Below are 72089 nucleotides of genomic sequence, written 5' to 3'. Positions count from 1 at the left end.
TGTTTTCCAGTATTTGGCATGGAAAACAGGAGGAGGAACTCTCCTTGCCACAGCTTTTAGAATAAATAATTATGAAACGAAAACATTAAATCTACATATACCGTGTACATTTTGTTTTGTAAGCAGAGACAGCCTTAGGGCAGGTGCCAGAGATGTATTGAATCAGCCCTACCTGTTAAATGCAATCATAGTTGACGTCAGCAGCTCCGCCATGCCGACTGCTCTACCATGCGTCATCAGAGAGAGGGACACCCGACATCGTTAGGAGGGTCCTCTTGGATCTCGGGAAGGATCATTGAAAATTAGTTTTAAAAATATTAAAAATATAATAAGTTTAAAAAAAACTTGATTTTACCATTTTAACCAACCACTCAGCACACAGGAGCTAACATGAAAAGACCATGAGCACTCGGCCTAAGATGGCGTCAGCCTCTCATTAGGACTCGGTTCCCCAAAAACTTCTACTGTACTGTGAGCTGGCGAGAAGCAGGAAAGAGACCCCCTGGAGCTGCATAGGTGGAAGGGAGGCATGACCTTGCTTTTTGGGATGGGTTTTCATGTTTGGGGGCCAGGATGGCCCTCTCTTTTTCAGCAGACATTGCCGCACTCCCTGATGTGACAGTTTAGCAGGTCTTGTTCATTGGTGGGCCCCTGTCTTGAGGGGGGAAGGTCTTTTAGCAAGTCACCATCTCGTCCACGTGTGCAGACATTATCCAGGAAATCCCCGTTGTAAATCAAGGGATTTTTTAGGGCACGCAATATTTAGCCATTTAACTCCGAGGACAAACCTATGTAAATAATAGATTGTTTCACAATCAGATGGCTTTGTATGTAGCCAGCACCCTCTTAATCAAACCTAGTTATTATTACCAGCTTAGCTCCTCATTGACCCAACACGATCTTTGTTATAACTTATTTGATGATTCATTTGTTTACGGCTGCATTTTTTTAAAATATATTCACAATTACCAGAATTCAGTATAATAAACAGTCAGGTGTTTAGTAGACCTAGACCGGGCTGAGTTAAACAGAGATAAAACGCAAAAAACATAGCATATATATATATGTAGCTGTCGGAAAAATATTTTATTATTACAGAACGAGATTTATTTCAAAACCAAAAACCTCATTTTTTTTGTAAATAATTGCTTTTTTTTATTGTAATACTAGAAATGTAAAAAATTGTAGGACCATGAGGAGCAATTTTTGATTGAGCTCGTATGTTCACCTATGGACAGAATTCACCGTTGTGAAAAATATACTGTTTATTTAGTAACATAGTAACATAGTTCATAAAGTTGAAAAAAGACCAAAGTCCATCAAGTTCAACCTATATACATATTGTGTCCCTACTGTGTTGATCCAGAGGAAGGCAAAAAACCCTTATGAAGCAGATGCCAATTGCCCCATACCAGGGGGAAAATTCCTTCCCGACTCCAAATATGGCAATCAGAATAAATCCCTGGATCAACGTTCTGTCCCTATTAATCTACTATCCATAACTTGTGATATTATTGCTTTCAAGAAACACGTCCAGGCTCCTTTTAAACTCTTTTATTGAGTTTACCATTACCACTTCCTCTGGCAGAGAGTTCCATAGTCTCACTGCTCTTACTGTAAAGAACCCCCGTCTGTGCTGGTGTAGAAACCTTCTTTCCTCCAGCCGTAGAGGATGTCCCCTTGTTATAGATACAGTCCTGGGTATAAATAGGTCCTGGGAGTGATCTCTGTACTGCCCCCTTATATATTTATACATAGTTATTAAGTCCCCCCTAAGCCGTCTTTTTTCCAAACTAAATAACCCTAATTCTGATAATCTTTCTGGGTACTGCAGTCCTTCCATTCCCCTTATTACTCTGGTTGCCCGTCTTTGAACCCTCTTTGAATTTGTGGTGTATAACACCGAAAAAACCCAGCTAATAAGGAAAGTGAAGGTAACACAGAGGAATCCGTACCGGAACATTTCGAAAAGGGCTACCAAGTCCATGACCATGACAACCAACAGTTCTGCCTTCCTGTGTGAACTTTGCTTTCTTTGAATGCATCTCCTTCAATAAATATGGATAAGGAGGTGAGAAAAGAAAGCGGATGCATAGAGATGATACCAATAAGCTCTATGTGTTTTAATTACGGAAAATTACCCTCGCGTTTCAGTTCTACAATTAGTGAATACACCCCATAGTTAATATACCCAGTAAACATTGCCCACAGTTATTTTTTTTTTGGTTCATAATTGTCCCTTCTGCAGGGTGACCATTGGCTGTTGCCGTTGACTCTTCGAAATCTAGGATGACCAATCACATTGAGGTCCCGATTTCGGATGGGCATCACATGAGCCTGGAGGAGCTGCCTAAACCATGTTGGATCCAGCACTGTAACTGGCTGAGAAGAAACCTTCTCTTAATCCTCACCATAGCAGGTAAAATCACGCAAGACACCATGATAAGATAAAGAAACTCATCAATTTGATCGTGGGTTTTCAACGCTATGGAAAAAAAATTAGCGGATGTCCATCATTTTAACTTTAACACTTTCACTTTATCAATATAGATTTGATATACGCGGCAAAAAATACCACATAACCCCCCCAAAAACCCACTATAGCCATTACTTATATGCCATATGTTAAGATTATTCATTTTTGCATTCTTCCATATTGCTTTTATCTATCTTTAGGTAGCCCCTGTCTCGTTATCTTCATCATTGTCTCCCTTTTAATCCCATCACAGTTATGCCATCTTCCGCCTGACCCTTTGGCTCGCCAGCTTTATTAAAATTGTTTTTGCATTCAATTTTCTCCCCACATTCCCCTCTTGACATATTCTTACTTGTTACCATGTCCAGTTTTGCTTCTCTTCATTACATTACATACGGATTAGCCCAAGCCAGATGAATTTCCGGCATCCGCTGGCTCATGACGACATGATGGCAGGGGCTAGTGAAAACTCATTAACGTCTTATTGTTCCTCGCACGTCACTGACCGACGGAAAGAAAATTAAAAGCTGTATAATCCTCCAAACTGCTGTTCATTCCTTCTGTAAGGAACAGATTTCACCAGAACCCTGATTTCCATGTTGAGGGCCCTCATCCTTACCACTTCGCCAGCCTGTTTTTCATGGTTTAACATAAGCTCTGGTAACCATGACTCTACAAGCCTGGATATGATGGCCTACTCTCCTCAATTGTGTTTGGTGTCTGCATATAAAATATATATCCATCTAAACATAACAGCTCAGGAGCTCAACCACCCGGGTATCTTCTGGGGGAAGACTCTGCTGACCCATCTTTTGGACTCCAAACATCAGTATCATAACGCCTTCCTTCCTGCATATTTATTACCTCAATATCCCCAACTACATATAACGCACGTTCTATATGGAAATATGTAAAGAATGTGATGAAAATCAGGGTTTCAAGAAGTCTGTTGTTGAACTTTAGACAAAAAAGAGGAGATATGCTAGACTTTCACCTTCTCTTTGAAGACAATAAATCTTGAATTGAGGTCTAACAGATGATAAAACCAGAACAGTAATTTGCTAGTTGAGAATGATTTTTCTTTCTTGGACGAAAGTAGCTCGGAGACCCAGGGAAGCAAGGCCCCACCTGGAGAGGTCAAACGCAAAGAGTCTCCAGGAATGCATATGCCCTAACATTTTTCAGGAATATATATATCATCTATATATATATGTGTGTGTATATAGTATTACTTATATAATCAATACAGATGTATTCAATATTAAGCATACTATTGTTAAAAGTATCGCCTAGAGCACCATATACCTTGCAATTTGTTTTATGTTGAATCCTCATTAAAAAAACATTATGATTTGTTTTATTTTACTTATATTTAAAATATGTTAGAAATTGTTTATTTTTTTAATGAGAAGCATAGACCATACGATATGAGTGGCGATTACGGATTATTATTTTTCTGTATCTTATAGGTGTGATTTTGGGTTCTGTGTTTGGGTGTCTCCTCCGTCTGCTTCCACCGCTGGACGGGAATATTTTGATCTTGATTTCGTTTCCGGGGGATATTCTCATGCGAATGCTGAAAATGCTGATCTTGCCTCTGATCATCTCCAGCTTAATATCAGGTAAGAGGAGGTATGGGCTTCCTATCTCCCGCTAGGCTACTTAGAATCCACCTCCACAGCCAACAATGTAAGACGATGCTCTCCACATCATAATCATCAACAAGATAATCAGCCACTGTCCCTCCAGCAATGGTGGACTCAAATTCTCATCATCCTTTGTCAGACCCAGCCTACTCACTAGTTGGGATAGAAAGTTCTTTAGTATTTACTCAAACTTTGGAAAGGACTAGAGTTCTAGAACTGTATAATGATTTGCCATGTTTGTTGGAATCCTTAATTGTTTTGCAAATTCCAACATCTACCATGTTTTATGGACTCTAAAGGCCATGTGGCTAGAACCAACCGCATCATGTGACGCAGGACATAAGAAAGCACCAAGGATGGAATATACATTAATCCTACTATAAAAAATATGTACCACCAGTTAGGATTAATTCTTTATATTATTAACAGGTTTGGCTGGTCTTGATGCTAAGTCTAGTGGACGGATGGGCACTCGCGCCATGGTCTATTACATGTCAACAACAATCCTAGCTGCTTTGCTGGGAGTCATTCTAGTTCTCTCCATCCACCCTGGGAACCCCAAACTTAAAAAGCAAGTCTCTGTCTCAACCAAAAATGATGAAGTTTCCAGTATTGATGCCTTTCTGGACCTTATCCGAAATCTGTTTCCTGAAAATTTGGTACAAGCGTGTTTTCAACAGGTATGTTAAATAATGGAGACTCCAGCAATCACCACTGCCTACCAGATCTTCGGGGTAGACTTTCATGGATGGAGTGGTGTCCAATTCTGATCATCTCCAAAATTCCCTGCGTAGTATCCGATAGTCTCCTGACAAGGGGGATAGAACTTATTTTCCCTTATTGTTCCAACTTTATATTACATGAAGTGGTAGAATACTATGATGTGTCAATGAGAAAATTAGGGGATTAAGTTTACCAGGGTAAATTACATGAAAATGAAATGCTAAGAAAGAGGTCTATGATAACTTGAAGATACCTGAAATGGGGTACTTTACTGTTAGGGTTTCACCCCATAATAGAAAAATTATTTGTGTGTGAAGGGCACCTCAGTTGACTAACCTTACAAATCCAGTACTTGACTTAAAAAACTGTCCAAATAAGAAACAGTAACGATTATTAACATTTTTGAGTGTTGGGATTAACGGTTCCTGTTTGACTTTTTCTAAACTTACTTGGGCTGTTTCTCCCTTTACTTTCTGCCTGCATTGACCATCTACATGTTTGACCATTACTGAATCTTCTTATTACTATGGTATAAGTCTCTTTTAAACCAACTCTTACAAATGCTACGCATTTTAAAGCACATCCCAAGAAATAACTTTCATCTGCACTGTTTATTCGCTATTATTTATACTAATTGTTTATCCATATGGGTCAATGTAATCAAAAGAACTGATACAACATGCATGACTTCCGTATATATCTGTTTACTTTGAATAACATGTTCCATTCTTCTAAAATAACATGACCCGAAACAGATCTTTCAAATCAAGATTCCTTAATCATAAAAAAAGTTTGAAGCAAACAAATATATTGAAGCATAATTTTACAAGATGGTACCCGTAGATAAATTAAGTATAAATATTTGTATGTCCTTAAGTTGATGAGTTCATTTTAGCAATGCGTTCACTGCTATGTATTAGAACTTATAAAACATATTATCTAATGTCGCTTCAGATACATACAGTTTCCAAGAAAGTTCCTGCTCCTCTGTCACCTCTTGATCTAATTAGACCTCTGAATATCACTAGTTCTTCAAGCAATGCATCTCAGACTAATAGCAGCCTTAGTGAAGCAAGCACTGGACCCACCATGGTGACGCAGAAGACGCTGGAGTTCAAGGGAGGCATGAATGTACTTGGTAAGAGATGGAGCAGAGAAACGTTGGCGAGCGTGTGTATATGTATTATATGTTGGAGAATTCAAACTGGAAGCTAGAATCATCGGTACTACAGATAGGTATTGAGATCAGCAGGTAAGGCTTGCTAGGCATCAAGGCCCGCCAGCTGCTAGAGATGAATGCCACAGAGGATATACATATAATGAGTAACAAAATTGGATTATTAGTGATTGTCATTATCTTTAAACCTTGAACCCTGGATAGAAAAAATACCTCAATTCTATACTTAACAAAGGTCCTTGTGAATAGTATTTGCTGGATGTGTGCTGAATGTACATATTGGTAATTTCAGCAGAGCCCCAAAATTTGAATTTTTATTTATATATTTACGAAATCTACCTTTGACCATGTTCTGTGCATGTTCTGTGCAGCTTTATTCGTCCCTGATTCTTCTTGTCTTTGTTCCAATGACAATGTATCGAATGCCTTCCTTCTTTCTTCTTCAGAGTCTCATAGAATGTGGTCATCAACACCAAATGAAGAAGACACCAACCATAGCCAAGTAGCTTGTCTAGAGCTGCATAAGTTATAAGTGGGCATGTCTGTAAATGTATGTGCAGGGGGTGAGAAAGACGATGGAAAATGTAAAAGGCAGACAAGCGAGATAAAAGAAAAAAGGGAAAGAAGATAGAAAGTGGGAAGAAAATATGTTGGCAATGGACGTGGAAAAAAAGAGATAGGGCAAAAGATTGCAAGGGGCAAAAAGCAGAGGGAAAAAAAGCAATTAATCCGGCCTTGTCTATGGAGGCCAGTTGGAAAGACCAGAGATCTGTCTTTATAACCGGCCCATTGAGTAGTGGCCCACCTGGGTGTATCGGCAGGGGGATTGACGCTCCCCGACCTGCCACCTTAGGCCATCTGGTTTAGCCTTTCCTCTGCGCTTACGTTATGTGGAGCATTAACAAAAACAGCTAGTGTAAAAAAGCTAACTTTGTATCCTTACTGAAATAATTTGGAGTTTTATGTTTGTTTGATCACAGGACCGTTTTATCCAATATACGTCCTCCAAACGGACTGTTTACGTATAATGAATCATGTACGCCAGTGCTAATGTGTCTCGGTTTTAATCTTTTACCAAGGCCTCATAGGTTTCTTTATCGCATTCGGAATCTCAATGGGAAAGATGGGAGACCAAGCCAAGTTAATGGCCGATTTCTTTAACATCCTTAATGAAATTATTATGAAATTGGTCAGCTTCATAATGTGGTGAGTATTAAGAAAAAAAAACGTTACCTACACATTTTATTGTAAAAATCATAGGTTTTAGGGACGTAGCAGACCATCATGTTTTTTTGTCTGAGACAAAGTCCAGAAGGATGTTACCAAGCTCTACTTCTTGTGAAGATATCTAATTGTTAATTAGCTGGATGCATACGAGGTCACGTTGACAGTTTCCGCAGTGTCACCAGGAATGACACAAAGAATGTTGAACTCTGGGAACTGGGAACAAGGGAGTCACACAACTGATTATCTAGAATAAGTCAAAGTTGTTTTAAAATAGAAGAAGACCTTTTGGAGAACCGTGTATTTATTTATTAAGATGCACCATATTCTTTGTCCCAGCTCGCTTTAAGTTCCAATTGTGTGTTGATGGCTCAGCCGATAGAATCTAATGTAAGGAAATGTAACTTTATGCAGAGGGTGGTAGATAAGTGGAACAGCCTTCCATCAGAAGTCATAGAGGGTAATGCAGTGAGGGAATATAACCATGCCTGGGATAGACATACGGCTCCTGAATCTAAGATGAGACTAACGACTGATTAAGGTCCGAACCTCTACATCAGGAACAATGGGCAAAGTAGACGGGCGAAATGGTCCTTCTGCCATCAAATTCTATGTTTCTGTGGGCTGCTCGGCAGGCAAATGTCTCTAAAACTGCTGTCACCAGCTGGATTACGGTTCGTGGCCCGTGACCCCTGGGCAGAGAAAGCAGACTGTAACTTCAAAACTACCAGCTGCTTTCCAAGACTTTTAGCCAGGAGGAAAACATATTAGTGGCGCGTTATTTATTCTGCATAACACATATTGTTCTAGAGATAACTTTGGCCAGATCATGATTTAAAGAACATTGTTTTAACGTTGTCGTCTTACCTATATTGTATTTATTTATTTTAGGTATTCGCCGCTGGGCATTGCATCTCTCATCTGTGGAAAGATTGCAGCTATCAAGGACCTCGAGACAGTGGCCAGACAATTGGGAATGTACATGATCACCGTCATAGTGGGCCTAGTTATTCACGGAGGGATGATATTACCGCTCATATTTTTCTCAATTACAAAGAAAAATCCCTTCTCATTCTATGCCGGCATATTTCAGGCTTGGATCACCGCTCTAGGGACGGCTTCAAGGTAATCTGTGTCATTTCTGTGATTTATACTGTATAATACGAAATCATATCCCAATGCCTAGAAGTAAGGACAGTCCAGTGGAGGGGGTGGCCAGGATTAGGCCTAGGTGAGTGCCGAAGGTAAATAGACCACTAATCAGAAGAAAGATTAATCTTCAAAACACTCAAAAAGGAGATGTTAGTTCATTATTCATTATTGAGGATTCCAGTTTTTTAGATTTGTAATCTAGAATTTAAAGCATCAAAAGCCTTAAATCACTAATCCCTTCCAGAACAACATGAAATAACATATAATAACATATTAACATGTAATATGAAAGAGATGTGGAGTATGAACAATATGTAATCCAACTATAACATTGGCAAGGTGACCACAAACCGCAGCTGTGACTAAACAGACCACTAATCCATATTAATCACCAGAGAAATTGAGGAACAAACCACTGCCAGCTGACGACCAAGTTCAAACGTCAAGCAGATACGCCCATCATTTTCAACAAGAGCTTCAAACCAGTTGTGTTGGTCACCACTGGCTGGGTCTCTCCCAATTTCCACTGTTGAGGATACTAGGATTAGTCTTCTCAGCAATCCATTCCCTAAGTTCCAGATCTCTGACCATGTCAGTTGGGTCTTCATCAGATGCAAGAAAGACTCAATTATTTTCGATCTATTTCGTAAATTTTATTTAAGGGAAACAAAAAAAGCATATCTACAAAGCAATGACCAATGTTTATAGTAATACTACGTTTGATATTTCAGTGCTGGGACCCTCCCTGTGACTTTCCGCTGTCTGGAAGAAAACCTCAAAATAGACAAGCGTGTTACCCGTTTTGTTCTGCCTATCGGAGCCACCATAAACATGGATGGCACGGCCCTCTATGAGGCAGTGGCCGCCATCTTTATTGCACAGATGAATGACGTGTCTCTGGACGCTGGTCAGATAGCCACAGTGAGGTAAGTTATCTCCTTAAATCATAGGCTAGAACAGCAGTTTTTTTAAAAAAAAAGGTTCTCTATAGTTTGTTCATCATACCTTGTCTTCTTTGGTAGCCTGACGGCCACGTTGGCCAGTGTTGGGGCAGCAAGTATACCCAGCGCTGGCCTTGTCACAATGTTACTCATCTTAACAGCTGTGGGACTCCCAACTCAGGATATAAGTCTGTTGATAGCAGTGGATTGGTTGCTGTAAGTATTTCACCCTATCATTTCATACACGTAAATACTCAGGGACCTACTTATTTGTTTTTATAGTCATAATAACCCGAAATTTATGACTGCGAACAATTCATAATAAATGGATGAGAACATATATGCAAGACATACTCCATCATATAGATTTACTTGAACCCGTTTTTGGGAGTGTGATGACAGTGTTGGATTTGTTTTTATTTTCCTAGAGACCGCATGAGAACATCTATCAATGTAGTGGGTGATTCATTCGGAGCTGGAATCATCCACCACTTATCCAAAGCAGAACTTGCAGCCATAGACGCCAAGCATGATGTTAAGGATGGGTCAGATATGGTGAAAATGCATATGATGAACCACGAGGTCCCCAAAAAACCTATCAGAGAGGGCATTAGCACCCCACCCTTTTCAGGCTATGCCTCCCTACCTAGCGATGAGTATCAAGTGGAAATAGAGCCCTCGCTGTCCCTTTAGTTTGATTAGAAGCGGCGTGTCTCCACCTGCTGGTCCTTCTGTGCACTTTACAGTTTGTCCATGTTCCAGACCCAAGCAGCATCTACCGGTGCCAGATTCAAATAACTCAGCCCCTTCTCATTAACGTTAGGACAGATCAGTGGACTAGAGATGCTCGGCTGGGCGTGATGCCTTTAGAATTGTGTTCCAAAAGTGTCATTCATCTAGTCATACAAAGAAGCTTTAATTTTTGTTGGGTGTTCCCCTAAGGTTGAAGTGACGTGTCCCATTTTCTTGATGCAGGACTGTCATTAAACCTTCCTTCCATGATTCTACGTGTCCACACTAATGCCTATAGTCCTCTCTCCTCCATTGGATCTACATAATGTTTGAGGAGGCACTTCAGCTCAGTGACCACCTTTAGGTTTTTTCATTGAAGTGAGACAGTAGCAGGTTCAGCTTCTTTGCCAGAAGAACTTGTTTCCCCCCAATATAATACATCAGATGTATTGAAAGTCACACCACTGATGCCAAACACCACACAGAGCTGATGCTTTATGGTAATGCTAATGAAGTCCTCCTCTGATGAAGGTCATTCTTCTACAAACTCTCCTTAGTCAGTGCCATTGTCTATTGGATTGAAATTGAGCAATTCTAACCAGATTCTTACCATAAAGCAGTATGATAAGGAATCGGGGTCTTTGTCTACTAGATTGGGTTCAGATGACAGAGCGAAAATTCATAGAAATGGCCAATATTCAGCCATATTCTGCAAAAACTAAATTTTTTTTCAAAACATTTTGAAAACTCATTTCTAATCTGATACTAGAAATAAAAAAAATGGTGGACGATCCTCTTTAGACCAGCAGGTGGACAAGCTTAAAGTGTCTATTTTACCTCAAAAAAACCTCAAAAAAACCTTAGCGTTTAAACATTTTGGGAAAATAAATAAAATTTCGGGACGCACAATCTTCTCAAGAGAAGACAAAGGAAATGTAAATGTATTTTATCTTTAAAACTTACTCCTGATCTCTTGACAATGTTAACATGTTTTTTTCTACTGACGGGTCCGCTTCAAGAATTTATTTAGATCAAGTCGATTATATTAAAACAGGTCTTGTGCATTAATGAAGGATATTTTAGAATTCATCCATTCAAAATCCCTATTTTTTTCTTAAAAAAGCATTGATGGCACTTCATTACCAATATAAGGAGTATTTGAATGTTTGTGTTTTGCCGCCATTCCCTTTTATTTCTAAGAATGATTTATAACAGATTATTAGGAATAATAGGGTTTTCTCCATCCCACCTCCTCCTTTCACCGCCGTTATTACTCTGATCTAACAATATTTTATAACTCTATACAAATATATATATTTATAAATATTATTTTTATTTAAAGCATGACATGCTTTTCAAGCTTTTCTGTAGGTCAGTGTATGTGTATGTTTGGGTGTCGTCGTATTTCCAGGTGTACATATTTAAGGGAGCTCTTGAGGAACTACAATTCCCATCATCCTCTGCATCCCGGGACAACACAGGCAGAAAAAAGTGGCATGCAGCCATACATATCCAGCTGTTTTTGGCTCTGGCGTCATTAGGCGGGCGCCAGACTTAAAAGTACCGGGGGCCACCGAGCATCGCCAGGCCAGCAATGATCCTCAGCCAGCAGAATCAAAGGAAACTAGTCTATGGCTGGCTGAGCATCATGGGAGATATAGTTTCACGATAGGTGGCCAGGAAACTAGTCTATGGTTGGCTGAGCATCATGGGAGATATAGTTCCACGATAGATGGCCAGGAAACTAGTCTATGGTTGGCTGAGCATCATGGGAGATATAGTTCCACGATAGATGGCCAGGAAACTAGTCTATGGTTGGCTGAGCATCATGGGAGATATAGTTCAGGGACAGATGGCGAGTTTCTGTTGGTCAGTCCTGGTTTATAGATCTATTGGTTGTTTTATGGTTTATGCCATATGTTGAAATCTGGGTAATATGTAGGGGGTAACTTCAGCTAGAGAATTGGCTAGGAAATATATGGGCGGGCAGCCATTTTGAAAACAAGCGTTCCATTTGTGAATTCTTACTCTAGACGCTGTACGTGCAAATAAACTACACATTAAAACGCTTCTGGTAACAACTCCAAATTACAAATGCCCCCATTACCGGATCTCTCCTCATCCGGCGCTCGAAGAGATTTTCCTTACTTTGTTTTTTGCACTATTACACAGAGATGTAACATCCGCGGGGCAAACGAGGGCAACACTTGAGCTGCCTGGTGGCAATGTCCATGTGCCTCGTTGTGCTAGTCTCTGCATCTGGAAGCAGATGTGACATCATCACTGCATGTGATCTCTGACCTAATTAGGTCTCTGCTATCATGTATCCTAAATCCCCAATCTTATTCTATTATTACTGTATTATTATTATTTTATTTTTAAAATATTATTATTATTACCGTGTGCACATTTTACTTTATGTTTGTATTCAGTGTTCTAGAAATATTCTATTCTATCTATTTGTGTCTGACGTATAGCGAATGTTAAAATGACTTGTATCGCATAGAGGATATTAAAGTGTTTTGTATTTTCACATTGTGGTTGTTTTAATTGTTTACAATGGAATACAGAATACAAGAAGCTCCATTATTATAGTGAAGGGTTAACCAGTCTCCTTGGCACTGATGGAAATCCATACTTCCCAAGTGTCCTGTTTTGCATCTATTTTCATGGGCCGGTTGGGGAGATCAGAACTTCCTTTTGCATCACAGACCTCAATCTTGGATGACTTTGCTACCTATTGAAGCTGAGCGTCATGATATCATGTCATATCCCGGCTTTTACCCCCAATACATTACAAGGTGGCTGTACGGAGAAGATAGTTGGACCAAAGGTGTCACCTGAAATGTTTAGGGGGATTAACTCCATCAACAGAGGTCTGTCTATTCCTCCATATGGAGGGAACCCAAAGGGCCATGTAGTGGTATTATCAGCATCTTCATCAATGCCACAGCTCGGCACGGAGCAGGGAATTATGAAGAAGAGAACTCAAACTGATCCCTCAATGATCGGGGTCAATGGACAATGGACAACAGCTCCTTCTTGGGCAAACAGAAAGGGGGAAGGGGCAAATTGCAGTGGAAGTCCAAAACATTTAGGTCTTTAAACCACAGTTTATCCAACGACAGCTTTTTTCATCAATATATAAATGGGGGAGCCAGTGCCACCAAGGGTTTGTCTACTGACCAAGTATTTTTCCTGATCATTAATGAGACATGAAAAAAGGTATTAATTAAGATACAATAAAAGCCTTTAAGTTTAGCAGTCTGCCTACTGCCTTTCTTTATGAGGTCCTTCAATCTTTATGATGCTCACATTTGCTCTAGACCTAGATTCTATCAGTGCAACATCTTAATGCAGCCAGCTGCTGACGGATGAACAAGAATGGATTTATCAACTAAGAAAGAGACCCGATTTAAGAGGAAATGCCAGAATAATCAAAATTTGCCTAAGGAAAGAGAAAAAAAAGAGCTTAGGCTCATAAATCCGTTGTCATATCATTAATCATGGGAAAGGGCGGCCTGCAGAAGGCATGGAGCAGACTGATCTGTCTGAGTGGATTAAAGCATCAAATACAGTTCAACCTGTAATCTGCTCTTTAAATCCCAATGTTCTAAAGGTTCTTTAAGAGCCAGAAAATCAAAAGGTAGATGGGGATTATTTCGACATTTTATTACTCTTCTGTGTTTCTCACTATGAAAGCTTTACACTCATCATTATGTTAGAATGTGCGAAAAGATACCCTTAAAATTTAAATATATATATTGTTATTCATCCGAACAGTTTTTTTTTTTAGATCATATTACATGTTTTTTGTAGAGCACAATGCAAACGGATGGCAAATAGGATTTGATTAAAAATAAACCCGAGCTACGCAAATGTAGACTAAGAGGACCTTGGAAGGAGGAAGAATTTATCCACCACCCTCCGGCTGAAGACCTCCTTTCATCGAAGTCCTTCCAGTTCTCCAGCTGCTTAGTATTATTATTTTATCTTGAATTCCTTTACATATTTAATTATTTGTATCATATCCACTCCCCCCTCCCCCCCAAGCTAATGCACACCATGACTATTTACATACCTGGGAACTTCTGGGCTCTGACTACCTGGACCCTACCTTTGCGGGACGTGGCAAGGACTGCCCACTGACGTCAGTGGGTGTTCCCGCTGAAATTACGGGAAACACCCCCATTTAAATGGGCGGGGAATGGGGGCGTGTCAAAGCCCGGCTCAAACCCGGAGAGTTCCCAGGTATGCGTCATAAACTTTAATTAGCGCGCATTAGCATTATAAGATATTATTTTTTATTTTTTTCACCCAATCAGCAGATCAGATGTCGGATATGACTGGCCACGCGCTACGCGAGCTTGAAAGCCTCTCAGCGTTCTGCCAAACTTACGTCATTTCCCATCCGCCGCCCTTAAATTCTTTTTAAAAATCATTACGAGGACCTTATTCCACTTAATTGTTGGCATCTGCAATTAGTTTTTTTCTTTTACAAAACCTATATTATTTAAAATATTTAAATTACATATATTCAAATCAATTAAAATTATTAATAAAAATCAGTTATTAGAATAATTTAGGGTAATTTGAGGTATTTATATGTAAATAGTCTGTTTTACAATTACCGTACTTTGGTCCATAATTCTATTTCATAAATACTGTTGTTATTAAAAAAATAATAATTGTGAACATCTAATAATAAGGAGACAAAGGACATAAAATTATAAAGCAGTGACCTTTATTCATTACTAATTATTACACAGCATTCCAAACAAATGTAACAGCCAATTATATAACCAGATACTTATACAATATTTACTTTTTGGTGCCCTATGTTTAATCTATCCAAAAAAAAGTATTGGGTCATATTTATCGCCAATCATGAGGCATTTAGCTCTAAAACTATATATATATATATGATTTTTTATTCGTTATTTACAGTATTAAAATCCTTCATTATACCGGAGTTTCAAGAACATGGAACACCAAACAGTATATTCACATAGGCCGTATCAGTTACCATGGTTACTAAATGGGGAAGGCTGTTCTAAACATGTTTATGGGGGGTTTCTAAAATAAAACTATATACCAGTCACAAAGTCTTACATGGAACGACCCAATTTTGTTTATATAGAAGATGAACTACTAGATATTTAACAGAATTTGCGTCGCTGTTTAATCTTGTTTATGTCCTTCTATGGCGGACCACAGCTGGTACCCGCTGGCAATCTCCTCGCTTCCACTTCCGCTTCCGCTGCTAATTTCATCGGTTTCTGAGCATCGGTGGCACCCGCATTGTTTGGCTTCCCATACAGTCAGACGAGCAACTGAACCATCTGGGCAGGGGAGTTCAAAGTTCTTGAGGCGAGTGTTTGTTGCAGAACAGCATCGACAATGGGGGACTGGAGTCCACAAACTGTTGTATTCTGTCTTAGAATGGCAGTAGCCACTACATGTTGACAGTATCACCTGAAGGCAAGGCAAAGAGTAATTAGACATTTTGAATTACGTATCACCATTTACTATGGTGCTGGTAGTTAAAATTTAGTGAAAAATACATAGATCCAAGACATAGTGGAGAAAAAAGGATGCGGCCCAGAGAGAGTATGGATTTAAATAAATTGTGATGTTTGTGGACTAACCAGTTGCTGGTTGAATTGGGTAGGAATCAGGGGAGGTGGGAGAGGACTAGGCAGAACATGGGCAGGGAGAAAGAAGAAACTGATTCGGAGACCCAGGGAAACATGGCTTCATCCATAGATTCTGGGTCCAAGGCACAAGAGGTGCGTTAAGGTGTAATTGCTACCAGTGGACCACATATGAAATATGAGCTGTGCCCTGGGCAACTCGCTCCACAAAGCAACGCTTTGGATTTGTTATATGCCCCCTGCCGAGGTAGAATGTTATTAGCCATCACCATAAATGAAATTATTATTTCTGGTTGATGAAATCTGCCGACACTTACCGACGCACTACATTGTCCAGAAGTTAGTGTGACCTCTGTAGCAACTGGGTTACATTCATCTCGTTTCCTCTCTTTCAACAAAAGAAAACAAGAATATAAGTGAAAACGTAAAAAACCATCATGAGGTCTTTTTGTACAGAAGCATCTATTATTTACTATTTCATGACATAACAACACAGTTAAACTGGGATGGGGTGTGCAGGGTACATCCTAGGCCGAGACCCGCCAGCTGGTAATTTGGAGGACTGGAAGAAGATGGGTGAGGACCAAGAGCCAGAAGAAGTGGAAGATAACTTGCTGTTGCAGAAGATCTAGCTCATGTGGACAATTAGGTCATCTGTGCAGAGTTCTTTGAAATAAGAACTCTACCGTGTAGAGTAGTTACAATAGCTACTATACCGTGTCAATGAATATGTTGGTCCACCTATACTACTACAGACCACTAAAGACAAACATTTAGAACTCTAGTAAAGTAATTGTGATACATACCACATTTCAATTTGGGGCAGCACTGGTTGTACTGAGGAACTGCTACCAATCTCTCGTCTCTGCTGCACGCCGGAATTGTCTTACATTCACATTCTAGAAAAGAAAGGATTCCGTTAGATAACACTAGAGATCACATCGAAAAATAAATGATGTAAGACCTCCTTTTTCCCATTTGTAGCTAGGAAATAATCAAAATTCAAGAACCCAGGTTCCTAGCCAACCCCACCATCTAGTCTGTTGTCTCCAAACTTACGGCATGTGTATATTGGGCAGCAGGGGTCCAGTGGATTGTTGGTTACAACCAGTTTTTCGGTGTCCTTACAGATCTTTGTCTGGCAGATCCTGTTTTCACAGACAATCTGAAATGAGGGTAGACAAAAAAAAAGGTTCAAGACACAGTGACAATTTTTAAAACATTAAAACAACTCAGGCACAATGAATGACATCCCATACCTTGGTTGAGCTGATAATGGTGGTGGTGGTCTGTTAAGAAAAAATAAACAAAAAATATATTTAAATGTGTTTAAATTAAGGGTCACAACATCTTCTGCTAAATTTTATACATTTTATAAATAAAAGAAAATGCCCTTACCCCTCCCCTGGAGGAATTCTCTAATCACGTAAAAAAATTCCTTATTTCTATATTGGCTGGGAACTCTTAATTGTCATGTGACACAAACAACAGGTACTGATTGGCTGTTATCATCGAAACTGAAAATGCTTCTTAAAAATTCTTTGTTGTTTACAAATAACTAAACTTTCAGAGGAGAGGATAAAATGGCAAATCAGCTTTCCATGATAGAGAATAAAAATATTATAATATATCCACTTACTGTAACAGGTGGAGCCAGGGTTGTTCCAGGTACTAAAATATGAGAGCAAAATGTTATTAATTACCCGGTTTTGTTCTATTTTTGTCTATTTCCCACCAATGTTCTCCTTATAAAGTTTTTGATAGTTTGAATTCTGGGACAGGTTTCCACTAGCTTTTGTGCCTCGGATGTAATCCTGACATGGCTCTTGGAGCCTACTCATTAAGTATCTCAAGTGTGCATATGCCAGATGCTGTGTTATATCCCTGTCTTAGTTCAACTTAACAATATCGTGAAAAGTATAACTGTGATAGCTTAACCTTCAACATTATCGGCATCCAAATCGGGACACCTGTATTGCAAGAGGAGGTAAGGCTGGCCTCGGAAGTGGACGGTGACCAAGTTATGGCCACCGTCCGCTTTATCTGAATGACCACCTTGAGAAGCTAGTGTCCTGAGGAGCAAAAATGGCAGCTGCAATGGATGTCTTTGCTGGAGCCTCCATTGATTTGTCACCTCCCTGGCTCAATCTGGAGAGATCAGAGGATCACCCCAACCGGCCCATGAGCCTCACTCTCTGCAAAAATGGGACCGAAACTACACTGCCCATGAAAACCAGGGCTGTTGGGAGGAAAGTTTGTATTGTCATAACTTTTTCCACTTACCACAGATGTACAAGGGACAGCATGGATCATTAGGGTTGGATTCATGGATCTCAATCTCGTTGGGCCTGCACTCTACATCTTTGTGGCACGTCACAAGCGAACAGTCGACCTACAAGTTGATGTTGGGATAAAATGATGATAATGCAATAAAACACCTTCAAACTACACAATGCGTATGACTCGTGTTCTGTTTAAAACATACCTGAGTGGTTGTAACAACTGGATAAGGAGTCTGCAAAGAAGGAGAATGGACTTTGTTATAGATAGATCAAATTATAATGTACTTTTTAAGCCCATCGGAAAACACATATTTCACAATATATAAATACATAATTTTATGGTTGGTGGTCACCACAACATGAGGAACTGTATTAAAGGTTGAGAACCACTGATTTAGAGGATCCCATCTACTTTGTACTGATTTCAGCCTCCATCATGGTGAAAACCAGTTCAGTGAGTCAGCGGGGGACATTATATACCCTCCATGAGATACCCATTAACCCTGTATTGCCCTTATTCCCCATAAAGCACTCAAACATCCGCATTGAATGTTACCTTTAAGAGGTACCACCTATGCCTCGCCTACATTTATTTATTTATTTAAAATGTATTAATTTAAAACAGTTATACCAAAGCCGAATAACTTACCGTTGTCTCCCTTGTCTGTTCAGGAGCTGAAATAGTAAGACGTATTGGTTATTGTTGAAATATTTTTAAACGGATATTTATTTGATGTTGAGAAGGAAGTTTTAAGACTCTGAACGATCACAAGGGAAGACTTACGACATTCGTATTTCGGGCAGCACTGGGTTTCAGGGTCGATACTAATGAATGCTTTGTTTCCGTTACAGTATGGAGCCGGGGAGCATGGGCTGCATTCTGTGAAAAAAAATAGCATTTTTAAAAAGTATTATTGGCAAAGCAAATTCTCACCTTAATTTCTGAATGATTACTCGCACTTCTATCGATTGGTTAATATTAGGTGTGTGCTACGCCGTACAACAGGAGGAAGGTCCAGTATTTATACAACATGCGCCATTCTAATACATCTGATCTGTGCGATCAAGCATGGAAACTGTTCTCATGACAAAAAATTCAATATGCCGACATATGAGGATCTATGATTACTATGCCAGGAATTAAAGGTTCATAGCCAGGACAGACTATGGATGAAAATGTTGGCCGGCATTTACTTGCCCCCATTTGTCTTATATACACTATTTAGAAGAGTCCCTTCAATGGCAAATGAAACCCACTTCGAATGCCACTACCAATTAATCATGAAACTTGGGCCTCTGAGGCGCTGAGGTGTCTTGCCAAGGAGAGACGGTCCTAGACCATGTCTTTTAGAAGGCCGAAGCAGGCAAAGATCTCTTGGACATGTCCGCTACACTTTGTGGAGACTTTCTTTGGAGCCCTGCCAGGTGCAAGGCCAACTTCCACATATAGGGGGGCAGTTTCTGGGGTGACTGGGGTCCCCCTGATTCGAGTACCCTCAGCAGCTGTCTGACTTGCCTGGAACTAATAAAGGATCTTACCACAAGTGTATTCTGGACAGCAAAGATCATCGCCAGGAACAGCTTTTAGGAAAGATCCTTCCATGAAGCACTCTTCCACGGGGCACACAATGTCCTTACATCCATCCTGTTAAAAAAAGTATATGTTTTTTTATTCCAGATGTCTTGTATTTGAAGGACGGCCATGCTTACATACTACAATATACATTCACGATATCAATTGTGCTTACCTTTGGTGTCGTTGAGGGCAATACTGTGGTTGTTACTGGAGGAACTATGATAGTAATAAGCACAAGAGCACATGTTAAGTATTTTGTTTGTTAAAAATTGCAAAATTCTAAAAATAAAATATATAATATTTGTATGATCGGGATTCATAAAATGTCATTTCAAAAATCTAGGTAAATAACGAAGCACTCAAAAATTGTTTGTGTCAGTTCAGTCCCACCAAAATAATTAATAGGAAAATAAAATGAAGGAACATGAAATGATGGACAGGGGTGATGGGGAAAAGCAAGGTGTATAAACTCTATTCCCCGAATAACGATGTATTTCCTAGTTAAATATACCTTGGCTGGGAAAATTGATAATTAATTACACAATTACGAATTATTATAATTAAAATGGTAAAAAATATGATCTATTTTCAAAACTTAACGGCTTCCTGAATATATATATATATATATATGATATACATTTTCTTGATTCAGATTTAAGAAGTCTGAATATTTTTATGAAGCCATCATTTTAGAATACTGAAAATTCTGAATTTTTTTTTTGTTTTGTTATTTTTAGTCTTGTTACATGATTCAGAAAAAAAAAATATTCTTTATTTTTGAACTATTACAAAACTAAATTGTAACCACCGAATAACATATTTATTATACAATCATTCACTCATATTTGTCTATACCCACCACACTCATATAGGGGACAGCATATATCTTCTGGGTCAGATCTAACCATGAGTGTCTCTCCAGAGAAGCATACAGGTGTTGGAGAACACTCAGCGTTTTGACATGGCTGACAATGGAAAAAAAACAAGCATTAAAATTGTGAAGTTACACAGAATTTTTAAAATATACTGTATGTTTTTGATTTTTATTTGAAGAATTAAGATCCAATTGATAAAATGCAGGAGTATCCAAAATTTAGTTGACGCAACGAGTCAACTTTGGAAAGTCGAGATGAAAACCTATTAATCATCAAGGTTATTGTTAGACGAAGTATTTTTATTTATAGTATCAAAAAGTACATACCACAGTAGTAGTGGGGACAGGGGTTGTAGTCTGCAAAAGAAATAAAAAATATATTTTTCTAAATATATATAAAATTCACAATGGAACTCATTATTATTATTAGTGGTAGTAGTAGTCTTTACTTGTTTAATAATAATTATTTAGTGTATTTTAATAAAAATGAAAAAATAATTAATAATTAGACAAAGTATTTTTATTTTTAATATCAAAAAGTACATACCAAAGTAGTAGTGGTTGTGGTCTGCAAAAGAAATAATTTTTTTTTTTTAAAAATATATATAAAACTCATAATGAAACTCATTATTATTATTAGTAGTAGTAGTATTAGTAGTCTTTACTTATTTAATAATTATTTAGTATATTTTAATAAAAATGAAAAATAAATAAATAATAATAAATGAAAATAACAGGATGATGAGAAGAAATAATAAAACATAATTATGGGTTTTATTTGAGCAGTCATTTGCTAGAAAAGTAATTAATTAAGGCATTGGAACTTACTGTAGGCTGAATAATGGGGACTGTAAAACAAAAAAGAAATAATAAAATTAATAAAATGCAAGGCAAATTAATAATTAAAAAGCTCCCTATGCTGAAATAATCATTAGTGTAATTTCTTATTAAATTATTGTGATGTGTATTTTATTATTATTATTATTATTATTATTGTTGTTGTTGTTTAGTGTAATCCTCTTGTAATTATCCAGACTAAAAGACCAAAGCGAATTGTTGAGAAAAATGTGACGTGATCTTAGTACATTTTTTTATAGACACGCTGCACTCTAATATGTTTAAAGAAATTGGGGCGGTATATTATATTTTTACTCACCACATGTATACTCAAGGCAACAAGGGTTGTTTCCCACAATTGCCACAAGAATATCTGGCTCTTCGCATGTTTTCGTGGCACACACTATGCCTTTGCAGATGTCCTAAAACACATACACAGTCAGCACATAAGTATAAGATGAAACACGTTCTCCCCTGTACCATGGCCTTCCACACAAGTACCCAAAATAACATCTTTTATCAAACACCCCTATTGGAGCCAGCTTCCTACTATATACTGTACTTATTTACCTAAACAGCCACTACACAGTTAAAACCAATCATTCTTGGATATCCCTATAACCTAATAACCTCCCAATATTTACCAGTTTGTTCCGGTTGTTGTCTTTTATATTTAGTATAGATATTTTGTTTTAGTTTTTTCCCATGTATTATGAAGTCTATACACTGTTTGAAAGTTGACTATATACATTCTATAGTTACATAGTAGGATCATACCAGTGGAGTCAGGGTGGACACAGTAGTCGTGGTCACGTCAGGTGCTGTCAATAAAACAAAATAGTGTTAATCACTCATTCAATGCCTTGTTTTATACTTTTATTGACTTCACTGGTGATTATAGCTCAGTGGAACTAGGGTTATCTACACTAAGAAGATTGAGTAGGTGCTTAGGACCTTCAGTGGTCTTGGGTCTCCCTAAAAGAAAGTACGAGAAGTAAGTTCGCATGTGATTTTTCCTTTTATTACCTTCACTCAAGCTAGAGTTTCCCTAAATGTTCTGTCTTAGGTCAGCTAAAGCTCTGGATCAGCCCTGATGCTATACAAATAATGTCAGCTTGATATAGAAGGTGATGGATGAAAGGTGGATCTCTATCTGTTCTGGAACGGCTTCTCTGATGCTCTTCAGTGAAGCAGTGTGAGGTGTTACTCATATTTACAGCCTGTACAGAAGATACTTACGGCATTCATATTCGGGGCAGCAATTTGTTGCAGCATTAAATATGCCGACTGGGTCTTTGCCATTGGCACAAGTTGGTGGTTGCTCGCAGTCCTTCTCACATCCTGAAGGAAAACGCACATCAATCAGTAGACTATTCTGCAGACCATGATAAGGTGCTAAATAACCATTCTTTTATTCCATTAATTGATATTTGGAAAGCATAAGATGAAACAGTCCACAGCGTATTCCCTTTCCACTCACTGAATGAAATCCATCACACAGACAAAATGGCGGCAGGTTATTTTTTTTATAAGATACATTTTTATTGAGGATTTTAAAATGTGATGCAGCCATATGCATCCATCAGTATGTAGTAATACACAAGAATAATACACATTGGATTGTACATCTAAATTGCGTGATACATCTACACGTATACCTCAAAAAATAGAATGCTCAGAAAACATTGGATTACACCCCAAAAAGGTTACGTCTGCATGCAATATTGTTGGTTAATCTGGGTCGTGGCTAACCCAAAGAAGAAAAGGAGAAGAGCAAAGGTGGTAGAGAAGAAGAAAAAGAAAGGGAAGGAAGACTTTAGAAAAGTAGAGAATGGCGAAGGGGAGATTGTCACCACCACCACCATGTGACCCAACAGGAACTCAAGGTCTCCTACATATATATGGCGAGCTGCCATGTTTTTGTGCTATTGGATTGTGCCACGTAATTTGTAATGTAAGCAAATTTGTAATGTAAGCAAATGTACCTGGGGCATTTGAGAGCTGCGAGTATTATTTAGGCACAGTTTAATCCTAGACTTAACCTTAACCCCTTAATGACAAAGCCCGTACGTGCTCAAAATGCATTGTTTTCAATGGGTTTAGGGACCGCCCATTGTCCTTAAGGGGTTAATCTGGGTGTAATCTTTAGATTTAGCCCATGTTAAAGGCGACCTGAGAGGTGTTGGCACTCATGATGGTTAACGTTCTTCATATTGTATGCATGAACTTACTGCATTCGTAACGTGGGCAGCAATCATCAGTCCATGGGACTTCCACGACAGTTGCTCGTTTCCTTTCACAATTTATAGAGTCGCAAAGAACATTCTTACATTTGTCCTGTAATGTACACGCACAGCGTTAGGGATGAGATATAGTAAACAATTATATAACCGACCTGCACTAATAAATTATAAGTAATATTATAATAATAAATATAAATATATATAATAAATATTGCTATTTCCCCCCGAAATAATAAAATACAGTATTTTAGTGGCTACTCCCGGTAACAGAAACGTATTTTTTTGGTTTTCGTCTCAAAATGAGCTTTTTTGGTAACATGGTCGTCTCGAAATGAGTTGAAATGAGTATTTGTCATCAAATTATGAAAGATTACTTTTGGCGTTTTTCTTTAACAACCAGAAGACAATCTTTGGATTTTTGGCCCCCAAAAAATTAGTTTTTGGCCATTCTGCATATTTTGTATCGCCTAAGTAATTTTGTAAAAATGGTCATTAGTTTTACGTACCTCAGGGGTTGTGGTAGGCGTTGTCTGAAGAAACAAAAATATTATAATGAAATTAATGAATTATTTATATGACTTAATTATTTTATTTAATAAATAAAAACACAACAGATTAGGCTCTAGAGTTATTTTTTTTTTTTAAATTACTAAATTATTTATGTTTTAAGCAAAAAAAAATAATTTCCGTATCCCTTATTTCTATCTAGGTACTTATTGATGATTACGCATATATTACACTCCACAAACAATATGAATGATTAATTAATGAATAATTAAATGAAAACAAATTATATTCATTTAAAAATAAATTAAGTTAGACTAAAAATGAAGATCTTTACTAAAGTATTAGTAATGGACACAAACACTTTTTCTGGAATATTATCGTAAGAACAAAAACGTATAGATTAATAAAAACGAGGAGAAATAAAGTTATTCAAAATACTTACGGTTGTCTCTGGAGCTGAAATATGAAAGGAAAGAGATTGATGTCAGTGTTTTAATAAATACGAACTGGGTCATTTAAAGGGATCTTATCACCCTGGTAACCGACTGAACGACTGTTGCTATGGCGACAACACCACATTTCAAACTTGGCACCAGCTACGGTAACACGAATGAAGAATAAAAGACTATGATACATTTTCTGGAAGGGTGTTTATATACGTATTGTTTCACTAATTTAATTTATTTATTTATTTTTGTTTATTTTTATTGAAATTATGTTATTTTATCAACGGTTAATGGGAATCGCCGAGTACATATAACCCCTCCCCCTCCCTCCGAACCTCGACAAAGACTGATATATGTACTTAAAGTATGTAGAACCATAAGGTGTTTGGGGGTCTTTAAGTGAATACTCACGGCACTCGTATTCTGGACAGCACTGGGTTTCGGGGTCGATAGACATGATTGCTGTGTTTCCATTGCAGGGGGGAGGTGGCGCGCATGGACTGCATTCTGCGAGAAAACAAAAAGAATATATTAAAATAATAATATTTCTAGCCAATTGTTCCCAAGTTAAATGACCATGGATGGGATAGACATTTAGACAGGAAAAAGGGCGACAAGACGGGCTGAATGGGTGATCTGCCGTCTAATAGTTGTAACGCTACGCTACTTCCATACAACTAATCCTGAATTCATCTGCGATTACACGTTGGACGTTGATGATCTTCTCTTGCACTGTTTAGTCGATGCGTGCCATTGAATAATAATGTTTTATTGAGTATCTTACCGCAGATATAGTTTGGACAGCAGGGATCGTCACTCGGCACTTGCTTAGAGATGGCGCCTTCTTTAAGGCATTTATTGACTTCGCACACCACATTCGTGCATATTTCCTGAAAACATATTGACAGCAATGAATCCCGGTTTATAAGATCGAGGCATTACGCTACGGCGCACCGCACTTCATATCATCCGCCGGCGCTCACCTGGGTCGTTGTTATTGGCGGCTGGACGGTAGTAGTCGGTGGTGGAACTGCAAAAGAAAAAAACATTTAACCTTTATTTGTCAAAATGTATTTATTTTGTTTTATTGTTTATGTTGTTTAATTCAGAAATAATGTTTCAAGATTCCGTTATAGACACATATATATAAAAAACATTTTCTGTATCTCTTATTTTATTTATTTTATAAAATTTTACTTAATATATATATAATTTATATATAAAATATTGGGTATTAATGCGCACAACTTGTTTGTTTTTTTTCTTAGATTTTTTTAATTTTTTTAATTTTTTTTTTATTAATAAAGTTTACTTACTGCATTGATACAACGGACAGCAATCATTTTCTGGGTCTGCTGATACGAGGAGAGTTTCCTCGGGATTACAGGATGGCTTTGTGTTACACTCGACATTTTCACAAGGCTACCAGGGAGAAAAAAAATTCTAACTTAATCCCAACTATATAAAATATAATTTTATAAACAAAAAAAAACCTATAGGGTCAGATTATCATAACATTGATTATTTAACCCTTTAGGACAATGGGCGGTCTCTAAACCCATTGAAAACAATGCATTTTGAGCGGAACTTACGTTGCGAGGAGTTGTCGAGATGAGGATCGCAGGTGTCTGTGAAATGCATTAAGAAAACAATAGGTTAGGATTTCGAAGAGCAAGACATTGATACAGAGGCAGGGAGATTGAAAATGTGAATGGAGAAAGGAAATTTTAACATATTTATAAAAAAAAAAGAAAATGGCTAATGTGCAAAAGACAAATCAGAGAGGAGGAAGAATTTGGACGGTGCGAGAACTTACCGTAGGTGTTAATAAGGAAACTGCAAGAGAAAGAAAATTAACATTATTAGAAAATAATTCTCAAGAACATATTCTAAAAGCAAACATTCCGCATTCAAAAAGTGCCTTTGTTCTCCCCAATACCAAAAATAATTCTGTTGTTATTTATGGGCTAAACCAGACCCTGCAAGTTATAATGTTACTCTGTATGATTATTAGTGGGGACACCTAACCGAGCTTTAAGTGTCCTCTAAAAAGTGAGGAATGAGGCAAAAAGTGGGAACTATATGGTGAATATAGTGGAATATAATAAGTGATTGAGGCGTAAATGTGTTATTCAGGGTGTTTATCATTTTTGGGACTGTCTTCTTTTGTACATGCAACGAGTAGTCCAAGTTTAGAATATGTAATGCCATTCATAGCTCGAGTACTGTGTCAACCTGGTGTTAGTATGTGTACTTACCGCATATGTACTCGGTACAGCAAGGGTCTCCTCCGACGACGACCACTCGCGTCTCACCTTCCTCGCAGGTTTTTGTGGTGCACACCACATGCTTGCACTGATCCTGCATTTTCACACAAGTGGGGAATTAGATTCATGTAGACATATCGGGTGAAGGATCCACGTTGGTTTCCATAATTTGTAGTTTCAAAGGGTTAAAGTACTCAGTTGGAACTCACCGGTGTAGTTACAGGAACAGATGGAGTTGTAGTATCAGGTTCTGTTGATAAAAAGCAACAAGGGTTATGATATTGCACATAGTGTGAATATAGACATTTGGCCTGAATTGTTCAAGATATGACAAAAACAAAAGAAAGTATCACAAAAACAATATGGCGTTGTGTACTTCCTTAACTAGACGGACCAACCACTAAAAGTAGGAGAAGTGTCATCCTATTGTAAGCTCTGCATTAAAGGGTTAATCTTAGTTTTACTGTTGCCAGCAGCTATGTATCAGTCTATGCTTAGCTTCCTCTGGTCTTGCATTTGCCATGTGGAACGTTGAGATCTATTGTACCGTTGGCCATTGGCCATCTCGCCATTGAAGATACTTACGGCACTCGTAGTCCGGGCAGCATTGGCTTTCGGCATCATACAGTCTGATGGGTGGTTTGCCGTTCTCACAAGTAGGAGGAAGAACGCATGCCTCTTCGCATTCTGTAAGAAAATATCAAAAACCAAAGAGTTTAGAGTAGGAAACATGATTCAGAAACATAATTCCATCGAAGCCAAAAGAGCAGCTATGGGATGACGCATTAAGGCATTGGTGAACTCCTAGTATAGGTCATAACTATCTATTCTCTAATCAAATTCTATCAAATATCAAAAACAACCGGTCTCCCACCATACTGAATCCATCACTTCATAGCGGTCCTTGCATCGCGCTTTGGTCGTCATGGACAGCCCACGAGTAAAAATTCATTAATATCATTAATGAAATGTGTTAAAAAAACCCTAATTGTTTGACTGGATCTTCAGAATCCATATGATGTTCTGTATATGTTATGTACGAACTTACCGCATTTGTAATGAGGGCAGCAGGGATCTGACCATGGGATCCTCACCACACTTTCACCCCTCTTTGCACATGTTATGGCTTCACATACGACGTTCTTACACGGCTCCTGAAATGTTCACACAACGAAGGAGAAATCATTCATTTAATGCCAACGGTACATTGTTCCCAGTGTTTTCGTGATCTGGGGGTTAATCTCTTAACCACTTAATGAGAAAGCCTGTACATGTAGGGGCTCAAAATGCATTGTTTTCAATGGGTTTAGGGGGTTGTCTTTAAGGGGTTAACAAATGAATCCGTCCATTTACTAATTAAATGGCGTTCTTCCGATGTGTTTTTAGAAATCCCATTATCTGTATTGATTTCGATTATCTTGTTGGTGGATCTATTCACCTAGCGTTGGATAATAGTAAATATTCTAGAAAAATGGTGTTTTGATTTATTTCTTAGCGCTCCGCAGCAGTATTCCATATATTTTGTACACATTGAGCTATAAACATTACATACCTCAGTGGTTGTGGGAACAGCAATTGTCTGAAAAATAAATAAAAAATAGAATTTAAAATATATATATATTTAATCATTTTAATTGAGTCTTTCATAAGCATATAGCTGGTATTAGTTTTATAAATGCACTACATGAAGGAAGTATTCATAAGTACTGATATTTCAAAGAGTATTTGATGGTTTAAAGCCAAGAGAACTTTATTTTATAAAATATACCAAGAGATAAATCAGTAGAAGCCCACTATGTTGGCTTTGTAATGGAAATGGTTTGTCTTTGGACCGTCATATAGAATTTATGAAAGTAATACAGATTCCGAGATTTTGTTAGATATTTTAATTATGGTCTCTTTCTCCTATGGACCTAAAACATAATTTTGATTCCATTTTTTTAAAATTTGTCCAAACTGAGACGCATTCTGATAGATATGACAGCATCTCAACAAACAGCTTGTGGGTCATCATGGACCTCTTAGTCCAAAACAGCTGGAGTTGTCCACCTCTTCGCGTCTATCCATTTAGTATTTGTTTTAAATAAGATCTGTTGGGTTAAACCATGGGTTTCCCCATTCTTTTCCATCCCCTTGATTTATTTCTAAATATAATTCCCCTCTAAGGATCCCCCCAAGTGTCAGAGATAGGTAGTTCGGTTCAACTCAATTACTTCTTATTTATTTCCCCCAGATGTCTATTAAATCCAAATGTTATCGGGAAGAGAGAGAGGGAATCAGAAAAAATGGAAATAAAGGACAAAAAAAAGAGTAATACAGGGTCTAATTAGAAAAAAATGCTAATTTATAAATTATTTTTTAAAACTTACAGTTGTACCAAGTTGGGATTCAGGAGCTGAAATATTAAATAGGAAAAATGTCAGTTTCATAAAATGCAATCAAGCGTCATTTCCTTAGCTCACAGAAAATGTGATTTTTGGAGGTGAAAATGTATATTTAATAATAGTAATAAAATATATTTAAATCAGCCAAATGGTATACGCATTTACAATTTAAGATATTTTTTTAATAATTAAGTATTAATTGACACGATCAATTATTCTTAAGATGTTCCATCGGCTCTGTTTAACCCCTCTGCAACTAAAACTATGCTGTTTTTGTCTTATTCATAATTTTTTTTGTCATGAAAGCAGACTGTGATAGGTCGTTGCCAGAGAACCTGAAAAAAGCTTCCTAAAAGTATAATGTGATAAAACATTAAGAGGAAAGAATAAAGCGACTGCTCTGCCAAGGTTTATTTGCAGGGAATACTAGAAAGCACAATATATGTTTTGGGGAATAGCACCTTTATAAGGGTAAAAGTAACTAAGCTACTCCTTTACCAATTCAAAATGGAAACTTAAAATATAAAATGACTGGCGCAATAAGTGACTTTCCCGCAGCCCATACTTACGGCATCTGTATGTCGGGCAGCACTCGGTTTCAGGATCGATAGTCATAATTGCTTTGTTTCCATTACAGAACGGCTCTGGGGCACATGGGCCGCATTCTGTAAGACAAAAATCATCATTGTGATGAAATGTTCTTCCATCTTAAATAGAATGTGGTGTCATTTCAACATTCGTCAGTATATATTCTCTGGAATTCCCTTCCCCGTTCCGTCAGACTGAGTAGCGTACAACCTTTCTTCCTAACACTCTCAGCCATCATCCCAATCCAGCCATCAGAACGATCGACAATCTCTACAAATCATCCGGACCCGACCAACCCATCCCCATCCGAGCCGCTGTCTCCTACTGTTCCCCCTCAACTACCGACTAGATTGTAAGCTCCTGGGAGCAGGGCTCTGTTCCCCTTTTGTACCCGTTTGTTATTGTGTGAGATTCACTTCGGACTCTGCTGGCGCTATAGAAATAAATGTAATACTACCACTACTACTCGTAATGTACCGTTAACAGACGTCTCAGTGCTGAGGCTGTGCGCGTATTGTTACGTCGAAGGTCATATTAAGATTGCTTATGGCTCTATGTTAGAGCCACCAGCACCTATACAAATAATTCATGGCAAAATAGATGTCAGTGAATAGGCATGGTCTACCTATTTGACTATCGTGTCCTCAGGCATTGTGATTAAGCGGTAGGGTAGATCATTAAGATTCTTCTTACCACAAGTATATTTTGTACAGCATGGGTCGTTGCTGTCTATTGCTTTTGAGATGGAACCTTTCTTTAAGCAGATGTTCACTTCACAGACGACACCCTCGCATATACCCTAAAACAAAAAAACACCATTAACTGTTATTTTCATTTTCTTACAACAATATTTTAGCGCAAATTGTGTTGCCAAGCTTACCTTAGGTGTTGTTTTTGGAGCCACCGTCGTTGATGGGGTTGGTGGAACTGCAAACAGAAATCAGAAAAAGAAATTAGAAAAAGTAACTTTTATTACTATAAAAGCTTTTTTTACACTAAGCTTAACATTCTTAATATAATAAATTGTCATGTAATATGCTACTTTGTTCTATATTGTCGTTATATTATACACCATTTGTCTTTACTCACCACATTCATATACAGGGCAACAAATGTCGTCTGGGTTTCGTTTTACTAGGACCAAATCACTCAGATCACAGCTGGGTTGTGGACACTGAACATTTAGGCAAGGCTGTAAAGGAAAGAATAAATATTAATAGTCTATTAATAGAGACTTTTGGGGCAATAACTGCATAAATACACAGGAAACATGATCCAGGGCAATTAACCAACGTTACACATACAATGATTTATATCACAAACACATAAAAGGTTGGTAAAGTATGATAATTAAGAATCAGGTCCTTAACGGGTTATTTGTAAGCTTGATTTCCATTATTACACTGTCTTTGGTGTCTCAGTGGTTATATAGATGATGTTACAATAGCATAAATATATTGAAAATATAAGATTCGTCTTAAGTATCTTTAGAAAAGTGGCGTACCTCAAGAGTGGTGATGGTGGTGGTGGTGGTGGGCTCAGGCTGGAAAACAAATGAAGAAAAAAATATTTTATTTTAAATGCAAAAAGATATAGGAAACACAGTGCTACAATGATAGATAGATAGATAGATAGATAGATAGATAGATGGATGGATAGATAGATAGATAGATAGATAGATAGATAGATAGATAGATAGATAGATAGATAGATAGATGGATAGGTAGATGGATGGATGGATAGGTAGATGGACGGATGGATGGATGGATGGATAGATGGATGGATGGGTAGATAGATGGATAGGTAGATGGATGGATGGATGGATGGATGGATGGGTAGATGGATGGATGGATGGATGGGTAGATAGATGGATGGATAGGTAGATGGACGGATGGATGGATAGATGGATGGATAGGTAGATGGACGGATGGATAGGTAGATGGACGGATGGATAGGTAGATGGATAGATAGATAGATAGATGGGTGGATAGGTAGATGGATAGATAGCTAGATAGATAGATAGATAGATAGATAGATAGATAGATAATGGATGGATAGGTAGATGGGTAGATAGATGGATGGATAGGTAGATCAATGGATAGGTAGATGGATAGGTTGATGGATAGATAATAAATAGATAGCTAGACAGACAGGTAGGTGGGCAGATAGATATAATCTAGAAATTTTGGACTTACAGTTGTTGTTGGCTCAGGCTCTGAAAAACAAAATATACAAGAAAATCATTATAAAAATAATTCCAAAAAGTCTTTAACATGAATCCAAGAATTCTCTGCTGGGTATTTAAAATCTTCTACACATTGGACATACGAAAAACTTACCGCAAACATAATGTGGGCAACAGCGATCTGGCCAAGGAACCTGCACCAGTGTTTCCCCTCTTTGGCATGTAACGGCCTCACACAGCACATTTTTACATGGATCCTGTAGGAAGAAATATACACACGCCATCAGGAAGAATCTACCAGGAGCACACAGGGAACACAGAGAACTCATGTTCAACAATTTCAGTATGCCGTGAAAATATAAGATTCGTCTTAAGTATCTTTAGAAAAGTGGCGTACCGAAGGAGGAGTGGTGGGTTCAGGCTGGAAAACAAGCTTACTACGCTAGACTACTCCTGATGTATTATACATTTTTGGTTACTTTTTCTTTGAAATGTGTTGCCTCTGAGGCTGACTGTTTAATTACACATCCTAATTATAAACTATGGGTCTGTACCCATTGCATATCCCCATCTCTATCATCTATTCCCATCCATCTTCAACATACGAAGAGGACCCCTAGGCCACTAAGCCACAACCATTGTGTGTAAGTGGAGTAAGCTGTAAGCTTGATTTCCATCAATACACTGTCTTTGGTGTCTCAGTGGTTATATAGATGATGTTACAATAGCATAAATATATTGAAAATATAAGATTCGTCTTAAGTATCTTTAGAAAAGTGGCGTACCTCAGGAGTGGTGGTGGGTTCAGGCTGGAAAACAAATTAAGAAAAAAATATTTTATTTTAAATGCAATAAGATATAGGAAACACAGTGCTACAATGATAGATAGATAGATAGATAGATAGATAGGTTGATGGATAGATAATAAATAGACAGATAGCTAGATGGATGGATGGATAGGTAGATGGATGGATATATAGATGGATGGATAGATAGATAGATAGATAGATAGATAGATAGATAGATAGATAGATAGATAGATAGATATACAAAGATAGATAGATGGATAGCTAGAAATATTTTCAGGGGTGCAATGTCCTCCTTAATCGTGTGACCTGGCTCTCTGCATAGCCCTTGTGTACTTATTTATACTACACGTACGAGTAAACAGATTTACTTATTATACAGTCAAGACATTCTATGCCAAACCATAGCAAAAAAAACAATTCCACTTTGAATGGAAATCAACGATCCATTATATGCTGGTTAAGGATTTGTTTAAACAGATACGTACCACTGTTGTGGTTGGTGCAGTAGTTGTCACTGGTGCTATAAATAAACACATACAATTATTATTATTATTATATATTTATTTTTCCAATTCATTGCTTTGAAGACGGCAAACACCCCAAATTAGGAATCACTACTACATTCATTTTACAAATGACCTCTAACTCTCAGGTCTTCTGGAATAAGACCTTTTATTCAACGTCCAAGCACTCAAAGGTCATGAAGGTCTATGGTACAACTTTTCCTTAGAGGTCAAGAGAAGTAAAACTTTAAAAATGTGTAAATTATTGATGATAAAAAGTACTGTAAAGTTAGACTTACCAATACATTCATAACGTGAACAACAGGGATCTGCAGAAACGGTTTCCTCTATTCTTTCTCCTTCAGCGCATTCTGGCACTTTGCAGCGCACGTTCTTACATGGTTCCTGAAGCCAAGAACAGCAATTTAAATCTAAGCTTAGTTCTTTTAGATTGTAACTTAGTCTTAGCCTACAATGGGTAAGCCATCGTGAGACCCTGGGAACTACGGTTGAGACGTCGGTCCTATATCTATAAAGCTCAGAGGTTGGGGTGGTAGCCATTATTCTTTGATGTCACATAACCGTGTGTATGAGATTTTCAGTATCGCATGACTTCAGATGATAACCACGCAACCTATACAAAATATGTACAACTATACGCTCATGTTATTAGCACGGACGGCTCTTACCTCTGGTGTGGTAGATGGTGTGGTTGTTGTGGATGGTTCTGCAAATATAAAATTATATATTAATATCAACTGTTCACCGATTATTAAAATCGCATCATTCTACCGAGATCACGTCTTCAGAGATCCAAGTGACATCATGCACATGGAATAATAAATGATATGGTTGCAAAAATCACTTATTGGTTGCCTTGGGATGGGCAAATGTATTTTTTTACCAATGGTATTTAAGTACATTAAATGTCTTATATGCTCGAATGATTTACACAGGAACTTAGCCTGTCCAAGCTCTAGTAATGTGCCTCAGAACTTACCAACACACACATATTGGGGACAGCAAGGATCATCTGAAGGAACTTGAATTCTCTTGTATCCTTCAATGCAGCCAACTTCTTGACAGATCACGTTCTGGCATGGCCCCTGTAAAGTTTTAAAAAGAACATCCATGAAACAATAGTAGGCTATGTACAGATGGCATGTAAATATTAGTCGTTCATTATTAGTCGGCAGTATATTTTATCCATACCAGTGGTGACGTTGAAGGTACGCTTGTAGTTGTTGGCACTGGTTCTGCAATTTCAAACAAAGGTACATTTAATTTCACACCAACATAATTCTCCTAAACCAGCAATCTCTTCTGCCGCTTGCATTTTCAGCTTCTGTGGTCTGCCATTGTAGACTGTTCCTTAGACTGGTGTGCCAATGGCGCATATTGGGCAGGTCAGGGTTTACCCAACAATATACCCAACAATACCATCACTGCTGATAGCCTGGCTTTATTGCCCCTCTCAAAAAGCATTCATAACATCCATACTCTTCAACAAAGGTATATACTAAATATCAAGAGCTGTACATGAAAGAAGCACCACATTTCCACCACAGCTCTTCTAAATACTTCTTCTTCAACTGGGTGATGTCGCCCCTCACTTTCCTTTGTGTTGGAAATTGTCAGTGGCCCTATGGAGGAAAGAGGGGCTCGCATTTCCTATAGGTTGTGCTCAGCTTCCAATAAGGGCCGCTTATAGGAGCAACAAATTCCTCTCTCCTCCATAGGATCACTGACACTCGCCATCAGGAAGACGAAGTAGTGATGATGGTGTGCAAGTGAAGAAGAAAAAGAACGTCAGAGTACTATAGTGGTCAAACGAAACTTATTTAAGCATGATCTTCAATGTATATATTTGTTTTGTAGATTGTGATGGATTCACTTTAACGCTTTAAAATAAAACTTACCAACACACTCATATTGTGGGCAGCAGGGATCGGTTGAAGGAACTTGTACTCTACTATATCCTTCTTGGCAGTCCACCACGTCGCAGACCACGTTCCTGCATGTTGTCTTGAACGGTAAAATAAGAAAAATTAAAATAAGGTCAAATAGACTTTATAAGTCATTGCTAAATGTTTGGTTTTTTTAGCACCGTTACAATATGAATTATTAATTATAATTGTGACCCGTACCAGTGGAGATGTTGAGGGTACAGTTGTTGTGGTTATTTCTGGTGGCTCTGTAAAATTAAAAACAAGCAACATTAGCAAACAGACCTTTTTAATACATGCTAAAAAAAATCTGTACAATATATTATATGTTTTACTATAATATATTCTAATATTTTTTTATTATTATAAATATTATTTTAAATTAATTTAGTCTTATTTGCAAGTTGGACAAGCCATTGTATATGGTACCCAGTGAATGTTTGTGAAGGGTTCTATGTCCATTTCTGGTCCTAGATCAACGTGTGTCAACTTACCAACACATTCATATTGTGGGCAGCAGGGATCGGATGAGGGAACCTCAACTCTATTGTATCCTTCCTTGCAGTCTACCACGTTACAGGTCACGACCTTGCATTCCTCCTGGAACATTAAAAATAAAACAATGACGTCAAACACAGGCTTTTTTAACTCATTGCCAAATAAGAATGTTTTTAGTAAAATTACAATATCAGGTATTATTGAATATTGTGAGTGACCCGTACCAGTGGAGATGTTGATGGTACAGGTGTTGTTATTTCTGGTGGCTCTGTAAAATTAAAAACAAGCAATATTAGCAAACAGGCCTTTTTAATACATGCTAAAAAAAATTCTGTTCTCGGTTTTACAGTCAAATATATTATGTGTTTTCCTATAATATATTCTAATATTTTTTTTATTATTATAAATATTATTTTAAATTAATTTAGTCTTATTTGTAAGTTGGACAAGCCATAGTATATGGTACCCAGTGAATGTTTATGAAGGGTTCTATGTCCATTTCTGGTCCTAGATCAACGTGTGTCAACTTACCAACACATTCATATTGTGGGCAGCAGGGATCGGTTGAAGGAACCTCAACTCTTTTGTATCCTCCTTGGCAGTCCACCACGTTACAGATCACGTTCTCGCATCCCTCCTTGATGTTCACACCTGGGATATAAGTAGAAGTATTAACAATATCAGTCTAGATCATTTTATTATTTTCTGTCTTTTTAGAGAGAGAGAAATAAAAATTTACAAAGGATCAATACTTAAAATTCTACTTACAATCTTCAAAGCGTACACAGCGATGGGTGGTTTCGTCGAAGACCATTCCAGGAGCGCAGACTGGGTAACAGCCCTCAACCCTAAGGAAAAAAATATATATGGACGGGGTTACTTTTTTGAATGATACAGTCCTACAAGTCCTACAAGCAATAAATAATATTTTATTAATCTGTACATTACCAGCTAACATTGATTCTCCATGTGCATTACCCAGGAGATTGAGCTTTACTTCTGGTATTAACACCAAACATATTTATATTGGATAACGATGCATGTTCTTTAGTTATTTACTTGAACGGCAATCAGTAAATATACTGATAGATCATATAAATTGGCTTTATACAGTATATCCACCTCTCAGATGTTAAATATAAAACCCGTTAACATCTAAGCATCATCTTGACTACCCTCTTCACTGTTATCTTTAAAGGCCAATGTCACTTACTTCAGAGTTAAGGTGCACTTGGCTCCAAGAGGATCCTTACAAGTTGGAATGCAAGGTTTACCGCAAGATCTGTACTTCCAGGTACAGATAGAGAAAGAAGGCAAACCAAAGCTTTCCTCTGTGGGGGAAAAAAACAGTAATTTGCCAAATTTGACCATTAATTTGTAATACAAGAAGTAACCAGATGACCCATTCTTGATGTTCTAGTAAGCATCTACAGTGTGATTATGTTATATGACTTAGAGAGAATCCTGCTGATGCTTATTCTATCATACAAAATAACTTATATATTAGCTATGGACATTTTAAGTGTGTTTTTATTTCATCTCTCCTTTAATACTCGTCTAGCTCTTTTATTCACCTTTATTAAAACAAAGAAATGAAGTTGGTGGCCCAAGTGGTGGTGTTAATGCTAAAATAAAATGTATATTAAGCAATGTTTTCCCTTACCTATCAGTTTGAAATTCATCTCCAACATGTTTCCAGACTTCACCTTGGACATGATTATTCTGTCATTGTTGATGGATAGGTAATGTCCACGGGATACGTAGGACTCTAGGGCTTCATAGCCTTTGACCCAGCGACCGGTCCTCAAGACAAATGTGGCCTGAGAACGGAAGTTGGTGCTTGGTTGCCACTTCTTAAGGCTAAGGCTGCCATCATCATTCTGCACAATGAAGTAGTTAGGATGCTCAGCAGACTCCAGTGAGATCAGCCTCCTGCCATCTACAAACAAATCATCATCATCATCAGTGTCATCATCATCAAAGTGCATCATTAAATAAGCAATTACACTCTTGCATTGTTAAATAATTATCACCATAACTTTGATCCATACATTCACTTGTGTATTTGTAATTTGCATCAAACATATTTAACGTGTTGGAAGAAACACAACATGGTGGTAAATATTCCTTTAAACAGTACACATAACTCTTAAGACTTTGTCTACTCTCAATCGGTGGTAGGCTGTTCTAGCACCACCGCTCATTTTCCACCGTTGACTAGGAGACATAGTCTAAGTATTTTATTTGAGAAACACATACTCAGTGGGTCAACAAACAGGCTTGGGGTGACCATGAAACTTGCTCGTAGGGTTCCTGGAGAATCGATCTGGGCCACCGACACTGTGTTGGATTCAATATCAGCCACCAAGGTCTTGCCATTCAACATGAGCAAGTGGTATGGTCCTTCTCCGGAAGCTGATGGACAAAGAGGATACAATCATTGACAAACCTGCCTTTTAAGAACATTAACCTGCCTATAACTGAAGTATTAGACAATTGAAAGTGTTGCCAAATAGGACTTTAGTGCAGTGTGGGAGTTTTAATTGTCCTCAGTGCCATTCCCAGTTGATCTTCATGGCTATACAAGGTGGTTTGGTTCATACATGTGATTCAGCTCCCTGACTAATCCCAAACTAGCGATCATGGATTCTAGACTGCTAGAGCTACAAAAAGCTCCATCACATCAATAGAAAACAACTTTGACTAAGTGAGTCAATGGGGCTGCGCAGAGTACGGGCACCATTTAATATACTAGACTATCCCCAAAAGAAATTACAGTTATTTCCAGAATGAAGCTTTCTTATTTAATTACCGGTAAATATGTTCTTTTTCCCATCAATATGTGACTAATAAATGTATTATCTGTGGATCACAATAAAAATGAAGTAGGCTTACCTCTGTTGTAATATTCACATGGAGATGCTGAAAAGAAAATATAACCTCGTTAGTTGAGTGAGCCATTGACCACACGTGCTGTCTGATGTTTTATACGGAGAAAGAAATACTAACGGCATGTGTCGGGGCTTCGCCACTCAATGGTGACCCCCTTGCGGCAACAGGCGCGTGCATAAGCTGCCACTGATGTACAGAAACAGAGACAGCTTTCACCCTCTCTGCAGTTCTCTGTCTCCTCCACGCAAGCTGTGTAATATGGTTGCACATTGACCTTTGAAGAAGAAGAAGAGAAAAGCTGGTAACAAGTCCATTAAAACAGTCAGAAAACTCTGCTTCCTACACGGATTACGAGCATTTTAACCATCTGGAGCCCCATATGTTTGGATACCAGCTCTTAAGTTCCAGAAGGCATCTTACCACATCATGGCAGGCAGCAAAGTCTATGGTCTTCAGTAAGTTGCAGCGCTTCTCCACGAAACTCCTGTGTTTATCAGTTGCGGGAGGAAGAGGCACTTCTGGAGCAGGACACTATGAGAAAAGAAATATCAGAACGCAAAGTTAAAGACCTTCTGGTGTGAGTGTTTTGGTCAAACCATGTCCTAAATCCGGATGTATCTTATATTAAGTAGTCGCCTACCGTTCCGATAAGGTACTGAGATCCATATTGTTCCATATTGCTTATGGCCAGTTCAGCAGTGGTTTTTCCATCAGCGTCACCACACATGCCTTGAACCTTGCCCTATAGGAACAAACCAAACCAAGTTATTTATGTGTAGGCCAAGCTGCAAATAAAAGCTGTTACTAAAAGGCTTTTTAGAAGGACGTTTCATGTTATCTCACCTGTAGCTTTGGCTCAAGCTGAATAATCACATCCAAGTGTTGGTCATAATAGACGGCAAGACCCTCAAGGAAGTGAGCAACCACATAGAATCCAGAGCGGTAAATCTTCACGTTAGTAGTGCTGCCCAAGCCGTAGGCCTACAGAGCAAACAGGCTGATCAGTCAATTGTTCTTCTAGAATAATTTACTAGAGGCCGATAAAACTAGGTGAACATCTTCTCAGCCACCTTGAAGTTAGTATGGGGTAATCTATTTTACAGTCGAAAGTACCAAGCAAGCAGCACATACGCCATAATGTAAGATGGAGTAGGCTTTCTCTTACCACAGAAGGCTCTGAGTCGCTCAACACAACACTGACACCTCCAAATTTAATGGAGATTTCCTTCTTTGCCAAAGCTCCTCCAATGACCTCGGATGGGAGGTTTTGCATTGTAACTCTGAATTGTGGAATAACACCTTCTTGAGACTGAGAAACAAATAGAGGATAAACATATGAGGTTTAACATGTAGAAATAATTTTATCAGTAGACCAAAAATGGCCAGGCATTCCACTCAAGTTAAAACATACCTCAACTAGGATGATCGGGCAATCATAGGTTGGGAAGGTCTTCCAGACATTGTCAAAGAGGGAGAACTGGGATCCGGCATAGACATTGCACACTGCATTGCAAGGGTTATTGGTACAGATGAACTTTCCATTTTCACAAGTGCTAAAAACGATAGAAGAGAATAATGTAATGAGCAGACGCCGATGCACGTAGTATAATAACGCTGAAGATGGTAGTTCTCACCCTATATTATCATAGGACAGACCAGATCTGACCATATCAGAGCAGAACTTACCAAGTATTGCAGTCCCGAGCCAGCGTTTCCCCTGGGTTATATACATCATCTCCGTGCACGCAAGGGCATTCGTTCAGTGGGATGCAGCTTCCATCGCTACTTCTCAAAAGACTGGAGCAAACATAATAGAATAAAAAAAAAAGATATGAAATCTAAATATTGCCATTTTAAACTGAAACGTGTCTTCCAGCGGTAGCCTCCGCAGCTTTTGCCAAGCTTACCCATGCTTGCAGACGCAGCCAGGTACGCAGTCAGCATTGCAGACCTCCTCGATGATAGCCACATTTTGACAGCTTGGTTCGCACGATTTTCCGTGTCCCATAGAGCAGTCTGAGAATACTTCATTTTCTGGGCATGTCTCGATTTCTAGAAGCGTAGGAATGCAGATTATAAACGTGAGATATTGACACCTTACATTATCTCATCATACGTTTTATTCACATGTACGGTCCTTTGCAGACATTATTGGATGTAATTGGCCAAAGTAAGGACTAGTTACGGAACCACTGTATAGTAGATATATTTCTTTTAAGATAAGGAACATGCTATGATGTCATACCTAAAATGCAGTTTATAAAAGGCGGTCCGCGGACCTCCAAGACCCCCATAGATGTTCGCCATTGTCACAACTAAGCATAGTTTCAAGAATAAACCGAGGCCAAGAACCTCATCTTACCTATATTTTCACTTGGATCAGTTTCACCACACTGCAGTATCCTCTCGCACGGGCTGTGGGGAAGAAGACCAGAGTATACAGAGTAAATGGCTTGTTTATGGGACCTATTTTATATCACGGTTGGTCAGTTTCATGGATTTTGGTTCCAGAATTTTTTTTTTTAACATATCTGGTCGGATCTTGTAAAAAAAACCCCATAGCATTTATGAAAAAGATATAGCTAGCATATGCCAACATAGCTTTCATTCTGTCTAGAAAACGAAGTCTGGTTCAGTGTTTTGATGCATTAAAGTATCTTACCATGATTGTCCATTGGGGAAATTAATAGTCTCCCCTAGTGCGTAGGCCTTGTTATTCACGTAGCAGGGGCATTCATCGCTGTAAGATAAAAAAAAATATAGGTTATAACACGATATACCGTTTCAAAATATAGTAGGAAACGCTTACACAGCAACAAAGACAAATTATGTTTTTATAATTGTTTTTTTTTTAATAATAAAAAGTGAAATTGAAAGTTGAATTGAAAGTGCTCTAATCTAATATGAATTTCTGGAGATGTGTTGAAGATGATCAAGCCGCTCATATCTTACCATGTAAAACTAATTGTGAAAAAAGTCATAGAAAAAATCCCCTATAAGTACATAAGTTGTCACGGCGACCGTACGAATAGATTTTGCTGTCCGTTCTATGAACCCCAATGGTGTATCCTAACCTAAAAAAAGCTTGGATATCATAGAAAGTATAATCTAGTATTGACTTGTCATAATTGTGATAATTGTATTGTACTTCTCATTAAAATTATAATTTCCCGCAATGCCGAGCTGGCTCTTATACTTTGTGATTTCCCGAAGCGATAAGGCAAGAACACTGAGCCACACTTACCCCTTGACACACAGGTTTAGAGTTGCGTCATAATACAGGTCAGAAGGGCAGATACAAGCCTCGCTTAGAGGAATATTGGACGATATCTTCCGGAGTACTGATGAATGCTCAGCACAGTCTTGTTGGGTGAACTGACTGTCTGTTGTAAGAATCATATCCCCTTCACATGAAACGGCTGTAACCACAAAAAGGAAAATTAATATGTAGTAGGGACCAAATCATAAAGCCTAGGAGAAGCTAATTCAATTCTTCTATAGCCTATGGTTCACTAAATAACATCCGGTCTTATAGAGGTGGCCCTACGGTTCCACCGAAGATCAACGTTTGCATTAGGCGCCCTACAAAATGGCGCCCTTTACCAGCTAGATAGCCTCAGCAGCCACTTAGGGTTTCTTATACGGTGGGTTAAGCCCTGTAGTTACTGTAGTTTTGGTATCTAATCATGTAGATTAAATGTTTAGAGGCGAATATTCAGTTAGTTGCACATTTTCAACAAGTCTTGATTGAAATATATACATCTATCTATATAGAAACCCTGATCCAGCAGCCATTGCTTACCGCAGTCTGTGAATGTGGAGGTAACAGGTACAAATACTCCAGCGCGGGCACATTGATAGGCATAGTCTGCCAAAGCAGAGCAAAAGCCAGCTGTATCACCATAATAGACGGTACTGGCACAAGCAGTCTTGAAGCTGTGAGTGTCAATCAGGAGCTTGCAGTCTTCAAAGATGGAGTCATCGAAGGCACCACTGCATTGTAGATCTGCCTGGACACGTTTCTCTACGGGAGGAGGTACCAGAATTAGAAAGTGGTTGAAGGAGCAGCCGCAATTAGACAGAGTTAGGGGATCAAGTGGCCAACAAGCCACCGATACTCAAGTTAATGCGTTCCTCTCTGATGCATCTCCATTACCTGAGTCTTCCACTCCCTTGACACCCTCGATGCACTGCGGCTGTATCTTCCAGGACTTGCTGAACAAACTGGACACCGTCTCTGTCATATCAAGTGAACTCCTGTATTCAAAAATACAAACGCACATAATGACATATTCATAAAAAAAGCAGGGTCAGCTCTGTAATAATAAATTACTAAAGTCCCACCCTCTTCGCTTGTGGAGTTCCAAACGGAACCAAGAGCTTCAGGCACTCACCTAGCCTGCTGTATAGCAAAACCCATCCTATGTATTAGGGCAGATGTGATGGATATCTGGACACAATACACACTACATACAATGAAAAACTGTCAACAATTGATTGCCGATTTACCTGTAGTCATCATTGCGGTTGTCGTTGTAGGTGCCACACAATCCACTGGTCTGTCCTTTGTAGCTCGATTCAAGGATGACGTAAAGACGGTTGCCTTCAAAGTCATACTGAAGGTTAAAGAAAGAACTTGCGACGTCCAAGAAGGTGGAGGAGCTTCTTAGAACTGTAAGAGTATCTGGGGGGGAAGACGATAGACATTAAAATTCCGCTTGATTATCACTAATACAATGAAATACTAGAAGGAACATTAAAAAAAAGATTAGACTTTTGGAACTATTTGGCACATCCAATCTTCTCATTGGGTCGCATTGGTCATGTCTTATTTTCAGTAGAACCCTTTCTATTTACTTAAGTTAGTAGGTAGACCATGAAACCATTTTACATAAATGATGGTCCTGAGTCATCTGAGTCACCTGGTGTATAAAATCTTGATAATAATTAATACAAAAATTAACAAATTAGGCAATGGCCTCACTTAATCACGTTATAGTGTCATTTGTCTTATCAATGTTTTACCGGGTAAAGCACGTGCTATTTAAATTTGGATGAGGAATGAGGATGAAACGGATTGTGAATTATAAATCATAAAACATATAATAATCTTACTGTGAACAGAAAACGGAAGTTCAGAATGTCCACTTGAAGAGGATATGGTTCCGTTGGAATAGAGGGTTAGAGTGGCCACCAGTGGGATATAGATATCCACCGAATCAATGCACACTGCATCTGGGTTCTAAAGGAAGGGGGAAAAAATGGTGGTCACCGTATATGAACTCTTTTTGTGGTCATACATGTAGACTTTCTGTCTGTTTTGGGGAATTACCAACCTTCACTGTGTTCTTCACTTCAGAGCAAGGCTTGTTGTTCAGAGTAATAGTAAAGCTGGAAGTCTTCACCAAAACGTAACCGCAAGTACCAGGCTGCTCGTATAAAGTGCCGTCGAACGTCCGAATCATCTGGTAACCGGTGACGGAACAGACTCCTTAAAACAGACGAAAAGGTTAGATCCGTCAACAAAATGCTAATATTTCAATATTTCTCTGTAAGAACCAGACGGTGGGGAAAACACAAAGAAAAAAAATCACAAATAAGGAAACCCTGATCTATAATTAATACTCATGTTCATCGATACGGTGACTCTAATGCATAGCCTTAAGATTTGAAGTAAATGTTTGTTGATTTTTTTTCTATTATTTACATTTTCTCCTCTTTTTTGGTCATTTTATTTAGTATTTTAATATTATTTTGAGCGGTTATCTTTTTCTGTTACATTATCTATGTTTATCTATTATCTTAGTAGTTTTTGATATTTTATATGTTTTTTTTTGTTTTTTTTTTACACAAGTTTATTTTTTTAGTAAGAATGATATGTTGGAAAGTACGCATATATTTGGTAGATTTACACGATAGATAATTACCTGCGCAGGCAAGATCTTTCACGCAGATTAGTGATCCTTTGGTGCAAGTACTGAAAGACAAGATATAGCGGTAAAAAAACATTTCCATACAGATTGGACGATGACGCCACAGGCTCCAGAAAGCATGACAGGTGCGTGACACACAAAACATTGAAGTTGTATCATAATGTCCCATACAGGACCATCTTTAAGCTAACACATATAGATATAACCACACAGACGCATGAATATTTAACAGGGGTGCCTCTGTTATAGAGACGTACCCAACTTTCCCTGTTGTTTATCTGGTGACAGCCGTTGGCCATGATATTGAAAGAGTGAAGGGACTATTGATGGGCCCCTGTGGCTATCTGGGACCTGTTAAGTTACCGCTTTTGCCCTATGTTAGATACAGGCTGGTCACATCCATGATGGTCTTATAGAAATAACAACTGAACAACTATTTTCCTGTTCCTTGCCACCTGTCTAGCTGGGGGGGGGGGTGTTGCCTTCTTTTGGATCAACAGCAACAAATTGACAGATATAGGAAAGGCTGACCTTGATGGACCCATGTCTTTTTTCAGCCTATATAACTGTATAACTCTGTCCCCATGCATACATGAGAGAGCAGGAGAAACATCTGAAGAAAGAACTCATACCATGTAACACAGTCAAGCTTCAGGGATTGTCCATCAGCCACGGATTCTTTGTTAAATAAACAGTCTTGTGCTTCGCCTTCCTCTGGGTTGCTAGTCTCTTCAGCAGTTGGCTTTTTGTTATCAATTGTTACATCTTCTTTGGCTAGAATAGAATATAAGATGAATCATAAAAGTACAAGGACTGAAGGATTGGGTGAATCAAGTATTCTTTTGTTTGTTTTGAATTAGAAGGTATTGCCAACCATTAATGGAAGACGTTAGGAAGCCATATTGTGAAAGTTATGCTTCAATAGTGGGGCCCAAGGTATTATTCATCAATACCATTGTTTTGGAGGAGATTTCTTTCTTAGTAATCGACTTTTAATTTTAAGGTGCTGTTCCATCCACTCTACTGAGTTTACCGCTTTGAAAACCAAATGCTACATTGGAAATGCCATTCCAAGTACTGTTAAACACCTGAAGATGTTACAAAAATAACATTCTCAGGCACTCGTCATAGAAACTTCTTGTTCTTCTTGCGATGAAGATGAAAGAATAAAATGCTAAATCTGTTAAGATGTATTTGCTAACATACTAGAGAATGTTACCATTAATATTGTGTCTAAGTGAAGCAGCACCTTTAATAAGCCTATGGGGGGTGGTACATGGATTCGAAAAATAGAAGTTTTAATGTGTTCTTCAAGTCCCACAGATGAACAGAAAGAATGGCTTAGTATTATATTTTCATGAAAATGTAATGGGAGGTTATGAAAAGTTCTACTTACTTGTCTCTTCTTCAGTCACACTTGGGTTGGCCTCAGGGATTACTGCTGGTTTTTCCTCTGGAACCTGAGGTGTGGCGACCACCACAGGTTCTTCTGGAAGCTCGACATCTACATTTAACCAAAAATTGAGTTGTCTTATTATTCTTCTACTCCCAGCCAAGGCCAGGTTTCTGTGTTGCTGTCATAAGCAAATCACATATTTTCTGTTCCAAATAAATCGAATTTATGAAAAGTTCTACTTACTTGTCTGTTCTTCAGTCACACTTGGGTTGGCCTCAGGGATTACTGCTGGGTTTTCCTCTGGAACCTGAGCTGTGACGACCGCCACAGGTTCTTCTGGAAGCTCGACATCTACATTTAACCAAAAATTGAGTTGTCTTATTATTCTTCTACTCCCAGCCAAGGCCAGGTTTATGTGTTGCTGTCATAAGCAAAGCACATATTTTCTGTTCCAAATAAATCGAAATTTATGAAAAGTTCTACTTACTTGTCTGTTCTTCAGTCACACTTGGGTTGGCCTCAGGGATTACTGCTGGGTTTTCCTCTGGAACCTGAGCTGTGACGACCACCACAGGTTCTTCTGGAAGCTCGACATCTACATTTAACCAAAAATTGAGTTGTCTTATTATTCTTCTACTCCCAGCCAAGGCCAGGTTTATGTGTTGCTGTCATAAGCAAAGCACATATTTTCTGTTCCAAATAAATCGAATTTATGAAAAGTTCTACTTACTTGTCTGTTCTTCAGTCACACTTGGGTTGGACTCAGGGATTACTGCTGGGTTTTCCTCTGGAACCTGAGCTGTGACGACCACCACAGGTTCTTCTGGAAGCTCGACATCTACATTTAACCAAAAATTGAGTTGTCTTATTATTCTTCTACTCCCAGCCAAGGCCAGGTTTCTGTGTTGCTGTCATAAGCAAAGCACATATTTTCTGTTCCAAATAAATCGAATTTATGAAAAGTTCTACTTACTTGTCTGTTCTTCAGTCACACTTGGGTTGGCCTCAGGGATTACTGCTGGGTTTTCCTCTGGAACCTGAGCTGTGACGACCACCACAGGTTCTTCTGGAAGCTCGACATCTACATTTAACCAAAAATTAAGTTGTCTTATTATTCTTCTACTCCCAGCCAAGGCCAGGTTTCTGTGTTGCTGTCATAAGCAAAGCACATATTTTCTGTTCCAAATAAATCGAATTTATGAAAAGTTCTACTTACTTGTCTGTTCTTCAGTCACACTTGGGTTGGCCTCAGGGATTACTGCTGGGTTTTCCTCTGGAACCTGAGCTGTGACGACCACCACAGGTTCTTCTGGATGCTCGACATCTACATTTAACCAAAAATTGAGTTGTCTTATTATTCTTCTACTCCCAGCCAAGGCCAGGTTTCTGTGTTGCTGTCATAAGCAAAGCACATATTTTCTGTTCCAAATAAATCGAATTTATGAAAAGTTCTACTTACTTGTCTGTTCTTCAGTCACACTTGGGTTGGCCTCAGGGATTACTGCTGGGTTTTCCTCTGGAACCTGAGCTGTGACGACCGCCACAGGTTCTTCTGGAAGCTCGACATCTACATTTAACCAAAAATTGAGTTGTCTTATTATTCTTCTACTCCCAGCCAAGGCCAGGTTTATGTGTCATAAGCAAAGCACATATTTTATGTTCCATATAATAATAATTTCTCATAAGAGTAACATCTCAGCATTTAGTTTGGTTGATTGTTGATGTAAACATTTTCACAGCGGAATAGAATATGTAAAATCCTTAATTTGAGGTAGGAAATTAAGAAAATCCATACTTACTTATGACTCCATCTGTCTCTTCAGGGATTACCACTTGGTTTTCCTCTGTTCCCTTTTCTGGGGCATGAATCTCAGGTTCTTCTTGACCAACGCTTGGAACACTTACTACATCGTTGTTCTCATTGTTTTGCTCTTCAGTCTTTTCTTTGTCTTCTTCTTCATCTGGAAAGTGAATAAAAAAGGTTATGTTACCGGAAACATCTCTGGCAAACAACATATGGAATATATTTACATCTAAGATCGTTTCTGGTTTGCCCTTGTGGGTGGGATTGATATGTCAATGGTGATTTTTCCACTGTAATGGCACAAGTGAGCAAACACTTCAGATGTTCCTGAGTGAGAACGCACTGTAGGACAGGCTATTAAGTGCTTGGCCATTTCAGGGTGAGTTGGTCCCATTTCTCTGAAGGTATAGAAATCAACATGCCTGATACTGGTGAGTTCCTTCAGTATTTTGTCGGTACTTACTCTTTTCTGTCGCAATTTGTTCATTATCGTACAGCAGGGGAACATTTTCAGTAACAACTGTAGGTTCATTGATGATAACTGGTGTTTGAGTTGGAACAACAATTGTGTTGGTATTTTCTTCATCTGTCTCTTCTTCTTCAGCTAAATAAAAGAACGAGACAAATGATGACAAATTAATCATTGAGGTTTGCCAAGAACAAGGAACCCTAGGAAGAGTACACAACAACATTTAATTGGCCATGAGGCTACCAAGATGTTTATAGACCACTATTTCTGTAAGTGCTCCATTATGTAAAAAATGATGGAGCATCTGAACTATTTGGACCTTAAGTGTTAGCCAGAAAGTAACAAATCTGCCACATTAAACAAGATATATACTCTATAGAATGCTGGCATCCATGAGATCTCCCTGGTGTTTCGACAAAACAAGTCACAAGATCTCATAATATTATAAGAATATATTAGTAATGGCGTGCTGACCTCTTTATATAGTTTTGTTCATGGTTAGTGGGTTGAACTGTGTTGGGACCATGTAATTGTAGTCTAGACAATGGTCATAATTCTTTCTACAAAACGGTACTAACTGTGTTGTGTGCTGTCCTGCTTTGTTACCCATTCTCGTGTGATATTACTTATTATATAACTTTTAAACAAGTTTTAGTTAAGTAACACTACTTCATTTTTAGTAAAGTAACACTACTTACATGTCTCTTCTGATTCTTCTTCTTCAGATGATGCTTTCTTGTTGAATTTGCCTTTGATTTTAATGTTCTTGTCCTTCCTGAGCCCAAATGCATTGCCAGCTATGCCCTTCGCTCCAAAACGACCTCCTTTGTGAATATTTAATAAAAAAAGAAAGTGTTAGAAAGAGCAAGAAAGGGTACCAACAGTTGTTTATTCAAATTTTGTGATCCTATAGAGCCTTCACTAAAAGATTTTCTGTGTTTCTTTATTGAAATGCATCAAATTAGTTTATAACGATGAGCTCTTAAATCTAGATTTCTACTTTGTTTTTCATTCCAACCTAACAAGCCTGTTTAAGAGTAAATTATAATGAAAAACATGAACAATCCAATACCTTCGGAATCCTACATATTCATATCGCAATAGTATTATAGAGGATTTTTACTTACTCTTGCCTCCTAGACCTCCGTTCACCTCTCCATGAATGTGTGAATGCTTTTCTTCACTGCTGCCGTCGATGTCTTTCCTTCCGTGACCAAATCCAAGATGGACTTTGCCATTCAAGCCATGCAGACCTGATTTAAAGGGGGAAATTAACGTTATTAACGATACGGTAATTAAAATGTACAGTAACATTTTGGTATGGAGGTCTGTATACCATTACTAAGCATCCGTTTGCAGACTATATACTACTAAATAAATAAGATACTACTAATAAAAAAATGCTCTTGACTCAATAACCTGCAGTCTGGTTGTCTAGTTTCCCGTTATATAAAATATTAGATCAGAGGTTACTTAACCTTGCATTAAGGGAACCACTCAATAACCCTTGAAGCTTCCATTTTCACTGCTAGATACTATTATAGAGAAATTAGCATACCTTTGCCTCCTAGACCTCCATTCACTTCTCCACCAATGAGTGTCTTCTTCTCTTCACTGCTGGTGTCAACATCTACCTTTCCATGACCAAGTCCACCACCAAGGTTTAGGTGAGCACCACCAAGATGTACATTGCCATTCAAGCCCAACAAACCTTTTGTTAAGAATAAAGTATTAAGGACAAAGGAACCACCCAAAAATGCTTGCAGTCTTCATTTTCATTCCTAGTTTAACAATAACATTACAGATAATTTTTCTTACCCTTGCCTCCTAGACCACCATTAACTTCTCCACCAATGACTGCCTTCTTCTCTTCACTGCTGGTGTCAACGTCTTTCTTTCCATGACCAAGTCCAGCACCTAAGTTCAGGCGGCCGCCACCAAGATGGACTTTGCCATTTAAGCCAAGCAGACCTGTTTTAAAGGGGACAATAACATTATTAACAATAAAGTAATTACCGGTACAATGTATGGCAACTGCTATTTCTAAAAAGCATTTTATCCTTTTCCATCTCTACAGTTTTGTATGGAGAGATGTATTCCATTACTAGGCATCTGTTTGGGGACTACATACTACTAAATGAATAAGATACTAGTTATAAAAAAAATGATGCCCTTCACTCAATAATCTGCAGTCTGCTAGTCTAGTTTCCCGTTAGATAAAATATTAGATCAGGGGTTACTTACCCTTGCCCTCTAGTCCTCCATTAACTTCTCCACCATCAATTGTCTTCTCTTCTTCACTGCTGGTGTCGATATCTTTCTTTCCATGACCCAGACCAGCACCCAAATTCAGGTGGCCACCACCAAGATGCCCTTTACCATTCAAGCCAAGTTGACCTGTTTGAAAGATTAAATAGCATTATTAACTAGAAGGTTATCACAATGTATGGTAACCACCCCAAATTACTTATACACCACCAAGATTTACATTACCACTCAAGCTCAAGAAACCAGTTTAAGGACAAAGTATTAAGAGCAAGGGAACCACTTAATAATCCTTGAAGCTTCCATTTTCATTGTAAGCTCAACGATAATATAACAAAAAACATTTCTTACCCTTGCCTCTTAGACCTCCAATTACATCTCCACCAATGAGTGTCTTCTTCTCTTCACTGCTGGTGTCAACGTCTTCCTTTCCATGACCAAGTCCACCACCAAGGTTTAGGTGAGCACCTCCAAGATGTACGTTGCCTTTCAAGCCCAACAAACCTTTTGTTAAGAATAGAGTATTAAGGACAAGGGAACCACTCAATAAATCTTGCAGTCTTTATTTTCATTGCCAGTTCAACGATAGCATTACAGAGATTTATTCTTACCCTTGCCTCCTAGACCACCATTAACTTCTCCACCAATGACTGCCTTCTTCACTTCACTGCTGACGTCGATGTCTTTCCTTCCATGACCAAGTCCAGCACCTAAGTTCAGGCGGCCACCACCAAGATGGACTTTGCCATTCAAGCCAAGCAGACCTGATTTAAAGGGAAAAATAACAATATTAACAATAACGTAATTAAAATGTATGGCAAATGCTATTTCTAAAAAGCATTTTATCCTTTTCCATCGCTACATTTTTGTATGGAGGGCTGTATTCTATTACTAGGCATCTGTTTGGGGACTACATACTACTAAATGAATAAGATACTAGTTATAAAAAAACATGATGCCCTTCACTCGATAATCTGCAGTCTGCTAGTTAAGTTTCCCGTTAGATAAAATATTAGATCAGGGGTTACTTACCCTTTCCCTCTAGTCCTCCATTAACTTCTCCACCATTGATTGTCTTATCCTCTTCACTGCTGACGTCGATGTCTTTCTTTCCATGACCAAGTCCAGCACCTAAGTTCAGGCGACCACCACCAAGATGCCCTTTACCATTCAAGCCAAGCAGACCTGATTTAAAGGGGACAAATAACATTATTAACGATACGGTAATTACAACGTACAGTAACTGCAATTTCTAAATAGAATTCTATTCTTCTCCATCGCTACATTTTGTTATGGAGGATTGTATACTATTACTAAGCATAAGTTTGCAGACTATATGCTACTAAATGAATAAGATACTACTTATAAAAAAAGCTCTCCACTCAATAACCTGCAGTCTGGTTGTCTAGTTTCCCGTTATATAAAATATTAGATCAGAGGTTACTTAACCTTGTGTTCTCAATTAAGAACAAGGGAAACACTCAATAACCCTTGAAGCTTCCCTTTTCACTGCTAGATGAACAATACTATTATAGAGAAATTAGCATACCTTTGCCTCCTAGACCTCCATTCACTTCTCCACCAATGAGTCTCTTCTTCTCTTCACTGCTGGTGTCAACGTCTTCCTTTCCGTGACCAAGTCCACCACCAAGGTTTAGGTGAGCACCACCAAGATGTACGTTGCCATTCAAGCCCAACAAACCTTTTGTTAAGAATAGAGTATTAAGGACAAGGGAACCACCCAATAAACCTTGCAGTCTTTATTTTCATTGCCAGTTCAACGATAGCATTACAGAGATTTATTCTTACCATTGCCTCCTAGACCACCATTAACCTCTCCACCAATGACTGCCTTCTTCACTTCACTGCTGACGTCGATGTCTTTCCTTCCATGACCAAGTCCAGCACCTATGTTCAGGCGGCCACCACCAAGATGGACTTTGCCATTTAAGCCAAGCAGACCTGTTTAAAGGGAAAAATAACACTATTAGCGATAAAGTAATTAAAATGTATGGCAACTGCTATTTCTGAACAGCATTTTATCCTTTTCCATCACTACAGTTTTGTATGGAGGGCTGTATTCCATTACTAGGCATCTGTTTGGGGACTACATACTACTAAATGAATAAGATACTAGTTATGAAAAAACATGATGCCCTTCACTCGATAATCTGCAGTCTGCTAGTTTAGTTTCCCGTTAGATAAAATATTAGATCAGGGGTTACTTACCCTTGCCCTCTAGTCCTCCATTAACTTCTCCACCATTGATTGTCTTATCCTCTTCACTGCTGGTGTCGATATCTTTCTTTCCATGACCCAGACCAGCACCCAAATTCAGGTGGCCACCACCAAGATGCCCTTTACCATTAAAGCCAAGTACACCTGTTTCAAAGAGTAAATAGCATTATTAACTAGAAGGTTATTACAATGTATGGTAACCGCCCCAATTTACTTGTGCACCACCAAGATTTACACTTTCATTCAAGCACAACAAACCTGTTAACCCTTGAAGCTTCCATTTTCAATGCTAGTTGAACAATACTATTATAGAGAAATTTGCAAACCTTTGCCTCCTAGGCCTCCATTCACTTCTCCACCAATGATTGTCTTCTTCTCTTCACTGCCTTTGATCACTTGACCATGACCCAGACCAGCACCCAAATTCAGGTTAGCACCACCAAGGTTTACATTGCCATTCAAGCCCAGTAGACCTGTTTAAATTAGTAATATTGGCTACATGTTAACACTTGTTTTTTATTCATTACACTTCTAGGTAATAAAGCAGTTTATTGTAGATTTCCTCAGAACCTATTGGTTTTTCAAGCTAATTTGGGTATTTAATACGCTTTTATGACACAAAGAGTTGGTAGTTGGACACTAGTGTGAAAATGGGTTTTTCTTACCCTTGCCTCCCAGGCCTCCATTCACTTCTCCACCAATGATTGTCTTCTCCTCACTGCTGGTGATCACTTGACCATGACCCAGACCAGCACCCAAATTCAGGTTAGCACCACCAAGATGTACATTGCCATTCAAGCCCAGTAGACCTGTTTAAATGAGTAATAATGGCTACAGGTTAACACTTGTTTCCCATTCATTACAACTTCTAAATAATAAAGCAGTTTATTGTAAATGTCCTCAGAACCTATTAGATATTTAAGCTAAATGTGGGCATTTAATACACTTTTATGACACAAAGAGTTGGTAGTTGGACACTAGTGTGAAAAAGGCTTTTTCTTACCCTTGCCTCCTAGGCCTCCATTCACTTCTCCACCAATGATTGTCTTCTTCTCTTCACTGCTGGTGATCACGTGACCATGACCCAGACCAGCACCCAAATTCAGGTTAGCACCACCAAGGTTTACATTGCCATTCAAGCCCAGCAGACCTGTTTAAATGAGCAATATTGGCTTTATGTTAACACTTGTTTGCCATTCATTACAACTTCTAGGTAATAAAGCAGTTTATTGTAAAGTAAAGGTCCTCAGAACCTATTGGATATTCAAGTTAAATTTGGGTCTTTCATATGCTTTTACCACACAAACAGTTGGTAGTTTGACACTAGTGTGAAAAAGGGGTTTTCTTACCCTTGCCTCCTAGGCCTCCATTCACTTCTCCACCAATGATTGTCTTCTTCTCTTCACTGCTGGTGATCACGTGACCATGACCCAGACCAGCACCCAAATTCAGGTTAGCACCACCAAGGTGTACGTTGCCATTCAAGCCCAGCAGACCTGTTTAAATTAGTCATATTAGCTACAGGTTAACACTTGTTTGCCATTCATTAAAACTTATAGTTAATAAAGCAGTTTATTGTAAAGGTCCACAGAACCTATTGGATATTCAAACTGCATTTGGGTATTTAATACCCATTTTGTAACCTCTTACCCTTTTGGACACTAGTGTAAAAATGGCTTTTTCTTACCCTTGCCCCCTAGGCCTCCATTCACTTCTCCACCAATGATTGTCTTCTTCTCTTCACTGCTGGTGACCACTTGGCCATGACCCAGACCAGCACCTAAATTCAGGTTAGCACCACCAAGGTTTACATTGCCATTCAAGCCCAGCAGACCTGTTTAAATGAGCAATATTGGCTACATGTTAACACTTGTTTGCCATTCATTACAACTTCTAGGTAATAAAGCAGTTTATTGTAAAGTAAAGGTCCTCAGAACCTACTGGATATTCAAGTTAAATTTGGGTATTTAATATGCTTTTACGACACAAACAGTTGATAGTTGGACACTAGTGTGAAAAAAGGCCTTTTCTTACCCTTGCCTCCTAGGCCTCCATTCACTTCTCCACCAATGATTGTCTTCTCTTCACTGCTGGTGATCACTTGACCATGACCCAGACCAGCACCCAAATTCAGGTTTGCACCACCAAGGTGTACATTGCCATTCAAGCCCAGCAGACCTGTTTAAATGAGTAATAATGGCTACATGTTAACACTTGTTTGTCATTCATTACAACTTCTAGGTAATAAAGCAGTTTATTGTAAATGTCCTCAGAACCTATTGGGTTTTCAAACTAAATTTGGGTATTTAATATGCTTTTACCACAGAAACAGTTGGTAGTTTGACACTAGTGTGAAAAAGGGGTTTTCTTACCTTTGCCTCCTAGGCCTCCATTCACTTCTCCACCAATGATTGTCTTCTTCTCTTCACTGCTGGTGATCACTTGACCATGACCCAAACCAGCACCCAAATTCAGGTTTGCACCACCAAGGTTTACATTGCCATTCAAGCCCAGCAGACCTGTTTAAATGAGTAATATTGGCTACATGTTAACACTTGTTTTTCATTCATTACACTTCTAGGTAATAAAGCAGTTTATTGTAGATGTCCTCAGAACCTATTGGTTTTTCAAGCTAATTTGGGTATTTAATACCCTTTTATGACAAAAACAGTTGGTAGTTGGACACTAGTGTGAAAAAGGCTTTTTCTTACCCTTGCCTCCTAGGCCTCCATTCACTTCTCCACCAATGATTGTCTTCTTCTCTTCACTGCTGGTGATCACTTGACCATGACCCAGACCAGCACCCAAATTCAGGTTAGCACCACCAAGATGTACATTGCCATTCAAGCCCAGCAGACCTGTTTAAATTAGTAATATTGGCTAAATGTTAATACTTGTTTGCCATTCATTAAAACTTATAGTTAATGAAGCAGTTTATTGTAAAGGTCCACAGAACCTATTGGATATTCAACTTACATTTTGGCATTTAATACCCTTTTTGTAAACTTTTACCCTTTTGGACACTAGTGTAAAAATGGCTTTTTCTTACCCTTGCCTCCTAGGCCTCCATTTACTTCTCCACCAATGATTGCCTTCTTCTCTTCACTGCTGGCGACCACTTGACCATGACCCAGACCAGCACCTAAATTCAGGTTAGCACCACCAAGGTTTACATTGCCATTCAAGCCCAGCAGACCTGTTTAAATGAGTAATAATGGCTACATGTTAACACTTGTTTGTCATTCATTACAACGTCTAGGTAATAAAGCAGTTTATTGTGAAGTAAAGGTCCTCAGAACCTATTGGATATTCAAGTTAAATTTGGGTCTTTAATACGCTTTTACGACACAAACAGTTGGTAGTTGGAAACTAGTGTGAAAAATGCTTCTTCTTACCCTTGCCCCCTAGGCCTCCATTCACTTCTCCACCAATGATTGTCTTCTTCTCCTCACTGCTGGTGACCACTTGACCATGACCCAGACCAGCACCCAAATTCAGGTTTGCACCACCAAGGTTTACATTGCCATTCAAGCCCAGTAGACCTGTTTAAATGAGTAATAATGGCTTTATGTTAACACTTGTTTGTCATTCATTACAACTTCTAGGTAATAAAGCAGTTTATTGTAAATGTCCTCAGAACCTATTGGGTTTTCAAACTAAATTTGGGTATTTAATATGCTTTTACCACAGAAACAGTTGGTAGTTTGACACTAGTGTGAAAAAGGGGTTTTCTTACCCTTGCCTCCTAGGCCTCCATTCACTTCTCCACCAATGAGTGTCTTCTTCTCTTCACTGCTGGTGATCACTTGACCATGACCCAGACCAGCACCCAAATTCAGGTTTGCACCACCAAGGTTTACATTGCCATTCAAGCCCAGTAGACCTGTTTAAATTAGTAATATTGGCTACAGGTTAACACTTGTTTTTCATTCATTACAACGTCTAGGTAATAAAGCAGTTTATTGTAGATGTCCTCAGAACCTATTGGTTTTTCAAGCTAATTTGGGTATTTAATACCCTTTTATGACACAAACAGTTGGTAGTTGGACACTAGTGTGAAAAAGGCTTTTTCTTACCCTTGCCTCCTAGGCCTCCATTCACTTCTCCACCAATGATTGTCTTCTTCTCTTCACTGCTGGTGATCACGTGACCATGACCCAGACCAGCACCCAAATTCAGGTTAGCACCACCAAGATGTACATTGCCATTCAAGCCCAGCAGACCTGTTTAAATTAGTAATATTGGCTACAGGTTAACACTTGTTTGCCATTTATTAAAACTTATAGTTAATGAAGCAGTTTATTGTAAAGGTCCTCAGAACTAATGGATATTCAACTTACATTTTGGCATTTAATACCCTTTTTGTAACCTTTTACCCTTTTGGACACTAGTGTAAAAATGGCTTTTTCTTACCCTTGCCTCCTAGGCCTCCATTCACTTCTCCACCAATGATTGTCTTCTCTTCACTGCTGGTGACCACTTGACCATGACCCAGACCAGCACCTATATTCAGGTTAGCACCACCAAGGTTTACATTGCCATTCAAGCCCAGCAGACCTGTTTAAATGGGTAATAATGGCTACATGTTAACACTTGTTTGTCATTCATTACAACGTCTAGGTAATAAAGCAGTTTATTGTAAAGTAAAGGTCCTCAGAACCTATTGGATATTCAAGTTAAATTTGGGTCTTTAATACGCTTTTACAACACAAACAGTTGGTAGTTGGAAACTAGTGTAAAAATGGCTTTTTCTTACCCTTGCCCCCTAGGCCTCCATTCACTTCTCCACCAATGATTGTCTTCTTCTCTTCACTGCTGGTGACCACTTGACCATGACCCAGACCAGCACCCAAATTCAGGTTAGCACCACCAAGGTTTACATTGCCATTCAAGCCCAGCAGACCTGTTTAAATGAGTAATAATGGCTACATGTTAACACTTGTTTGTCGTTCATTACAACGTCTAGGTAATAAAGCAGTTTATTGTAAAGGAAAGGTCCTCAGAACCTATTGGATATTCAAGTAAAATTTGGGTCTTTAATATGCTTTTACGACACAAACAGTTGGTAGTTGGAAACTAGTGTGAAAAATGCTTCTTCTTACCCTTGCCTCCTAGGCCTCCATTCACTTCTCCACCAATGATTGTCTTCTTCTCTTCACTGCTGGTGACCACTTGACCATGGCCCAGACCAGCACCCAAATTGAGGTTAGCACCACCAAGGTTTACATTGCCATTCAATCCCAGCAGACCTGTATAAATGAGCACTCATTACATTTTACATCAAATTTGTTATTGATCTCTAATAACTATTTCCCTTTCGATACAAGATTTTATATACACTGGAAAAGACTTGAAGAAATAGGTTTTACTTTTATTATTTGTTATTTAGAATACCCCTCTGAGGGCTGCGTTCTGGTTGAATTAGGACAACAGTGTTGTTCAGAGTTTTCATACAATATAACCTTTATTTTAGAATGCTTTTCTTCATTTAGATAATTTTTTTGTGGGCCACACACTATTAAAAGAACGAAATAAAATATGACAAACTATTCTTTATTTAGAAAGGATGCATCCCCCGATTTCTACCGATGGCTGTACTGTGTTCAGTAAGATTTTACTTACCCTTGCCTTCTAGACCTCCATTGACTTCTCCACCAATGATTGTCTTCTTCTCCACACTGCTAGAAGTTGAGATCTGTTGTCCATGACCAAGTCCAAGACCCAAATTGAGGTTTGATCCACCCAAATTAACATTCCCATTCACGCCCGCCACACCTGTTTCAATGGGAAAATAATATTATATTATTGTTTTTTAGATTATTTGGCATCTTTTCTTCTTGCAGTTCGATTAGCATTGTATTCATTCACCATTAAGAAGATGGGGTTCATATGGTACTTTTACCGTTTACTTTAACTATTGTTAGAAGCTGTCATCTGGATATCTGATGAAAAGAGTGCCGGTGGATCATCAATCAAAAGAAACACAGGTAGTCTTCACACTTACATCATGTTAGGTTCCACAAAATCTTAATCGCCACGTATAAATTATGGTAATGTGGTACTTAATTTAGATATGATTTATTTTGGAGATGAGATCTCTTCAAACCGTTTAAAAACCTAGAGACACTCCACATGTAAAAAGCACTGGACAACAGCACGTCCGTGGTGAGTCAAAGGGAACATTGGGCAATATTGACTTTAGTTGCCAAAAACCAACAACAAATGAGAAGGTACTATGACCTAAGTCCAGGCTTGTGAACGATGGAACTTGAGATCAAGCCTAAAATGTAGCCATGAAGTGTGCAATGGAACCACTCATGACACAACAGACCTTTCAAATTTACAAAGGTCCCTCTAGTTCTCTAGTGGGACCTCTGAGCAAATGTGATTTATAGCTACAAAATGCAAATGTTTCAGAAATTACAGTACAGGTGGCTAAACTCCCACCAGTAATTCCATTAAAACACAGTTGAAGTTGGATATATCAGTAAAATAATGTAAACATGTAATTGAAATATGGATTCATATTATGAAAATGTTGTGTTAATGAATATATTGGATGTTATAGGTAACTTATACAGTAATTTTGATCCCAGAAACCGGATTCAGAGCAATAATGGGTCACGGTTTATACTTACGGGTCTCTTGATTTGCGTTCACTTTGACCTCCTGCTTGAAAGGTCCTTTCATGAGGTTTTGAGCCATACCCAAGGAACGCTTCACGCGGTTGGAGGCCTTTGGCTCCCTGCTTCCAGTCACATCTGGTTCAACTTGGTAATTGACTTCATCAAATGGGTCTAGACGGGGGCCTTTTCTATCTGTGTCAAGTTCAAGAGATGAAGACAATTGAATATGTTTTGAATGGTTAAAGCCCCCGTCTTATTGGGGGCAAATGCCCTGAGGGAATTTAAACATGCAGGGGAAAGGCATATCTTGAATCTAAGATGAGCCCAACGGCTATAATAAAGATAGTTATATAAAAGGCACTGGACAACAGTATGTCCGTGGTAAGTTAAATGGAACATTGGGCAATATTGACTTTAGTTGCCAAAAAAACATCATAATGAGAAGGTAGTATGACCTAAGACCAGGCTTGTCGTGATGCAACTTGAGATCAAGCCTAAAATATAGCCATGAAGTGTGCAATGGAACCACTCATGACGCAACAGACCAGGTCCTTCAGCGTGTCTCCGCTGGCTGTATTTGCAGGGCTTCACACAAACTTAAGGATGTAATATCATGATATAATCTTTCAAATTTACAAAGATTCCTCTAGTTCTCTAGTGGGACCTCTGAACAGATGTGATTGATAGCTACAAAATGCAAATGTTTCAGAAATTTACAGTACAGGTGGCTAAACTCCCACCAGTAATTCCATTAAAACACAGTTGAAGTTGGGTATATCAGTAAAATAATAAACATGTAATTGAGATTAACATGGATTCATATTATGAAAATGTCGTGTTAAAGAATATATTGGATGTTATAGGTAACTTATACAGTCATTTTGATTGCAGGAACCGGATTCAGAGCAATAATGGGGCACGGTTTATACTTACAGGTATCCACGGAACGCTTCTCGCGGTTGGAGGCGTTTGACTCGCTGCTTCCAATCACATCTGGTTCATCTTGGTAATTGACTTCAGTAAATGGTTCTGGACGGGGGGCTTTTTTATCTGTTTCCAGTTCAAGAGATGAAGACAATGGAATATGTTTTGAATGGTTAAAGCCCCCGTCTTATTGGGGGCAAATGCCCTGAGGGAATTTAAACATGCAGGGGAAAGGCATATCTTGAATCTAAGATGAGACCAACGATTGATTAAGGTCTGAGTCGTTACATCAGGAAAAATGGGCGGAAGGCTGAAGCTGAAGGCTCTACAGAAAAGGCCAATGAAAATTTGGTATTAAAATAATTAAAATCTCCCTTACCTTGGCAGTTCACGTTGAATGAACAGTCTTTGATCTCTCCATTGTCACACTCACTGCAAAGGAAAATTAAAAAATAAGCTATTATTACATTTTTATTTCAAGCTCTTTCAATCGTGATTGTGCTTCAAACTTCAAAACTACAAATTCACCATCGGAAAACCGAAAAGAGTCGAAATCTCAAATGTCAGAAAGAGATTTTGTTCATTTGTTGAGGCAATAGTGATATAAAGGATAATTGTGACCCTAATTCTTAACCGTGGAGCAACGAAGAGGAATGCTCCATTGGTTGCTATGGTGATTGCACCAAAATTGCCTTATATACATAATCCTCAATATGCGAGAACAGAATAGTCAATAATTCTTGGTATCAAGTGCAATCTTCCAACTGCATCTAAGGGACTTATCCATAACCAAGGCTTGACGATGGTCCAGGGCACTGAAGAGCATTACCGTCAGATTCTTTCATAAACAAATGCAGTAAGGGCACTTCAGAAACAAGATACACTTTGACCGGGGTACTAATAAACCTAGACCCTGATCACACTATATAACATCTTCAGCCATACCAGCTGCCGGGATCTGTGGCTGCCCTGACACCGAGCCAACTTGGCTGAACCTCCTTGGATTCATACCTTACAGAACCTTGAGCATCGGAAGAATAAAGTTGCCTCTATAGGCGATGGCCCTTAAAATTACAGAATTGTGGGATTAAAGTTTTAATTTATTACCATATCTGGCAGTTGTCAACGATCGTATCGCCGTCATTGTAGACTTTTCCGTTGTAGACGCAACCTGCTGTTGGAGAAAACAAATATACAGTCAGACTATCACTTTACAGTAGCTGATGTATTTATGGAGTTAGTCCAAAAAAGAACAGTTACTAAAAGGATTCACGGCTCACAGGTTAAGAATTGTTAAGACATACGAGAAGGAATATACTTGAGGTTACTGGAGAATACTGGAAGAGGAGACATCCTGGGACAGGAGTCCATGTTCTAAAACCAGAGTTTAGACTTCATTTTCTACCCTTCAGTGTAGGATACGTGGAATAGCCTTCCATCAGAAGTGGTAGAGGTTAATAGGGTGAGGGACCAGGGACTTGATATGTGAATATAACAATATACACACTTCTATTCTGGTCCGTCAGGTTTTACCAACTTGTTCACCAGTTCACCATGATCTCTATTGACTGAAGACAGACCTTGACATTAATGTCACCGAGAGTGTTTGTTCATGACTCATAACGTACAGTCGTCCCCCGCACCCATCACCCACTTTACTACACCGAGAAATCCCTCATAAAACTCACTTTACATTTTTTACGTGAAGATGTTTAAAGGCTGTTCTTCGCCCTATAGGTGCCCAACCAGTTCCATTCCCCCCCCCTTTAAGAGTTATTTATAAATCACTAAGGGCAACAACTAGAAAAGTAAGATCAAAACAAACAAAAAAAAACCTGAACTGGATCCATTAAGATTCCCCGTGACGAAAAAATCACGGAGACGAAACACATAGGTCTTTCATTCCTGAAGCCCATCCTTAAAGCGTCATTTCTGTTTGACTTTGACGCTTTTTGGCACCAGAGTATTAATTGCGCAATACGACGCCGACGACAGTCTGGAAATCCCTCGGTAACGGGCATGTTATATTTAAAAGGGATTTATTTTCTCGAATTTTAGATTTTAAAAATATTAATATAATATTATTAAAGAAGGAGAATGATACATTTTTATCTGTAAATTAAAAAATGGTTGTTGGATAATAATAATAATAATAATAATAATATTTAAGTCTAGATAGTAAGTAAAAAAGTAAAAGTAAGAGATTTAAAAGAAGCAGAATGTATTTTATTCCACGCTATTTATAAAAATATTATGCATTAGTATGTGATCCTCGGCAAACATTCCGAGCTCCTAGAGAGGCATCAGGGGAGGAAAAAATGGATAAAGGGACTTAGGTGCCAAGAACAGGAATACTTGTTAGAAACGCTGTTTTATATCTATTTGTAGTCACATTTTCCCTTTAACAATTGTTATGTAAATGAAAGTACGATGGCTGTGTAACCAGGCTTGCCTTTTCTGCCTCTAGGCTATCGTAATCACTCAATTAGATTAAAAGGTACTAAAAGAGCATTTGGCAGCAATTGATTTAAAACCACAATAATGCTAACGTTACAACGTGTGGCGCACTGCCGGTGCTCGCCGACGCTCTTTTACTTTTTATAGTTCTTCTTTTCTAGAAAATACTAAGACGTGGATTTTAGGCTTAAAAAAAACAACATGTTTTCTCATAAAACAAATCCAAAGAAGGATTTCTTCTGTAAAACTGGTTTGGCGACTGTTTGATTTCGGTTTTAAGCGAAAGCTACCATTAAATATCCAGGTTGGTTCCAAATGGCCTTTGGAGCAGGTATAGGCAGCCCCTGGCATGGCATGAACTTCCACCATGCGCTGCCAGTCACACCAGGAACTTCACGAGGTCTACAATCTAGAAGTATCTCCTTCATATTGTCAGTTGGTGTTTCCTTATTAATATATAGAAGCTGAAATCCCTGCTTGAAAACAGGTGCCCTAATTCAGAAAGTAATGACTATGCAGGTCTCGTCGATAGCGAGTATGTGTGCCACCTAATGCCAGGTTCCAGGTTATGATGCCGTATCCCATCACTGAACAACATTCGGAAGAGCCAAGGACACCAAGGAGGAAAAGCCAGCGCACAGACCTCCATCATGGCCCAAGAGACAGCTAGTTTTGGGCCCCAAAAGTAAAGGGTCTAGGCAGCTCTGCCTTGTCTATCCCTGTCATGGTCATTAGAAGAAGACATTTAAGAATGGAAAGACATCAATGGGACAACACGGTGGCAACTTGGCCCTCGTATGATTTGGACGTGTAGTATCTTTCCCAGTGGGGTCCAGTGTCAAGAACTCCGTCCTTGGAGAAATTATTCACTAATGGGACTACTCTGTCCTGTTGGGCTCGGGGGGGGGGGAAGGACCAGCCAATGCAGAAACTCTTCGCAAGAAAATGAAACATCTACAGATACATATCAAGCAAACCCAAAGGAACTGCTGCAGTAGAACATCTTGGTGATTAAGGGTGAAGAAGAAGAGAAATCACCGATCATCCCATTCTTTGCTATGGTTACTGCCCTGGTTTTTTTACCACTATGCTCCACAATTATTATTTATACATAACCCCGTCACAGGGCAGGTGCATGCAGAATTACATGGATAGAGCGTATTGATGTGACGTAGGCATGCGCCTAGAGACTTTTTATCTTGGCTACCAATTAGTGAATTCCTTCCATTTTCTGTCAATCCAGTGAACTAAAATATGTAGTTCTGCCTTTTACAAAATCTACATTTTCTGGTCCACCAGGTTTTCGCTGGACTGGGGGGGGGTGAAAGACGGGTTGCCCCTGGGCGCATTCTTAGAAAATTTGCTCACCTGTTTGGGTAACGCATGCACGGGGAAGACAATAGGTAGACCGTATCGCATTTTTACTATGAATTGTCACTAATCCTGTATCAATATCCCGTACTGCACGCTACCGCGACATGTTATATTTATACAAAAGAAACAATTCTTATAAAAACACAAAAAAATATTTCACTTTTGTTTGTGTATTATAGGCTGCTATGCTTGCACGGAAATTTGAATATGATCAATTATTGTTTTAGAACCATCTTAATTATTTTCATTATTTTAATCAGTATCATTCAAATGTTAAAAATTGTATTAAAACGTACCCTTGCTTTGCTGTAATGGTATTTTTTTCCCCAAAATGGACCATGAAGGGGCAACAGTGGTATTAAATACACATTTTGCAAATATAATTAAAGAAGACGTTAGCTGCCGTTAAATAGAGGAACGCATTGCATTGTAATTCACCCACAAATAGTTAAATGTTGCTTTTTCTATCATTATATTTCATCAAAAGCCTAATTTTTGTTGGCGTTCTGCAGCGCACTTAATTTTTTTCACAGTTTCACCAAGACTACTATTGATTAAAAAAAAAAAATCCAAATAATCACATCAATAAAAATATTTTCCCCCCCCCCCACGTGGAGTGGCTGCTTTTATGCTATTTTCCAGGAAATAATCTGTCCATGAAGTCCCGATTATTTTCTAGAATTTTACATTTTTTAAATATTAATATAATATTATTAAAGAAGGAGAATGATACATTTTTTATCTGTAAATAAAAAAATGGCTGTTGCAAAAAAATTAGATAATATAATAAAATAAATTAATATTTTTTTTTATGATCTAAATGTCTTAAATGGTCAAAGTATAGCGATTTGTACCATAATTCTTAAAAAAAAAAAAAAAAAATATTGTGATTTTTGTTAAAATTATGAATACTTACCACTTTTGTCGGATGATACCTTGGCGAATAGGCAAAGTGTAGCCAGTACTATGACTGGGAGAATACTCATGGTGCCAGCTAGCACGTAGAACACCGTCTCAAAAAGTAGACTCCAGATCCTTCCAAGTTGAGTTACTCTGGCTGCGCGGACATCACGGTCACCAGAATTACACTCTCCAAGAAGCTGTCTAACTTGGAAGAATGTGAGGGATGTCGAGCTGCCTCTCTGTTTTATAAGATGGACTATTGGAATGGGGGAGGAGAAAGTTTGCAGGTACGGCAGGTTCTACCACATCCTTTGCTGAAATCAAGCTGCGCTTGTTTGTGTAAATTTTCCACCTCTTTAAGGGGCACACAAGATATTCTTTTTCTTCTTTTCTAGTAATCCCAGACGCCTAGCGTATAATTTCTCCTTTTATGTACGGATTAACGGTCGTTCTTCAATATTGACCAACAGAGATGTGGAATGTTGTCCTAGATGACTTCATTCACTTGCCAAAACAAAAGGCTATGACATGGTCCATTGTATCTACAATAAAGTAACTTAATACAATGTAGATCAGATGTACAGTAGCGGTTATATACATGCATATGTGACATATAGAAGAGAATTTCTATGTTCTAGATATCTTCCGTGTGGATCTTTCTATTTTGTGTTCCAGAGATTTCTTGATACGCATGTACAATGTACTGGTTGATGGGACTGGACCGGACTGGGTTTGGAAACCATCCCTAGGATTTGAAGTCCACGCCAACTCATATATATATTTTTGTAGAGTGTGGTTGTGTGTTTCCAGCAGGTGGCCACAAAGGGTAACATTGGCCACCCAAGTGGACTAAGAGGTGACTGAGAGGACCATCCAACATCATTAATAGCGTGCCCAGTCTAGGAATAATAGATCTCTCTTTACGTGTATACCGGATATTAGTAGATAGATTAAAATACATATATCATATAGATATATACGGTATATATACTTTTTAATGGCTTTGCGTTATCATAGAGATTGAAATCAACCTCTTTCAGGTGGACGGGATTGACTTATTCAAGAGCCTCGGTAGGCATCTGGGGTCTGATATAGAGGAGAGAGAAGGCGGTTGGCCTTAGGGCTTCAGGTAAAACATACTGTGTGAAAAGTATTTTTAGTTTGAACCTGCTGGTTTTATGTTTTTTGTAACTGAGATCTGGATTAGATGGGCATTTCGATAGCTGGAAATACTGTCTAGTCTGTCTCGAAGCTGAAGGAGCATTTTTCGTTTATCTTTTGTTTGTTTTTCACACTGTTCAAAGAACCTTTTATTCAATGAATCTTTTCTTTAAAAGTTAAAAGGTTAAACTGGGTGACTTCTTGTATTTCGGTGAGTTTATGGTTCTCAGGGAGAACCCATAACTTTTATTCTATATTCCTGAAAGATTGCTTAGAAACCTTTTCTTTACGTATTTGTGACATACCTTGAAATCTCTCATGGTTATTCACAAGGGCGTGCCTAGGATTATAGAAAAGTAAAGGATTTTCAAGTATGGGGAATACAGGTCAGTATGAAGAACAAGTAAACTGTATGTACTAAACATGGTGTATGTGCTACCAGGCTGCCAAACATGCTTTATGCAAAAGCTTTTGACGAGGGTTGTAGAAGATCCCAAATTCCCAGTTGATATGGTACACGGAGAACCCTTAGATGTCTCCGTTCAAAGACTACATGGATGGTGGAAGACCTTGAAGGAGTATTTCCACTATACTATAAGGTAGACTTATTGCCAGTGGTGGAGATATTTCTTCCTTGGCTGGTGGCACCATGAAGGACTTCTCCAGGACCATGTTGAACAATTGAACAATTACATTTTTGGTCAAACCTTGTTTAATCTCTAATTAAAATCAGAAGATCCATCACATTTAGCCTCCAACAAATACTATTTTTTCTGAAACAGATCCAAGTTGTCTGGAATGCCAGTTTTACCCCCCAAAAAAGAGAATCTCAATGATTTATGAAGAGTTAAAGGGGATGTCATATGGAAAAATGCATAATGTATCTTTGAGCATTAAGTATCGCAATGTAGTTTAGAATTTGGGGAAAAAACTTGGTTGCTCAAACACCACACTGAGCTGATTCTTTATGGCAATTCTAATGAAGTCCGTCCCTCCACAGACTTTAATTAGTCAGAGGGTCTGGCTGGGTGATTAAGACTGAGCTGTTTTATTGTTTACCGTAGGTAGTATGATAGGGAGCCGTGGTGTTTGTCTAGTAGATCAGGGTCATGCTACCAGAGCGAGAACATAAAAATATATTGTAGTTAATTTCAACAATGTATTTAATTAGTTTATTCTTTGCATATCTTCTGATCAATAACAATCATTTGTAATAATGATTACCTGAAAACACAAACGAGATCATTTCAATTCAATTTGTAATTTGAAAATAAAAAGCTAGCTTCAATTTTGTGATTTTCATATATATATATATATATACATGAATTATTTTTACACTCCTAACAAGTTTACAGAGGAGACTTTCTTTGCACAGGGAGTCTGGGCCGCCATATTTTTCTTGTACTTTTTATATATATTTTATGTATATTTAATATATGGCCAGATAGATTTCATTTAAGATGTCATTGCATTTCTTTCCAATTTCGTATCCTTTTTATGTAAGAATTCTAATCCATTTCGGTGTCAGTGGAAAGCTGGACAAAATCGGACATAATCCACTGACGGTATGTTAGAGGTACCACATTTTTGGGTCATCCTGTTCGGTCATTCCTTAAAGGGTGAAAACTGTCATCATGGCCCTAATTTCACTTAACACTTTGTGTGATTATTTTTTATATGTACATTTATGCTGTTACACCTGTTTAGCTTCTTCTAATGCACACCACATTGGTTGCACCTTCATTTTTTTCTTATGGAGGCTATAATCTTCTGTACATATCAAGTTGCCAACTTCATTCTGCAAAGATTACCCACGGAGACGATTGTAAACCATTGAGAAGAAGAAACAGCCCAAACTGGATTTTTTTAAATTGATAAAGGGATGAAGTATTTCAAGAACACAAAGCTCAGTAGAACGTCTAGCACGTCTAAGTAGTCCTCAAAGTCCTGCGATCACCATTTATTGTGCTTTGGCTATTACACGTCTCCTTTTTACAGCTTGAATTGTTTCCCACTATTGCTTGTCCTTATCACACACATTACTTGAAGAAAAGAAAACTCTAAGGGGGGTTACTTGATACTTTCTGAAGCAGCTGATCATGGCAGACTCGCTCTTGAGAGCAACGGGTGATTATGAAAGCACCAAGCTAAATCGAAATAATAACCGACAATTAGTATATTTGAGTTATTTCTGAGTTATAATCCTGTGTAAAAACCTCTGGTACCAGCGAGATAAAACAGTTCCAGATTATCCAATTATGGAATATGGAACCTTTGGCCAGATAGAGTCCCATGGATGGATAAAACATAGTTGGGTTCATTGCGCAAAGTTATCATAATTGTCCTCCTTATATTATTATTATTATTTATTATGTTATATAGCGCCATCAAATTCCGTAGCGCTGCACAATGGGTAGACATATAGACGTAACAAGTAGTATGTAACATAACAATATGATGTAGAGAGACAACCGGTTGAGGAGGGATTCATTATTCTTATGCAGCCAAAAAAAAGTTCTGAAGCACTTTGAAGGCCTTCTCCAAATCCAAAGGGGCACGAGGCAGATGTCCCTTTTTATTTCCAACATAACAAGGCAAAATGTGTGACGTCATATGTTTGCTGCTCTCTCCAGCCATACAAAGAGTTCTGTAATGAGGAATAATTTAGTTCAGTAGAATATCGAAGGGAATGGGTGAGAGTGTAACGTCTGAAAAGGTCTACCAACGAACACTCAAGCGGGTAAACGCATTATAATAAGTAAAAAGTGAAATGTCATCCGTCTGCACGCCAATATCACATTTTGTGTTTAGACGCTCACTCGGGGAAGGACAGGCAAGACTGGAAATTGTCCTCTGCGATGTCTTGATTGGAGCCAGTGTCTGGTGCCTGGATCCAAAGCTGCCATACCACTTGCTCCAAACAACACACAAACATCAGATATTCATGATATTGCTAAAAACGCTGTGATCGCAGACATCACGTTAGATCAGGATTGTTGAAATTCAGGCCCCGAGGGCCACAAACAGGTCAGGATTTAGGTAAGTCCTTCCTTTGATTTAATCAGTTGAAACTCTTTATTGTGCTCATGCTTGGATAACCGGAGCTTCCAGAACTTGGCACTTGCTGGAAATGTAACAAGGTTTTCCCAGATTTTGATTTCACCGCTGTCTTGTAGTTCTGTTTTTTGGTCTCGGTGACGTGTGTATATCTACGCAGGCGTCGGAACGTACTGTATTTCTTGGTCCACCCGTTAGACCAAAGGGAATAAGTGAGAAGTTAAGATAACCCGTCAGGGAATTTGTATCACAAAGGAAAGACAGAAATAGAGATCTGGGGCTTATTTTGGAGATAAATGTTTAATTTCATGATTTTACCAATAATCATTCTCATTATAAAATCTAAAAGTGTGACATGGTACCAGCAAATGTACAGATTTATAAAAATAGTATCTACGCGAAAAAGGCAAGGTTTAAACGATGGTGACACCATAAGCCCTTTTCCCGGTGGGACACGGTGACATGGGGAAATAATGAATCAAAATGTCGGGCTTTTGGTATGACTATGAACGATTTGTCATAAAGCCGGAAAATATGACTTCAATCTGTAAAACCATGAAACCGTCGTTGGAGGGACGTTGGGTAGAAATGAGTATGAAGTGGATGAGATCGGTCATAATGTCCTAAACATGATTGGGGCTACAGTTAGAGCCTACCTTCTCTTGCAGCACCCCTAAAATGTGAGGGAAATGGAGTATTCACAGCTAAAAGCATAGTAGGCCCAATTTAATGGGCACCCCTAGGAACTCTCCATGCTTGACACAGAGTCTCCAGAAGACGCCCTGGGTCTCTGAGTCATTTGGCCAAATCCTCTAGCCCACTTCTCTTCCTACCCCCAGCCCTTTTAAGGCCGTCTGAGACTAGCCCACCCCTGTGCATTGCTAGCCCCAACTCCATGTGTGGTTGCCACTCGCTCAGAAGAGGAATTTCTCCGGGTAGATACCCTGGAAGTCGCCAGTCATCATATGTATTGGTGGAAAGCAGAGATATGATTATAAAGATGAACCCTGGAGCCACATAGGCGCAAGGGGCGACATGACCTGAGATGGTCCAGAAAAAACAGCCTTTAAGGGGTTTAAGATGAGACATTATGTCTCCAGTGATTCAGATGGGTAGGGGGAGTTTGTGCTGTCTACTTAAGTCAGGGTGTAGTTGGCTCACCGTCTCTTCTACTGTTTCGGTAGACTTGTTGCCCATAAGGGGATAATGGACTGGGGCTCCTTTGATTTTGTTAATTCGGTGGGTTGTTATTTTATATTCAGGATAATCAGGCTCCAAGTTCTCTCATGAGCAAGCATCAGTTTTGGGCTCTCGATTAATAGGTGTCCCTTTCCTGGCATGCATGGTGTTTTACGATAGGCTCCTTTGTATTATGATATTCGAGGACAGCTCTCTCCCCCTCCTTTGGATGATTATGTTTATTATGTTTTATTTTGTTATATTATATTATTTTGGTTATTATTTATTAAAATTATTTCTTATTCATTTGTCATGATGTTAAGTAAAAGCACCGCGGCCGTTTCATATTCCGGATCTGGTGTTGAGTTTTTGCTATAGACATTGATCGTCCACCTTGACCATCATTAACTCCAGTAAATTCTAATGTATTTGTAATGCAAAAAGAAAATAAGTAAAAAGCATTACAATAAAACCCACTATCCTACGATTTAAAATTAAATTAAATGTGTGCACAGTCATGTTTATTATTAAATAACAATGACCATTCAACCCTCCAAATGCATTCAAACGGATTATATTTCATTCTCAGGGTATGTTAAATGTGTATATATTTGTTACTATAGATTCTCGCCTATATCCAAAACACAACGCTATACTATTCAGTTATCAGCACTAATGCCAAAATATGTCTTATATTCCTATACAAGTGGAAAAGACAAAGGCAGGCGCACTGCGGGAGATTACCACTAATCCACTTATTCTAGAAGACACGCAATAGGTGACAGCTCATAATTAGTCGTTGCAATGAGCAAAATTGCAAGACATACAAACTAGATGGAGTTATACATGAAATGCTTGCATATGGCAACATACATATGGCATACCTCCCAACTGTCCCTTTTGCTCTTGTGGGCAGTGGGTATCATCGACCAGCTGGGGAGATCCTCTGATCTGCTCTGTCTGACCCAGAAAAGACCCCCATTACAGCTCCCATGTGGCCACCTTGTGACACTCTGTGCCACAAGGTGGTGTTCCCTGTAAGGTGGCCAGGTGGGTACACCTCAGTCATGCCCACTTTGGGGCTCCCCACCCCAACACAGCTACCTCAATTTGGACACCAAAAATATTGACGGGTATGACATGGCAAAGGTTGAAAGATAAGATGCAAATACAGTTTTACTGTCCACCAACCTCATAAATATTAACCCGAAGATACCTGACTTGTCCTCCTTTACCAGGGTATTATTTTGTATGTTGTTATATTTATTTACTTTAATATAATGATTTTCATAAATGTCTTTTTAATATATTTTATTTTTTAAAAAGAAATCTTTAATAAAACAATTTTTTCTTGAAAGCTATTTGGAATGGACCCAAGTTCCCTCAGAAAGACCAAAGTAAACTGACATTTATTTTGGCGATCGTTCTTTTGAATATGAACGTGACATGACGCGGACTTGACGTTTGAACTTGACGATTACCCTTAGCAGCTTGGATGTGGCGAAGATTCAAGTTCTGTCCTTCTGAATTTAGTTCAGTTTAGGAAGATGTTACATTTAGGAATAGGGCCAGACTTGGGATATTGAGGCATTGCCAGCCCTTTAAGGCCAGGGGCCGCCTAACGACGGAAGAGCAGCCAATGGCTGGATTTGCACAACCACATAGTACGTTCCAATCCATACTTAGCGTGCAGCCGGCCATATCTGGCCCCTGGTGGCACCTGATCTGCCACTACAGCAGT

The 72089-nt window shown here is 38.6% G+C and overlaps 3 protein-coding genes and 1 long non-coding RNA gene across 4 annotated transcripts; 2 read left to right on the top strand and 2 right to left on the bottom strand.

Moving 5' to 3' along the window:
- Window positions 1-2289: 2289 nt before the first annotated feature.
- Window positions 2290-10846, top strand: LOC128469942 (excitatory amino acid transporter 2-like). Its single transcript, XM_053451752.1, has 9 exons — window positions 2290-2419; window positions 3946-4098; window positions 4552-4802; window positions 5800-5983; window positions 7102-7228; window positions 8138-8371; window positions 9130-9324; window positions 9421-9555; window positions 9768-10846. Exons 1-9 carry the CDS (start codon window positions 2290-2292, stop codon window positions 10030-10032), a joined length of 1674 nt encoding a protein of 557 aa, XP_053307727.1. The 3' UTR covers window positions 10033-10846.
- A 1031-nt stretch (window positions 10847-11877) lies between these two features.
- On the top strand, window positions 11878-12602 carry LOC128469943 (uncharacterized). Its single transcript, XR_008346005.1, has 2 exons — window positions 11878-12247; window positions 12322-12602. It is a non-coding gene; the product is annotated as an uncharacterized LOC128469943 (long non-coding RNA).
- Window positions 12603-14798: 2196 nt separating this feature from the next.
- LOC128469709 (otogelin-like) lies at window positions 14799-47593 on the bottom strand. Its single transcript, XM_053451513.1, has 79 exons — window positions 47584-47593; window positions 47351-47458; window positions 47108-47215; window positions 46865-46972; window positions 46622-46729; window positions 46379-46486; window positions 46135-46242; window positions 45892-45999; window positions 45128-45269; window positions 44490-44539; window positions 43899-44053; window positions 43678-43804; window positions 43072-43246; window positions 42719-42819; window positions 42365-42586; window positions 41807-41981; window positions 41225-41302; window positions 40925-40977; window positions 40470-40614; window positions 40249-40359; window positions 39974-40115; window positions 39728-39871; window positions 39406-39543; window positions 39203-39304; window positions 38983-39093; window positions 38680-38836; window positions 38566-38592; window positions 37930-38085; window positions 37334-37609; window positions 36884-37001; window positions 36439-36518; window positions 36202-36321; window positions 35374-35420; window positions 35146-35251; window positions 34439-34482; window positions 34227-34332; window positions 33916-33953; window positions 33526-33631; window positions 33209-33243; window positions 32069-32171; window positions 31925-31944; window positions 31234-31272; window positions 30819-30921; window positions 30610-30656; window positions 30423-30528; window positions 29711-29806; window positions 29127-29152; window positions 28310-28336; window positions 27806-27911; window positions 27343-27444; window positions 26967-27007; window positions 26749-26851; window positions 26307-26326; window positions 26083-26118; window positions 25807-25912; window positions 25474-25520; window positions 25275-25380; window positions 24902-24997; window positions 24487-24500; window positions 24044-24067; window positions 23526-23631; window positions 22534-22635; window positions 22072-22115; window positions 21614-21716; window positions 21286-21305; window positions 20785-20814; window positions 20443-20548; window positions 19756-19799; window positions 19547-19652; window positions 18792-18887; window positions 18657-18682; window positions 18211-18240; window positions 18009-18117; window positions 17365-17396; window positions 16985-17014; window positions 16785-16890; window positions 16532-16624; window positions 16043-16113; window positions 14799-15546 (listed from the first exon to the last, which is right to left on the bottom strand). The coding sequence occupies exons 1-79, from the start codon at window positions 47591-47593 to the stop codon at window positions 15253-15255; spliced, it is 7269 nt and encodes a 2422-aa protein (XP_053307488.1). The 3' UTR covers window positions 14799-15252.
- A 73-nt stretch (window positions 47594-47666) lies between these two features.
- Window positions 47667-65163, bottom strand: LOC128469972 (uncharacterized PE-PGRS family protein PE_PGRS54-like). Its single transcript, XM_053451790.1, has 34 exons — window positions 64965-65163; window positions 61325-61391; window positions 60597-60649; window positions 60227-60343; window positions 59306-59485; window positions 58290-58442; window positions 57770-57916; window positions 57424-57570; window positions 57081-57224; window positions 56744-56890; window positions 56404-56550; window positions 56063-56209; window positions 55717-55863; window positions 55379-55525; window positions 55040-55186; window positions 54702-54845; window positions 54355-54501; window positions 54017-54163; window positions 53671-53817; window positions 53333-53476; window positions 52994-53140; window positions 52659-52811; window positions 52239-52391; window positions 51979-52131; window positions 51462-51614; window positions 51041-51193; window positions 50781-50933; window positions 50409-50561; window positions 49983-50135; window positions 49723-49875; window positions 49292-49417; window positions 48863-48988; window positions 48159-48299; window positions 47667-47852 (listed from the first exon to the last, which is right to left on the bottom strand). Exons 1-34 carry the CDS (start codon window positions 65032-65034, stop codon window positions 47671-47673), a joined length of 4788 nt encoding a protein of 1595 aa, XP_053307765.1. The 5' UTR covers window positions 65035-65163; the 3' UTR covers window positions 47667-47670.
- Between the last annotated feature and the right edge of the window lie 6926 nt (window positions 65164-72089).

Source organism: Spea bombifrons, chromosome 12, assembly GCF_027358695.1.
Source record: "Spea bombifrons isolate aSpeBom1 chromosome 12, aSpeBom1.2.pri, whole genome shotgun sequence".
NCBI lineage: Eukaryota > Metazoa > Chordata > Amphibia > Anura > Pelobatidae > Spea > Spea bombifrons.
Note: the sequence above shows the minus strand (reverse complement) of the source record. Positions and strands in the feature narration are given on the sequence as shown.

Excerpts from the sequence above, each read along its gene's own strand:
- LOC128469942 (XM_053451752.1), top strand. The coding sequence starts at position 2,290 with ATGACCAATCACATTGAGGTCCCGATTTCGGATGGGCATCACATGAGC. Across the intron at positions 2,420-3,945 it reads CTTAATCCTCACCATAGCAG|GTGTGATTTTGGGTTCTGTG; the intron begins GTAAAATCACGC and ends TGTATCTTATAG. Across the intron at positions 4,099-4,551 it reads CATCTCCAGCTTAATATCAG|GTTTGGCTGGTCTTGATGCT; the intron begins GTAAGAGGAGGT and ends TATTATTAACAG.
- LOC128469709 (XM_053451513.1), bottom strand. Across the intron at positions 46,487-46,621 it reads TGTGACTGAAGAACAGACAA|ATGTCGAGCTTCCAGAAGAA; the intron begins GTAAGTAGAACT and ends GGTTAAATGTAG. Across the intron at positions 38,837-38,982 it reads TTGCTGCCTGCCATGATGTG|GTCAATGTGCAACCATATTA; the intron begins GTAAGATGCCTT and ends TCTTCTTCAAAG.
- LOC128469972 (XM_053451790.1), bottom strand. The coding sequence starts at position 65,034 with ATGAGTATTCTCCCAGTCATAGTACTGGCTACACTTTGCCTATTCGCC. Across the intron at positions 57,917-58,289 it reads TGGAGGTCTAGAAGGCAAGG|GTCTGCTGGGATTGAATGGC; the intron begins GTAAGTAAAATC and ends TCATTTATACAG. Across the intron at positions 50,136-50,408 it reads TGGAGGACTAGAGGGCAAGG|GTCTGCTTGGCTTAAATGGC; the intron begins GTAAGTAACCCC and ends CCTTTAAAACAG.